This window comes from Loxodonta africana, chromosome 23 (genome assembly GCF_030014295.1).
Source record: "Loxodonta africana isolate mLoxAfr1 chromosome 23, mLoxAfr1.hap2, whole genome shotgun sequence".
NCBI lineage: Eukaryota > Metazoa > Chordata > Mammalia > Proboscidea > Elephantidae > Loxodonta > Loxodonta africana.
This window is the reverse complement of record NC_087364.1, coordinates 68281899-68353987: the sequence shown is the minus strand read 5'-3', so window position 1 is coordinate 68353987 and position 72089 is coordinate 68281899. Positions and strand designations below refer to the sequence as shown.

At 42.1% G+C, this 72089-nt stretch overlaps 1 protein-coding gene across 1 annotated transcript; it reads left to right on the top strand.

Annotated features, from left to right (window-relative positions):
* The first annotated feature begins 27934 nt into the window (after positions 1 to 27934).
* On the top strand, positions 27935 to 68668 carry ERICH6 (glutamate rich 6). Its single transcript, XM_064275385.1, has 15 exons — positions 27935 to 28397; positions 30317 to 30374; positions 35932 to 36026; positions 38350 to 38366; positions 42253 to 42289; positions 42740 to 42795; positions 42884 to 43000; positions 45456 to 45569; positions 46511 to 46668; positions 47976 to 48046; positions 50224 to 50369; positions 53035 to 53123; positions 56373 to 56528; positions 59611 to 59839; positions 68405 to 68668. The coding sequence occupies exons 1-15, from the start codon at positions 27935 to 27937 to the stop codon at positions 68666 to 68668; spliced, it is 2070 nt and encodes a 689-aa protein (XP_064131455.1).
* The last annotated feature ends 3421 nt before the right edge of the window (positions 68669 to 72089 follow it).

Sequence of the window (72089 nt, the reverse complement as noted above, 5' to 3'; positions counted from 1 at the left end):
TTGCTGGGTCACCCAAAGCCATCATTGTCTACCAGAGGATTTCATAACTGCTAGTAAAAAAGAGTGTGGATAGCTAGTAAAACTAAATAGGGGGAAACTTAGAAATTTTCCAAATGGAAAACATCTCTAATACAGAGGTATAGAACTTTAGCTAAACTGGATTTTCCTCTATACTTAGCCATACTCTTCCCCTCCCCACTTCCTGCTTTTTTGTTGTCTCTCTCTGGAAACCCCACACCCTGGAGCGCTTATGACTGTTCTGCTCTCCACTCAACATCTAAGCTCCCACAACTTTTCCACTAAGTCATTCGATGACGCCTGGAAGGAGCTTCTGATGCAGCAAAATATGTTACATGGGACAGACCAAGACAACCCCCCAAAACCAAACGAGTGGGAAAAAAAATTGCCGTTGAGTTGACTCCGCCTCATGGTGACCCTGTGTGTGTCAGAGTAGAACTGTGCTCCACAGGGTTTTCAGCCGCTGATTTTTTGAAAGTAGATTCCCAGGCCTTTCTTCTGAGGCATCTCTGGGTGGACTCGAATATCCAGCCTTTTCAGTTAGCAGCCAAGCATGTTAACCATTTGCCTCACCCAGAACCACACCCCATACACCTGAGGTTATTTCTTCACCTCTGGACACAGCAAAACATGTTTCTTCTTCTTCCTCTCCCATCCTTTTTTTCTCCCACCTTTTTTCTACCTCCCTACACCCACCACTCACCCTACATTCCACCAATGGACATGAAGGGGTCTAAGAGGGCAGAGAGTTTCCAGGCTTCTGTGACATCTACCATATTTAGGTATGAGGGGACACCTCTCACCTCCTGAGGGAAAGGAAAGCCCCACAGGGCTCTGGATGAGGGGATTTAGTATCCCATGTCACAAGTTGGGGCTGTAATGAGAGCTCCTCAGCATGATATGGGTATTTAATTAAAAAAAATAATGACTCACTCTTTGATGGTTATCAAGGTGGGGAAGGAGGAAAAGGGGAAATTACTAACTGGATAGTAGACAAGTGTCAACTATGGTAAAGAGAAAGACAAAACACAATATAGGGGAAGTCAGAACAACCTGACCAAAACAAAGGCATAGAAGTTTCCTAAACACATCCAAACACCTTAAAGGACTGAGTTGCTGGGGCTGGGGGCTGAGAACCATAGTCTCGGAGGATATCTAGGTCTATTGGCATTACATAGTTCATAAAGAAAATGCTCTGCATACCACTGTGGTGAGTAGTGTCTGGGATCTTAAAAGCTTGCAAGCTGCCATCTTAGATATATCTGTTGGTTCCACCCCATATGGGGCAAAGGAGAATGAAGAAAACCAAAGACACAAGGAAAATATTAGCCCAAAGGACTAAAGGACCACATGAACCACAGCCTCCACCAGCTTGAGCCCAGAAGAAATAGATGGTGCCCAGTTACCACCACCAACTACTCTGACAAGGATCACATCAGAGAAGTCCCTGACAGGACGGGAGAAAAACGTAGAACAGAATTCAAAGTCATGTAAAAAGGCCAGGCGTACTGGCCTGACGGAGAGTGGAGGAACCCCCAAGAGTATGGACTCTGGACACTGCTAACTCAGAAGTGAAATCACTCCCAAAGCCCGCTTTTCAGACAAGGATTAGACAGGCCTATAAAGCACACAGTAACACATGTGAGGAACATGCTATTAGTCCAATCAAATATCCAAGACCAAGTGGGCAACTCCTGCCCAAAAGCAAGACGAGAACGCCGGAAGGGACAGGAACTGGACAAATAGACACAGGGAACCCAGAGTGGGAATGCGGAGCATGCTGTCACACTCTGGGGGTTGCAATCAATGTCACAAAACAGCATGTGTATAAATCTTTGAATGAGAAATTAACTTGAGCTGTAAACTTTCCCCTAAAGCACTATTGTTGTTGTTGTTGTTAGGTGCTGTCGAGTTGGTTCCGACTCACAGTGACCCTATACACAACAGAACGAAACACTGCCCTGTCCTGAGCCATCCTTATAATCGCTGTTATGCTTGAGCTCATTGTTGCAGCCACTGTGTCAATCCACCTTGTTGAGGGGCTTCCTCTTTTCTGCTGACCCTGTACTCTGCCAAGCATTATGTCCTTCTCCAGGGACTGATCCCTCCTAACAACATGTCGAAAGTATGTAAGACGCAGTCTCGAGAGGTGGGGCCAAGATGGCGGACTAGGTGGACGCTACCGCGGATCCCTCTTGCAACAAAGACTCGGAAAAACAAGTGAATCGATCACATACATAACAATCTACGAACCCTGTACAACAAACACAGATTTAGAGACAGAGAACGAACAAATACGGGGAGGCAGCGATTGTTTTCAGAGCCTGGAGCCAGTGTACCAGTCAGGTGACCTTCGGCACCCGATTTGGGGCAGAGCCTAGGGGGGCAGACGGCACAGACAACGGGCCCAGCCCTGGCCCCCGAACTCATTCCGGGAGGGGGCCCATCCGGTTCGCGTGGGCGGTGTGGCGGCACAGCCGGTGGGAAAAGTCCCCAGGAGGCAGTGACTGGTCTTGGAGCGGGGAGAGCAGCATCCCAGCCGGGGAGCCGTCCCACCGGGATATTGGTGGGGCGCGGGCGCGGCATAAGCGCGGGGAGCTGCTCCACCCCCCTGAACTAACCCCAGGAGGGGGCCCAGCCGGTTCACGCGGGCGGTGTGGTGACGCAGCCAGTGGGAGAAGTCCCCGGGAGACAGTGACAGGTCTTGGAGCGGGGAGAGCGGAGTCCCAGCCAGGACGCGCGGTCGTGGCACAGGCGCAGGGAGCTGCTCCACTCACCTGAGCTGACCCCAGGGGGGAGCCCAGCTGGTTCTCGGAGGCGGCGCGGCGGCGCGGCGACACGGCAGGCGGGACGGGGAGTCCCCGGAAGGCAGCGACTGATTTTGCAGTCGGGAGTGCACCGCCCCAGGCTGGCAGCGGAGGATCTGACCGTGACTCCAGCGGGCCAGACCCCCTGGGGGCAATCTCCACACAGCCAGCACACATAGGCGACGCGCCCGCGGGAATCTCAGATATAACAGTCATTCCAAGCAAGACAAGCAACTCTGGCTATATTCTGAGGTGCTACTCTCCTATCTCTCTGATCCCTCCCCCACCCTCCCCAGGCGGCTTCATTAACATCCGAATAGCCTGAGCCAGAGGGAGAACTCTGATAGGGATCTGATTGCATTTTTTTTTAGCGGATTTTCTGGAAAAACTAGTTTCCCAGTGATGGCTCGGAGACAGCAGTCCATATCAAACGACATAAAGAAGCAGACCATGACAGCTTCTCCAACCCCCCAAACAAAAGAATCAAAATCTTTCCCAAATAAAGATACAATCCTGGAATTATCAGATACAGAATATAAAAAACTAATTTACAGAATGCTTCAAGACATCACAAACGAAATAAGGCAAACTGCAGAAAAAGCCAAGGAACACACAGATAAAACTGTTGAAGAACTCAAAAAGATTATTCAAGAACATAGTGGAAAAATTAATAAGTTGCAAGAATCCATAGAGAGACAGCACGTAGAAGTCCAAAAGATTAACAATAAAATTACAGAATTAGACAACGCAATAGGAGTAAGAGGAGCAGACTTGAGCAATTAGAATGCAGACTGGGACATCTGGAGGACCAGAGAATCAACACCAACATAGCTGAAAAAAAATCAGATAAAAGAATTTAAAAAAATGAAGAAACCCTAAAAATCATGTGGGACTCTATCAAGAAGGATAACTTGCGGGTGATTGGAGTCCCAGAACAGGGAGGGAGGACAGAAAACACAGAGAAAATAGTTGAAGAACTCCTGACACAAAGCTTCCCTGACATCATGAAAGACGAAAGGATATCTATCCAACATGCTCATCGAACCCCATTTAAGATTGATCCAAAAAGAAAAACACCAAGACATATTATCATCAAACTCGCCAAAACCAAAGATAAACAGAAAATTTTAAAAGCAGCCAGGGAGAAAAGAAAGGCTTCCTTCAATGGAGAATCAATAAGTTCAGACTACTCAGCCGAAACCATGCAGGCAAGAAGGGAATGGGACGACATATACAGAGCACTGAAGGAGAAAAACTGCCAGCCAAGGATCATATATCCAGCAAAACTCCCTCTGAAATATGAAGGCGAAATTAAGATATTTACAGATAAACACAAGTTTAGAGAATTTGCAAAAACCAAACCAAAGCTACAAGAAATACTAAAGGATATTGTTTGGTCAGAAAACCAATAATATCAGATACCAGCACAATACAAGGTCACAAAACAGAATGTCCTGATATCAACTCAAATAGGGAAATCACAAAAACAAACAAATTAAGATTAATTAAAAAAAAATAATAATAATACACATAACAGGGAATCATGGAAGTCAATAGGTAAAAGATTACAATAATCAAAAAGAGGGACTAAATACAGGAGGCATTGAACTGCCAGAGGGAGAGTGATACAAGGCGATATAGAACAATAAAAGCTAGGTTTTTACTTAGAAAAATAGGGGTAAATAATAAGGTAACCACAAAAAGGTATAACAACTCCATAACTCAAGATAAAAGCCAAGAAAAATGTAACGACTCAACTAACATAAAGTCAAACACTATGAAAATGAGGATCTCACAATTTACTAAGAAAAACGTCTCAGCACAAAAAAAGTATGTGGAAAAATGAAATTGCCAACAACACACATGAAAAGGCATCAAAATGACAACACTAAAAACTTATTTATCTATAATCACGCTGAATGTAAATGGACTAAATGCACCAATAAAGAGACAGAGAGTCACGGACTGGATAAAGAAACACGATCCATCTATATGCTGCCTACAAGAGACACACCTTAGACTTAGAGACACAAACAAACTAAAACTCAAAGGATGGAAAAAAATATATCAAGCAAACAATAAGCAAAAAAGGAGTAGCAATATTAATTTCTGACAAAATAGACTTTAGACTTAAAGCCACCACAAAGGATAAAGAAGGACACTATATAACGATAAAAGGGACAATTGATCAGGAAGACATAACCATATTAAATATTTATGCACCCAATGACAGGGCCGCAAGATACATAAATCAAATTTTAACAGAATTGAAAACTGAGATAGACACCTCCACAATTATAGTAGGAGACTTCAACACACCACTTTCGGAGAAGGACAGGACATCCAGTAAGAAGTTCAATAGAGACACGGAAGACCTACTTACAACAATCAACCAACTTGACCTCATTGACTTATACAGAACTCTCCACCCAACTGCCGCAAAGTATACTTTTTTTTCTAGTGCACATGGAACATTCTCTAGAATAGACCACATATTAGGTCATAAAACAAACCTTTGCAGAGTCCAAAACATCGAAATATTACAAAGCATCTTCTCAGACCACAAGGCAATAAAACTAGAAATCAATAACAGAAAAACTAAGGAAAAGAAATCAAATACTTGGAAAATGAACAATACCCTCCTGAAAAAAGACTGGGTTATAGAAGACATCAAGGAGGGAATAAGGAAATTCATAGAATGCAACGAGAATGAAAATACTTCCTATCAAAACCTCTGGGACACAGCAAAAGCAGTGCTCAGAGGCCAAGTTATATCGATAAATGCACACATACAAAAAGAAGAAAGAGCCAAAAGCAGAGAACTGTCCCTACAACTTGAACAAATAGAAAGTGAGCAACAAAAGAACCCATCAGGCACCAGAAGAAAACAAATAATAAAAATTAGAGCTGAACTAAACGAATTAGAGAACAGAAAAACAATTGAAAGAATTAACAAAGCCAAAAGCTGGTTCTTTGAAAAAATTAACAAAATTGATAAACCATTGGCTAGACTGACTAAAGAAATACAGGAAAGGAAACAAATAACCCGAATAAGAAACGAGAAGGACCACATCACAACAGAACCAAATGAAATTAAAAGAATCATTTCAGATTACTACGAAAAATTGTACTCTAACAAATTTGAAAACCTAGAAGAAATGGATGAATTCTTGGAAAAACACTACCTACCTAAACTAACACATTCAGAAGTAGAACAACTAAATAGACCCATAACAAAAAAAGAGATTGAAACGGTAATCAAAAAACTTCCAACAAAAAAAAGCCCAGGCCCGGACGGCTTCACTGCAGAGTTCTACCAAACTTTCAGAGAAGAGTTAACACCACTACTACCGAAGGTATTTCAAAGCATAGAAAATGACGGAATACTACCCAAGTCATTCTACGAAGCCACCATCTCCCTGATACCAAAACCAGGTAAAGACATCACAAAAAAAGAAAATTATAGACCTATATCCCTCATGAACATAGATGCAAAAATCCTCAGCAAAATTCTAGCCAATAGAATCCAACAACACATCAAAAAAATAATTCACCCTGATCAAGTGGGATTTATACCAGGTATGCAAGGCTGGTTTAATATCAGAAAAACCATTAATGTAATCCATCACATAAATAAAACAAAAGATAAAAACCACATGATCTTATCAATTGATGCAGAAAAGGCATTTGACAAAGTCCAACACCCATTTATGATAAAAACTCTTACCAAAATAGGAATTGAAGGAAAATTCCTCAACATAATAAAGGGCATCTATGCAAAGCCAACAGCCAACATCACTCTAAATGGAGAGAACCTGAAAGCATTTCCCTTGAGAACGGGAACCAGACAAGGATGCCCTTTATCACCGCTCTTATTCAACATCATACTTGAAGTCCTAGCCAGGGCAATTAGGTTAGACAAAGAAATAAAGGGTATCCGGATTGGCAAGGAGGAAGTAAAGTTATCACTATTTGCAGATGACATGATCTTATACACAGAAAACCCTAAGGAATCCTCCAGAAAACTACTGAAACTAATAGAAGAGTTTGGCAGAATCTCAGGTTATAAAATAAACATACAAAAATCACTTGGATACCTCTACATCAACAAAAAGAGCACCGAAGAGGAAATAACCAAATCAATACCATTCACAGTAGCCCCCAAGAAGATAAAATACTTAGGAATAAATCTTACCAAGGATGTAAAAGACCTATACAAAGAAAACTACAAAGCTCTACTACAAGAAATTCAAAAGGACATACTTAAGTGGAAAAACATACCTTGCTCATGGATAGGAAGACTTAACATAGAAAAAATGTCTATTCTACCAAAAGCCATCTATACAGATAACACACTTCCGATCCAAATTCCAATGTCATATTTTAAGGGGATAGAGAAACAAATCACCAACTTCATATGGAAGGGAAAGAAGCCCCGGATAAGCAAAGCATTACTGAAAAAGAAGAAGAAAGTGGGAGGCCTCACTCTACCTGATTTCAGAACCTATTATACAGCCACAGTAGTCAAAACAGCCTGGTACTGGTACAGCAACAGGCACATAGACCAATGGAACAGAATTGAGAACCCAGATATAAATCCATCCACGTATAAGCAGCTGATATTTGACAAAGGACCAGTGTCAGTTAATTGGGGAAAAGATAGTCTTTTTAACAAATGGTGCTGGCATAACTGGATATCCATTTGCAAAAGAATGAAACAGGACCCATACCTCACACCATGCACAAAAACTAACTCCAAGTGGATCAAAGACCTAAACATAAAGACTAAAACGATAAAGATCATGGAAGAAAAAATAGGGACAACCCTAGGAGCCCTAATACAAGGCATAAACAGAATACAAAACATTACCAAAAATGATGAAGAGAAACCCGATAACTGGGAGCTCCTAAAAATCAAACACCTATGCTCATCTAAAGACTTCACCAAAAGAGTAAAAAGACCATCTACAGACTGGGAAAGAATTTTCAGCTATGACATCTCCGACCAGCGCCTGATCTCTAAAATCTACATGATTCTGTAAAACTCAACCACAAAAAGACAAACAACCCAATCAAGAAGTGGGCAAAGGATATGAATACACATTTCACTGAAGAAGATATTCAGGCAGCCAACAGATACATGAGGAAATACTCTCGATCATTAGCCATTAGAGAAATGCAAATTAAAACTACGATGAGATTCCATCTCACACCAACAAGGCTGGCATTAATGCAAAAAACACAAAATAATAAATGTTGGAGAGGCTGCGGAGAGATTGGAACTCTTATACACTGCTGGTGGGAATGTAAAATGGTACAACCACTTAGGAAATCTATCTGGCGTTATCTTAAACAGTTAGAAATAGAACTACCATACAACCCAGAAATCCCACTCCTTGGAATATACCCTAGAGATACAAGAGCCTTCACACAAACAGATATATGCACACCCATGTTTATTGCAGCTCTGTTTACAATAGCAAAAAGCTGGAAGCAACCAAGGTGTCCATCAACGGATGAATGGGTAAATAAATTGTGGTATATTCACACAATGGAATACTACGCATCGATAAAGAACAGTGACGAATCTGTGAAACATTTCATAACATGGAGGAACCTGGAAGGCATTATGCTGAGAGAAATTAGTCAGAAGCAAAAGGACAAATATTGTATAAGACCACTATTATAAGATCTTGAGAAATAGTAAAAACTGAGAAGAACACATACTTTTGTGGTTACAAAGGGGGGAGGGAGGGAGGGAGGGAGGGAGAGGGTTTTTTATTGATTAATCAGTAGATAAGAACTGCTTTGGGTGAAGGGAAAGACAACACTTAATACATGGAAGGTCAGCTCAATTGGACTGGACCAAAAGCAAAGAAGTTTCCGGGATAAAATGAATGCTTCAAAGGTCAGCGGAGCAAGTGCGGGGGTCTGGGGAACATGGTTTGCGGGGACCTCTAAGTCAATTGGCAAAATAATTCTATTATGAAAATATTCTGCATCCCACTTTGAAATGTGGCGTCTGGGGTCTTAAATGCTAACAAGCGGCCATCTAAGATGCATCAATTGGTCTCAACCCACCTGGAGCAAAGGAAAATGAAGAACACCAAGGTCTCACGACAACTAGGAGCCCAAGAGACAGAAAGGGCCACATGAACCAGAGACCTACATCATCCTGAGACCAGAAGAACTAGTTGGTGCCCGGCCACAATCGATGACTGCCCTGACAGGGAGCACAACAGACAACTCCTGAGGGAATAGGAGATCAGTGGGATGCAGACCCCAAATTCTCATAAAAAGACCATACTTAATGGTCTGACTGAGACTAGAGGAATCCCGGCGGCCATGCTCCCCAGACCTTCTGTCGGCACAGGACAGGAACCATCCCCGAAGACAACTCATCAGACATGGAAGGGACTGGTCAGCGGGTGGGAGAGAGATGCTGATGAAGAGTGAGCTAATTATATCAGGTGGACACTTGAGAGTGTGTTGGCAGCTCTTGTCTGGAGGGGGGATGGGAGGATAGAGAGAGAGGGAAGCTGGCAAAATTGTCACGAAAGGAGAGACTGAAAGGGCTGACTCAATAGGGGAAGAGCAGGTGGGAGTACGGAGTAAGATGTATGTAAACTTATATGTGACAGACTGATTGGATTTGTAAAAGTTCACTTAAAGCTTAATAAAAGTTAATAAAAAAAAAAAGATGCAGTCTCACCATCCTTGTTTCTAAGGAGCATGCTGATTGTACTTCTTCTAAAACAGATTTGTTCGTTCTTTTGGCAGTCCATGGTATATTCAATATTCTTCGCCAACACCACAATTCAAAAGCATCAATTCCTCTTCGGTCTTCCTTATTCATTATGCAGCTTTCACATGCATATGATGTGATTGAAAATACCATGGCTTGGCTCAGGCGCACCCTAGTCTTCAAGGTGACATCTTTGCTCTTCAACACTTTGAAGAGGTCCTTTGCAACAGATTTGCCCAATGCAATGCGTCTTTTGATTTCTTGACTGCTGCTTCCATGGGTGTTGATTGTGGATCCAAGTAAAATGAGATCCTTGACAACTTCAGTCTTTTCTCTGTTTATCATGATGTTGCTCATTGGTCCAGTTGTGAGAATTTTTGTTTTCTTTATGTTGAGGTGTAATCCACACTGAAGGCTGTGGTCTTTGATCTTCATTAGTAAGTGCTTCAAGACCTCTTCACTTTCAGCAAGCAAGGTTGTGTCATCTGCATAATGCAGGTTGTTAATGAGTCTTCCTCCAATCCTGATGCCCCGTTTTTCTTCATATAGTCCAGCTTCTCGTATTATTTGCTCAGCATACAGATTGAATAGGTATGGTGAAAGAATACAACCCCAATGCACACCTTTCCTGACTTTAAACCAATCAGTATCCCCTTGTTCTGTCTAAACAACCGCCTCTTGATCTATGTAAAGGTTCCTCATGAGCACAATTAAGTGTTCTGGAATTCCCATTCTTCATAATGCTATCCATTATTTGTTACGATCCACACAGTCAAATTCCTTTGCGTAGTCAATAAAACACAGGTAAACATCCTTCTGGTATTCTCTGCTTTCAGCCAGGAGCCATCTGAAATCAGCAATGACATCCCTGGTTCCACATCCTCTTCTGAAACCGGCCTGAATTTCTGGCAGTTCCCTGTCAATATACTGCTGCAGCCATTTTTGAATGATCTTCAGCAGAATTTTGCTTACGTGTGATATTAATGATATTGTTCTGTAATTTCCACATTCTGTTGGATCACTTTTCTTGGGAGTAGGCATAAATAGGATCTCTTCCAGTCAGTTGGCCAGGAAGCTGTCTTCCATATTTCTTGGCATAGACAAGTGAGCACCTTCAGCGCTGCATCTGTTTGTTGAAACATCTCAATTGATATTCCATCAATTCCTGGAACCAATGCCTTCAGAGCAGCTTGGACTTCTTCCTTCAGTGCCATCAGTTCCTGATCATACGCTACCTCTTGAAATGGCTGAACACATACAATATACACCTGTATACAGAACTAAAAGTTAAAGGCCTTTGTCTTAGGCTGGGTTCTCTAGAGAAGCAAAACCAGTAAAGCATATTAAATACATAGAGATTTATATCAAGGAAATGGCTCACATGTTCATAGAGGCTGAAATGTCCCAAGTCCGTGGGTCAGGATAGCGGCTTCTCCTGATTCACTAGCCACAGGGGCTGGTGAACCCAAGATAGGCAGGTCAGAAAGCAGGGCTCTTGGCTTACAGGCTGCAAAGATCAACGAATCCCAAGATCGGCAGGCAAGGCTGCAGGTAACCTGGAGATCAGATGAACAGGAGCCAGCTGCAGGATCCAGGGTGAGCAAAAGCCCATGAGCCTTGCCAGAATGTCCTCCCACATTCAAGGCAGGCCACATGCCCAAGGACACTCCCTTTCATCTGTTTGGCTACTCAGAGCAGATCCCATTATGGAAGTGATTACAACATCATATGACTGCCAAACCACTGAGAATCATGACCCAGCCAAGTTGACACACAACCTTAACAATCACAGGGAGGAATTTGCGATCATTTATTCAATCAATCAGACTCGTTAACAGCATGTATAGAGCACCGGGGAATTCTTAAAGGTGTCTCTCTTAGAAGCTATATCATCTTGTTGGAAGGGCAAGCAGCTCCAGTGTCTAGGGAAAAAGCATACCCCTGTTGAAAGGAAAAATCTGATCAATAAGTCAATTAGAGTTAAAACGTTTTAATGGGCGGAAAAAAAAAAAAAAAAATGTTCGAGAACAGGGAGCACCCCTCCAAAGAGATAAGCTTGTCACTTTACAATTGGATTAGCTTATATATTATACAAATTGTTTGGGGATTTCCCAAAAGGGCAATTTAAAATGATTGGTTGTCATCCATTTAATCAGCAGGAGGCAGCTTGGATTGGTTTATTAAGTTTTCATGTCTGCATTCCATAGGCTAGCTACGGTTTATCTAATTATTTAAACATCTCCCAGAACTGTCTTTATCATGAGTTTTTAGTTTCTGTAAAGAGTTGTAAATTAAGTTTAAACAGAGGGGGGTCATTTTCTTTAACAGCCCCTTTTTAGAACCTTTGTGCAATGACTGTGTCTTAGTTATCTAGTGCTGCTATAACAGAAATACTAGAACTGGATGGCTTCAACAAACAGAAGTTTATTCTCTCACAGTCTAGGAGGCTAGAAGTCCAAATTCAGGGCATCAGGTCCAGGGGAAGGCTTGCTTCTCTGTTGGCTCTGGGGCAAGGTGCTTGTCATCGATCTTCCCCAGCTGAGGAGACTCTCAGCACAGGGACCCTAGGCCCAAAGGACTCGTTATGCTACCAGTGCTTCTTTCTTCATGGTATAAGGTCCCCAGGTCTCTCTGCTTGCTTCTCTTTTTTATATCTCAAAAGAGATTGGCTTAAAACACAACCTAATCTTGTAGATTGAGTTCTGTCTCATTAACATAACTGCCACTAATCCCACCTCATTAACACCATAGAGAGAGGATTTACAACACATAGGAAAATCACATCAAATGGCAAAACAGTGGACAATCACGCAATACTGGAATCATGGCCCAGCCAAGTAGACAAATATTTTGGGGGGACCCAATTCAATCCATAATATAGTGTTCAAAAGGAAAAACTGCCTTCCTCAAATGACAGGCCCAGAGAGAGGAAGACGGTGCTCTGGCTCAGTGAGGTGGTGGGTACTGGACCAGTTCTGACCCAGCACTTCTGAGGCAGCTGTGATAGAGATAGAATGGGCTGAACTCTCAGAGCTGTGTTACTGGGTTGAATTGTGTCCCCCCAAAAAGATATGTTCAAGTTTCTAAGCCTCAGTACCTGTGACTGTGACCTTATTAGGAAATAGGGTCTTTGCAGATTTAGTCAAGAGGTAGATCCTAATCCAATGACGGATGTCCTTATAAGGAAATTTGGTCAGAGACAGACACACCTGGAAGATGGCCATGTAAAATGAAGGCAGAGAACGGAGTGATGTGTCTGTAAACTGGGGAACACCAAGGATTGCTGACAACGGCCAGGAAGGGAAAGGAAGGATTCTTCCCTAGAGACTTCGGAGGGAGCATGATCCTGCCAACACCTTGATTTTTGGACTTCTAGGCTCCAGAACAGGGAGAGAATAAATGTCTATTGTTTTAAGCCACCCAGTTTGTGGTGGTTTGTTACAGCAGTTCTAGGAAACTAATATATGCTGTAACTTTGTAAACTCGAGTGAGGGGAATCCTGGCTGCACTCAGCAACCAGGGAGCAGGACCCTCCCCTCTGGAAGGATGAGAGCAGCCACTGTGCTGGGAGATTGTGCTAACAAGGCAGGAGAGGGCTTAAAAAAAAAAGTGGCCGTCGAGTCAATTCTGACTCATAGCGACCTGACAGGAGCGGCTGGTGAATTTGAACTGCTGACCTTTTGGTTAGCAGCCGTAGCTCTTAACCACACTGCACCACCAGGATTCTAGTAAGGGCTTACATGGAAAAACTAAATGGCTATGACTATACTTTCACACCAGGTTTATGGAGAAGTTTATATTCATTCTATGTATTTCAGTTAGCATCTAGTCATTAAACTTGTGCTGTTGTGTTCACTTGGTGAACCTCACCAAGTTGTACACTTTTCTGTGTACACGTGATATTTTAATAAAAAGTTTACATTTCTAAAAACTGCCCCAAGCTGATCACAATAGTGCTAAAGACACAGGAAGTTTTTTGGAGTTGTGAAGAAACCCTTGTCCTGGGAATCAAGAGACTTGAGCTCTAGCGTTCATGTTGCCACTAACTAGTTCTGTGGGCTGAGATAAACCACCAAGCATCTCTGAGCCAGAGTTGTTCATCTGTGAAGTCAAAGGTTATATTAAGTTATACCCAAAACCCAGTCAATTTTGTTGTGATTCACCTAACTTTACTGTGTGCCTACTAGGCCTTGAGAAGGAGCCCTGGTGGCACAGTAGTTACGTGCTCAGCTGCTAACGGAAAGGTCGGCTGTTTGAACCCACCCAGTGCCTCCTGGGGACAAAGACCTGGTGATCTGCTCCCATAAAGATTACAGCCTTGGAAACCCTATGGGGAAGCTCTACTCTGTCCGATAGGGTCGCTATGAGTTGCAATCAACTCATCGGCAATGGGTTTGGCTTTTGGTTTTAGGCCTTGGGGACACAAGGAGGACAAGATAGATGTATCATTTAGTGTTATATTATTTGGGGACTTGTCTTATTTCCCTACCCACTCTACTTCCTGAGGGCAGGGAGCATTCCTCTGTATTCCCCACAGTATCTCTTTTTCCCTTGGGGCTGCACTTCAAACATATTTGCCCATCATTACAATACAGTATCTTCCTATCAGGTCTCCCTACTAGTTAAGCTTTAGTCTAGTGAGTCTAGTTGAGTAGACTAGTCTGGTGGAATCTAGTAGAGTCTAGTTGAGATGTCACCTTGAAGACTAGGGTGCGCCTGACCCAGGCCATGGTATTTTCAATCGCCTCCTATGCATGTGAAAGCTGAACAATGAATAAAGAAGACCGAAGAACAACTGCCACCTTCGAATTGTAGTGTTGGAGAAGAATATTGAATATACCATGGACTGCCAAAAGAATGAACAAATCTGTCTTGAAAGAAGTACAACCAGAATACTCCTTAGAAACAAGGATGGCAAGACTGCATCTTACATACTTTGGACATGTTGTCTGGAAGGACCAGTCCCTGGAGAAGGACATCGTGCTTGGTGAAGTAAGGGGTCAGAGAAAAAGAGGAAGACTCTCCATGAGATGGATTGACACAGTGGCTGCAACAATTGGCTTAAGCATAACAACGAGTGTAAGGATGGTATAGGACTGGGCAGTGTTTCATTCTGCTATACATAAGGTCTCCATGAGTTGGAACTGGCTTGATGGCACCTAACAACAAGCTGAGAGTCAACTTTAGTCTCAATTCAACAGGCAGAGTGATCTTTTTAAAACGTAAGTCACACCTTTCTCAAAACCCCCCAAACTGGCTCCACATCACACTCAGAAAAAACAAAGCCCCTACACAACTGACCACTAGCTTCCATGCCATCTCGCTATGCCCGGAACACTCTTCCCCACAGTCCCCTCAGCCAACTCCCTCACTTCCTTCCCATGTCTGCTCAAATATTACCCTAATAGAGAGTTTTTCTACGGCCACCTCTGTAAAAAAAAAAAACACAACTCCACATCCCCACACTCAGTCACTTCAGATCCCCTCACTATATTTTTCTGCATAGCACTTACCACCTTCTGATACGTTATTTCTTTATTGTATGGTCCTCCACCAATGTAAGCACCCCCATGAGAGCAGAAAGCTTGTTTACTGCTATTTCTCCAGGGCCTTGAACCTGTTAAACCCATTGCGCTCAAGTTGATTCTGACTAGCAGTGCCCCTATAGGACAGAGCAGAACTGCCCCATAGGGTTTTCAAGGAGCGGCTAGCTGATGGATTCCAACTGCTGACGCTTTGGTTAGCAGCTGAGCTCTTAACCACTGTGCCACCAGGGCTCCAAGGGCCTAGGACAGTGCCTGCTATATAACTCACACTCAGTAAATATTTTTTGAACAAATGAATTACTGAGCTAATGAATGAATGCAAAGCCCTGGAGAAGACAGGAAGGGGGGGCATGCCCCCTGCCATTGCCAGTTTCAACAACGATAAAGGGCATTTCTTTGTGTGTAACTGCATGGGCAATCTGTTGTTGTTGTGTGCTGTGAAGTCGGTTCCAACTCATAACGACCCTATAGGACAGAGTAGAATTGCTCCATAGGGCTTCCTAGGCTGTCATCTTACAGAAGCAGGTCGCCTGGTCTTTTCTCCTAAAGGGTGGCTGGTGGATTCCAACAGCTGATCACTGAGTTAGCAGCAGGACACTTAACCATTGCGCCACCAGAGCTCCCAGGAGCAGTCCGGAGATGTGAAACACATCAGGAGCAATGGAGTCCAAAGGGGTTTGATCTCAAAGCTACTAGTGAGAGGATAGAAAGTCAGGGAACAGAGAGCAGGAGGCTGTAGGGACTTAGGGTGAGGGAAGATAGCTAGATACATCGGGTGCTCTGCACCTATCAACGGTCCCCAAGTCTCTGGTGGTGGTATAGATATCTGGAAGGAGTACCTCCCATAAAAACGTTAAGGGCAAAGATAAAGTGGATGTTACTGCTAATTAAGAGACACAAACGTGCTTTCAGAAATCACCTTCTGAAAGGAGCTCGTGGAACAGGGAAGGCTGATGTTCAGAAAGGCGCCCCTCCAAGCTCACGCAGTCAGGCTCGTCCTTAATGAGCCATCACCAAGGCTAGGGTTCTTCCTGTGCTGTTGTTCCTCCACTAGAAATCACTGCAATGCTTATCAAAAGCATTCCAGACAGACACTGTGGGTTTCTTTATGAACAGGGAGCTAGCTATTAAAAAAAAAAAAAAACCCGTTGCCATCAAGTCAACTCCAACTCACAGCGACGCTATGGAACAGAGATGAACTGCCCTGTTGAGTTTCCAAGGACCGGCTGGTGGATTTGAACTGCTGGCCTTCTGGTTGGTAGCCAAATGCTCAACCACTGTGCCACCAGGGCTCTAGAGTTATCTGTAGCACGTTCAGATTATTCTGCATGCAAGTAAGAAATTTGAACTGCACAAAAAGTCAATCTCTTGCCTTCCTCAAAGTGATCATAATGCATGGCGATATTTAGAGGGAAAACGATAAGTAGAAAGGGAAACAAACAAAATGCCACATGACGACAATGGAGGATAATTACATAATAATATATGCTTTTGACAGAAAAAAATTTTGAAAAGTCCATTTACATTGAAGCACTCAGAACATCACTTTACAGATTATAGAGGTAAGCAGGTCACAGGGTAGTGTGAACAGTTTGTGCTGGGCTACCAACCCAAAAGTTGGTGGTTCCAACCCACCCAGCAACACCACCTAAGAAAGGCCTGGCAACCTGCTTCCATAAAGATTACGGACAAGAAAACTCTATGGAGCAGTGCCACCTTGAAACACACAGGGTCACCACGAGTCAGAATCAACAGCAACAGGTTTGGTTTTTTTTGGTTTTTACAGGTACATATTATTTTCTAAATGGAACTATGTGGCCCTAAAAAATAAAATACAAGATCAATTCTCAATAAGAAAATAAGAGCAATAATTGTTTATCTCCAAATAGCACCATGAAGTGAGCGGGAAGGTATGGATGCTTCCATTTAACAGATCAATGAACTGAGGTTCAGCAAGCTCACAGTCAGGCTGTTGCTGAGGGGTGGGTGGTGCCTGACTCTCAAAACCCAAACCCCAGACTCCATCAAGACATTGGGGAAAACCAAAAAAAAAACAAAAACAAAAACAAACCCATCTCTGTCAAGTAGATTCCAACTCATGGCAACCTTGATGGCCCAGCACCATGTTGTCACAATTGCTTTATGGGGAACGAAGAAACTGTTCTCTGTAGAAGAAGTGGATTAAGGCAAGGAGATTTCGTTAAGGCTTTAAAGAGACAGTAACAAAGGTTCTAAACAAGGAGGACTTGGAAAAATTAATTCGCTGTGGAATTGAGAAAATGCCATACCCATCAAGGAACCCAGGTAGGGACAGGTACTTTACCCTGCTCTCTCCCGGCCCCCTCTTACCCCTGCATCCCTGATTTCCATTCTGCCCTATAAGGCCCTGGAATCAGAAACAGACTCAAACAAACCCCTTGCCCTGTATAGAAGGAGCCATTCAAACTCATATAATGCTATTATCATTGCCCAGGAAAGGACTGAGCTTTTTTTTTTAATTCCGTTTATCTTATTTGTACCTCGCCCGCTGTACCCACCAGCCCCAGTGCTGGCCCTGCTTTCTGCCCTGGGCCTGGGGCTGCTCTTTCCTCCCCAGCTGGAATGCTTTTCACACTCCGCTCCCAGCCATCCACATTTACCCTTTTTTACTTCTAGAGCAGCTCAAATCCCTGTCTTTTCTGTGCCCACTGCTCCGCTAGCCTGCAAGACTTCTTCTTCTTCCTAAAGTATTCAGTGTCTATTTTCTCTCTGATTCCCTGGGGTGCAGTGGCAATTGTGTGCCTCTCAACCCTCTTCTTCTATTCCCAGTGCCTATGAGCTGGTTGGACTCCAGCCAGATGCCCAGGATGGGTGAGGACAAGGACCACACCTCTCCTATTCACTGCCATGGCCCCATGGCCCAGCAGAGGACTGACCCGTGGTCCCAAACCAAAACCAAACCTGTTTCCATGGAGTCGATTCTGACTCATAGCGACCCTATAGGACAGAGTAGAACTGCTGCATAGGGTTTCCAAGGAGCGGCTGGTGGATTTGAACGGCTGACCTTTTGATTAGCAGCTGAGCTCTTAACCACCTTGCCACCAGGGCTCCTGGCTCATGGTAGGGCTCAATAAATATTTGTTGAATGATTTGGCAGTCATAAAATATTTCCAAACTTCTCATGAGAAAGGTCTCAAGACCCCTGATAATAAATGTTCCCTGGGCTAGAAGATATGACTGGCGTGAAAGCCCCTCTGTACAGGTTTACAGTTCTGAGAAAGGGGGGGAAAAAAAAAAAAGCAGTCCCTGTCACCTGGAACTGGCATGATATTCACAGCTAGACCTCAGTATCATTACAAGTTGGTCTGATATTCACAGCTAGGCCATTTTGTTCTCCTGTTGGACATAAACATTCTCAATGTATAACAACTTCAGAAAAGGTTGCTCTGACAGATGATAAAATGAACCAAAACAGGGCCACTTCATTGTTTTGTCTAATCGCAGACAAAAGTAAGGTCAGGTCACCATGTTGTTAGGTATCTTTGAGTTGGTTCCGACTCATAGAGACCCTATGTCTGACAGAATGAAACACTGTCCGGTCCTGCACCACCCACACAATCGTTTCTGTGTTTGAGCCCATTGTTGCAGTCACTGTGTCCATCCATCTCGTTGAAGTCTTGCTCTTTTTCACTGACCCTCTACCTTACCAAGCATGATATCCTTTCCAGGAGTCCTTGGTGGCACAATGGTTAAGTGCTCAGCTTTAACCAAAAGGTCAGTGGTCCGAACTCACCCAGCTGCTCCACGGGAGAAAGACCTGGTAAAGATTACAACCAAGAAAACCCTATGGGGCAGTTTTACTCTCTCACATGGGGTCACTATGAGTTGGAAGCAACTTGACAACACTCAACAACAACAGATTTTTTTTTTAATAATTTTTATTGTGCTTTAAGTGAAAGTTTACAAATCAAGTCAGTCTCTCACACAAAAACCCATATACCCCTTGCTACACACTCCCAACTACTCTCCCCCTAATGAGACAGCCTGGTCTCTCCCTCCACTCTCTCTTTTCGTGTCTTTTTCGCCAGCTTCTCACCCCCTCCACCCTCTCATCTCCCCTCCAGGCAGGAGATGCCAACATAGTCTCAAGTGTCCACCTGATCCAAGAAGCTCACTCCTCACCAGCATCCCTCTCCAACCCATTGTCCAGTCCAATCCATGTCTGAAGAGTTGGCTTCGGGAATGGTTCCTGTCCTGGGGCAAGAGAAGGTCTGGGGGCCATGACCACCAGGGTCCTTCAGTCTCAGTCAGACCATGAAGTCTAGTCTTATGAGAATTTGGGGTCTGCATCCCACTGCTTCCTCAGGGGTTCTCTGTTGTGTTCCCTGTCAGGACAGTCATCGGTTGTAGCCAGGCACCATCTAGTTCTTCTGGTCTCAGGATGATGTAGTCGCTGGTTCATGTGGCCCTTTCTGTCTCTTGGGCTCGTAATCACCTTGTGTCCTTGGTGTTCTTCACTCTCCTTTGATCCAGGTGGGTTGAGACCAACTGATGCATCTTAGATGCCTGCTTGCTAGTGTTTAAGACCCCAGACACCACTTTTCAAAGTGGGATGCAGAATGTTTCCTTAATAGATTTTATTATGCCAATGGACTTAGATGTCCCCTGAAACCATGGTCCCCAGACCCCCGCCCCTGCTACGCTGGCCTTCAAAGCATTCAGTTTATTCAGGAAACTTCTTTGCTTTTGGTTTAGTCCAATTCTGCTGACCTCCCCTGTACTGTGTGCTGTCTTTCCCTTAACCTAAAGTAGTTCTTATCTACTATCTAATTAGTGAATACCCCTCTCCCACCCTCCCTCCCTCCCCGCTCTCGTAACCACAAAGAATGTTTTCTTCTCAGTTTAAACTATTTCTCAAGTTCTTATAATAGTGGTCTTATACAATATTTGTCCTTTTGCAACTGACTAATTTCACTCAGCATAATGCCTTCCAGGTTCCTCCATGTTATCAAATGTTTCACAGGTTCCTCACTGTTCTTTATCGATGTGTAGTATTCCATTGTGTGAACATACCATAATTTATTTATCCATTCATCCGTCGATGGGCACCTTTGTTGCTTCCATGTTTTTGCTATTGTAAACAGTGCTGCAGTAAACATGGGTGTGCATATATCTGTTCGTGTAAAGGCTCTTATTTCTCTAGGATATATTCCAAGGAGTGGGATTGCTGGATCGTATGGTAGTTCTATTTCCAGCTTTTTAAAGAAGCGCCAAATTGATTTCCAAAGTGGTTGTACCATTTGACATTCCCACCAGCAGTGCAGAAGTGTTCCAATCTCTCCACAGCCTCTCCAACATTTATTCTTTTGTGTTTTTTGGATTAATGCCAGCCTTGTTGGAGTGAGATAAAATCTCACTGTAGTTTTGATCTGTATTTCTCTAATGGCTTATGATCGTGAACTTTTCCTCATATATCTGTTAGCTACCTGAATGTCTTCTTTAGTGAAGTGTCTATTCATATCTTTTGCCCATTTTTTAATTGGGTTATTTGTCTTTTTGCAATTGAGTTTTTGCAGTATTGTGTAGATTTTAGAGATCAGGTGCTGATCAGAAATGCCATAGCTTAAAACTTTTTCCCAGTCTGTAGGTAGTCTTTTTACTCTTTCCGTGAAGTCTTTGGATGAGCACAAGTATTTGATTTTTAGGAGCTCCCAGTTATCTAGTTTTCCTTCTATGTTCTTTGTAATATTTTGTATACTGTTTATGCCATGTATTAGTGCTCCTAATGTTGTCCCTATTTTTTCTTCCACGATATTTATCATTTCAGATTTTATATTTAGGTCTTTGATCCATTTTGAGTTAGTTCTTGTGCATGGAGTGCAGTATGGGTCTTGTTTCATTTTTTTGCAGATGGATATCCAGTTATGCCAGCACCATTTGTTAAAAAGACTGTCTTTTCCCCATTTAACTGTTTTGGGGCCTTTGTCAAATATCAGCTGCTCATATGTGGATGGATTTATGTCTGGAGTCTCAATTCTGTTCCATTGGTCCATGTGTCTGTTGTTGTACCAGTACCAGGCTGTTTTGACTACTGTGGCGGTATAATAGGTTCTAACATCAGGTAAAGTAAGGCCTCCTACTTTGTTCTTCTTTTTCAGTAATGCCTTATTTATCCGGGGCCTCTTTCCCTTCCATATGAAATTGGTGATTTGTTTCTCCATCTCATTGAAGAATGTCATTGGGATTTGGATTGGAATTGCATTAAATGTATAGATCACTTTTAGTAAAATAGACATTTTTATAATGTTAAGTCTTCCTATCCATGAGCAAGGTATGTTCTTCCACTTATGTAAGTCTCTTTTGCTTTCTTGCAGAAGTGTACTGTAGTTTTCTTTGTATAAGTCTTTTATATCTCTGGTAAGATTTATTTCTAAGTATTTTATCTTCTTGGGGGCTACTGTAAATGGCACTGATTTGGTGATTTCCTCTTCGATGTTCTTTTTGTTGGTGTAGAGGAACCCAACTGACTTTTGTATGTTTATCTTGTATCCCGATACTCTGGTGAACTCTTCTATTAGTTTCAGTAGTTTTCTGGAGGATTCCTTAGGGTTTTCTGTGTATAAGATCATGTCATATGCAAATAGAGATAATTTTACTTCCTTGCCGATCTGGATGCCCTTTATTTCTTTGTCTAGCCTAATTGCTCTGGCTAGGACTTCCAGCACAATGTTGAATAAGAGTGGTGATAAAGGGCATCCTTGTCTGGTTCCTGATCTCAGTGGGAATGTTTTCAGGCTCTCTCCATTTAGGGTGATGTTGGCTATTGGCTTTATGTAAATGCCCTTTATTATGTTGAGGAATTTTCCTTCTATTCCTATTTTGCTGAGAGTTTTTAATCATGAATGAGTGTTGAACTTTGTCAAATGCCTTTTCTGCATCAATTGATAAAATCATGTGATTCTTGTCTTTTGTTTTATCTATGTGATGGATTACATTAATTGTTTTTCTAATGTTGAACCATCCCTGCATACCTGGTATGAATCCCACTTGATCATGGTGAATTATTTTTTTGATGTGTTGTTGAATTCTATTGGCTAGAATTTTGTTGAGGATTTTTGCATCTATGTTCATGAGGGATATAGGTCTATAATTTTCTTTTCTTGTGGTGTCTTTACCTGGTTTTGGTATCAGGGATATGGTGGCTTCATAGAATGAGTTGGGTAGTATTCCATCCTTTTCTATGCTCTGAAATACCTTTAGTAGTAGTGGTGTTAACTCTTCTCTGAAAGTTTGGTAGAACTCTGCAGTGAAGCCATCCGGACCAGGGCTTTTATTTGTTGGGAGTTTTTTGATTACCTTTTCAATCTCTTCTTTTGTTATGGGTCTATTTAGTTGTTCTACCTCTGTTTGTGTTAGTTTAGGTAGGTAGTGTGTTTCTAGGAATTCATCCATTTCTTCTAGGTTTTCAAATTTGTTTGAGTATAGTTTTTCATAGTAATCTGATATGATTCTTTGAATTTCAGTTGGGTCTGCTGTAATATCGCCCATCTCATTTCTTATTCAGGTTATTTGCTTCCTCTCCTGTTTTTCTTCTGTCAGTTTGGCCAATGGTTTATCAATTTTGTTGAGTTTTTCAAAAAAACAGCTTTTGGTTTTGTTAATTCTTTCAATTGTTTTTCTGTTTTCTATTTCATTTAGTTCAGCTCTAATTTTTATTATTTATTTTCTTCTGGTGCCTGAGGGTTTCTTTTGTTGCTCTCTTTCTATTTGTTCAAGTTGTAGGGATAGTTCTTTGATTTTTGGCCCTTTCTTCTTTTTGGATGTGTGCATTTATTGATACAAATTGGCCTCTGAGCACCGCTTTTGCTGTGTCCCAAAGGTTCTGACAGGAAGTGTTTTCATTCTCATTGGATTCTATGAATTTCTTTATTCCATCCTTAATGTCTTCTATAATCTAGTCTTTTTTGAGCAGGGTATTGTTCAGTTTCCAAGTGTTTGATTTCTTTTCCCTACTTTTCCTGTTATTGATGTTCACTTTTATGGTCTTATGGTCAGAGAAGATGCTTTGTAATATTTCAGTGTTTTGGATTCTGCTAAGGCTTGCTTTATGACCTAGTATGTGGTCTATTCTGGAGAATGTTCCATGTGCACTAGAAAAGAAATTATACTTGGTTGCTGTTGGGTGGCGTGTTCTGTATATGTCTACGAGGTCAAGTTGGTTGACTGTGGCATTTAGATCTTCCGTGTCTTTACTGAGCTTCTTTCTGGATGCCCTGTCCTTCACCGAAAGTGGTGTGTTGAAGTCTCCTACTATTATTGTGGAGCTGTCTATCTCACTTTTCAATGCTGAGTTTGTTTTATGTATCTTGCAGCTCTGTCATTGGGTGCATAAATATTTAATATGGTTATATCTTCTCGGTGTATTGTCCCTTTAATCACTGCATAGTGTCCTTCCTTATCCTTTCTGATGGATTTAACTTTAAAGTCTATTTTGCCAGAAATTAATATTGCCACTCCTGCTTTTTTGATTGTTGTTTGCTTGATATATTTTCTTCCATCCTTTGAGTTTTAGTTTGTCTGTGTCTCTAAGTCTAAGGTGTGTCTCTTGTAGGCAGCATATAGACGGATCTTGCTTTTGAATCCATTCTGCCACTCTCTGTCTCTTTATTGGTGCATTTAATCCATTTACATTCAGGGTAATTATGAATAGGTATGAATTTAGTGCTATCATTTTGATGTCTTTTTTTGTGTGTTGACAGCTTCTTTTTCCCACTTGATTTTATGTGCTGAGTAGATTTTCTTTATATATTGTCCTTTCCTCATATTTGTTGTTGATTTTGTTTCTGCTGAGTCTGTATTTTTCCCTTGTATTTTATTTTGATGAGTAGGATAGTTTGTCTCCTTTGTGGTTATCTTATTATTTACCCTTATTTTTCTAAATTTATAACTTTTATTTCTTTGTATCGCTCTATCTTCCTCTCCATACAGAAGGTGTAGGATTACATTTCTTAGTCCCTCTTTATTATTTTAATATTGTCCTGTAGGGTCATTATGAGTCGGAATTGATTCAACAGCACTAGGTTTGGTTTTTTGTTTTCTTTTATATAATAACATCGCCATTACCCTGTGTTGGGCTTTTTTTTTTTAATCTTGCTTTTTTGTTTTGTTTTTTTGGATTTCTCTGTCTGGGTTGACTTCTGGTTGCTCTGCCCAGTGTTCTAGTCTTGGGTTGATACCTGATATTATTGATTTTCTAACCAAAGAACTCCCTTTAGTATTTCTTGTAGTTTTGGTTCAGTTTTTACAAATTCCCTCAACTTGTGTTTATCTGGAAATGTCTTAATTTCACCTTCATATTTCAGAGACAGTTTTGATGGATAAATGATTCTTGGCAGGCAATTTTTTTCCTTCAATTTTTTAAATATGTCATCCCATTGCCTTCTTGCCTGCATGGTTTCTGCCTAGTAGTCTGAGCTTATTCTTATTGGCTCTCCTTTGTAGGTGACTTTTCTTTTATCCCTTGCTGCTCTTATAATTGTCTCCTTATCTTTGGTTTTGGCAAGCTTGATTATGTCTTGGTGACTTTCTTTTAAGATCTACCTTTTGTGGAGTTCAATAAGCATCTTGGATAGATATCTTCTCATCTTTCACAATATCAGGGAAGTTATCTGCCAACAAATCCTCAACAATTTTCTCTGTATTTTCTGTTATCCCTCCCTGTTCTGGTATTCCAATCACTCGTAGGTTATTTCTCTTGATACAGTCCCACATGATTCTTAGGATTTCTTCATTTTTTAAAAATTTTTTAATCTGATTTTTCTTCAAATATATTAGTTTCAAGTGATTTATCTTCAAGTTCAGAAATCCTAGCTTCTACTTGCTCAATTCTGCTCCTCTGACATTCTACTGAGTTATCCAATTTTGTAATTTTATTGTTAATTTTCTGAATTTCTGATTGCTGTCTGTCTATGCTTATTAAACTTTTCATTATGTTCCTGAATAATCTTTCTGAGTTTTTCAGTTGCTTTATCTGTGTGTTCCTTGGCTTGTTCTGCATATTGCCTCATTTCCTTCCTGATGTCTTGAAGGGTTCTATATATTAAACTTTTGTATTCTGCATCTGGTAATTCCAGGAATGCACTTTCATCTAAAAGATCCCTGGATTCTTTGTTTTGAGATCCTGTTGAGGTGATCATGGCCTGTTTCTTTATGTGACTTGATATTAACTGTTGTCTCTGAGCCATCTGTAAGTTATTGTATTGTTTATGCTTGCTTACTGTGTTGTAGCTGCTTGCTTTGTTTTGTTTTGGTATACCCCTATGGGTTGCTTGAGTGAGCTAGCTTGATTACTTTCGCCTTTGGAGCTCTGGTGTCCTGTCCCCAGCTGGCTAGAGCTGTTATCAGGTATATCAGTCTAGGAGTCCATTCAGTTTTCTTGTATGAATTCAGCTCAGGTTTCCAGGTAGCTGATATCAAGTGTGTGGTACAGGCTCAGTCCTCCAGTCTTAGAGGGGCAGGGGTGATTGGCGTATATACCCGTATCTGATTGCAGCAGGGGTCACACTCTGAACAAGGCAGGGGGCTGCGAACCGACCCCCAAGTGTCTCTGAGGAAAACGCGTCTCTGTTCCCTAGAGCGTGCTGGTGGGTGGGCTCTGCAGAAGGACCATGAGCACGCAAAGATTTTGTTGTAAGGACTAGTAGGTACCAGTTATCATCGCGGGTGGCTGGGTGACCCAAGTGGAGCCACCAGTCCTTAGGTCCCTGTTGTGGGTAGGTGAAGACCTTGTTTAATAGGCAGAGCAATGTCAAACGTCAAACACCCACCTCTCCATCACACCACTGAAATGGTTGGAGTTTGCCAACAAGGGCCTATTCTCCCAAAATAGGCCCACACAGGTCCGTGCAGAAGGGAAAGGTGCTCAAGGTCCACGGACGGTTTATGCCTGGACAGGAGCCACTTCTGTCCTGAGCTCCCCCAGTTAATGGAGCTAGCAAATTATCTTTTCCCCCCAGTTGGAAATCGTTTCCTTCCTGAAGGCCAGGAGGACGGCTCCAAGTGCTCACCAGGGTCTATCTCAGGCCTAGGGATTCAGCCGCTGAAGCTGGGTTGGAGTGGGGGTGGGGGGGGACATGGTAAAATATACGTGAGCACTTAGCTTTTGCCGAGAGGCCCTTCTCCTCAGGTCCCAGAGGTGTGAGTGGGCTGTGTGGCTGGCTGCTTCTCCCTGAGGAAACTGCGTACTCCTCAGGTTCTGGAGGTGTTAGTGGGCTGTGTGGTGGCTGCTTCTCCCTGAGGAAACTGCGTTCTCCTCAGGTCCCAGTGGTGTGAGTGGGCTGTGTGGCTGGCTGCTTCTCCCTGAGGAAACTGCGACCTAACGCTAGGACCAGCCCGCTGCTGCCGCTGCTCCAGGAATGGTCCCTGAGGGCTCCCCGCGATTCAGGTCCGGCAACTCCTCTCCACTTCTGAACGGTCTCTTCCTCCCCCTGCCCCTAAGTTCATTGTCTAAGCTTACCTTTGATGCTCAGGGTTCCCAGCTTGTCACAAATATACTCGTTTCACTTGTTTTTTCTGGTCTTTGTTGTAAAGAGGGCTCCAGCGAAGTGTTTGTCTATTCCGCCATCTTGGCTCCACCTCAACAACAGATTTTTTTACCGTCATTGTGCCACTCACAAAATATCTCCAATCTAGACTGAGCCCCCACTTCCTTATACCCTACCCCAAAACAACCTCTTACTGAAAACCCCACTGCAAGAGGTAATAGGCCCAGTTACTTTAACTACAGATGTGTTGCTGGTGGTCTTCGGCTGAAATTCATTGACATTGTAGGCAGCCATTTCACATTCACTGACATCCACAAACTTCTTAGGGATAAGGATTATTATTCCCAGTTTACAACCAGGGAAACTGAGGCTGAAAAAGTTCAAGTGATTTAGCCAAGATCACACGTCTAGGCCTAACCCAGGAGTCAGCACAACACCCAAATGTCTGGACGGTAGAATCTTGGTTCACTTCCTTTACCTTAGAGGGGAAGGCAAGCAAGCAGGGACGTCATTGCTCCCAGTCCTGAGAGGCTGTGAAAGGGGAGCAGAACTCTACAGGGAAGGTGTACGTTTCAACTTGCCTAGTGGGCAAACGATGTTCATTATATTAATCTGCATAGATTTTTGGGTGTATAAAAATATTTTACAAAAATGTAAGTACAAGGAGCTGGAAACAAAGCCTCCAGAAAGATTCAAAGGGTACCTAGGTGGCCACATGCCTCAGCCCTTTTTCACCTCCAGGATGGATGGATGGAAGAAAGACTGGGACTAGGGTGAGGCAATCCTCTTAGGAGGGAAATTTAAGGAACACCAAAAAAAAAAAAAAGAACTATTTAAAATAAATAACCTTTAATGCAGTATTTTTAAAAAGCCAATCAGCAAGCTATGGCCGGGCCAGCAGCCTGTTTTGGTAAATAAAGTTTTATTGGAAGCTTTATCAAGCAACTATCTACTGAATACAAACCGCACTCCTGCACCCACAATACCAAGAGGCATTATGTAAGGTGTCCACTGCAAGAAGCTAGCGCCCCTCCCTCAAAAAAAAAATTAGACGGGATCCCAATAAGCTGAGAAGCAAGGGAAATAATTCGCCGCTGAGACCCCTAGAGCAGGGACAGAAGGAAGCCTGCAGTGGCCCCACTCCTCTTAGCAGCTCCCTCCACCGCCAGGTTCGAATCCCACGTTTGGCGCCGCCCGCAGGCCGTTGCCCGGGAGACGGACGCACAACAGCCGCGCGAGGCCCCAGGGCGAGACCGACCGCCGCCGCGCTACCTGTGACCCCGCTTCTCCCTCGCCATGGCCAACATGAGCCCGCGTCGCAGCTCCACAGAGCCCGTGGGGAAGGACGAGGACCAGGAGGAGGCGAAGGACGAGGACCAGGAGGAGGCGAAGGAGGAGGAGATGGAGGCCGAGAAGGCCGAGGTGGAGGAGGAGGAAGAGATCGTGGAGGAGGAGGAGGAGCTCGTGGAGGAGGAGGAGGAGATCGTGGAGGAAGAGGAGGGAAAGGAGGAAGCAAAGGAGGAGGCGGGGAAAAAGGAGGAGCCCGACGCGTTCGACTTGGATTACGTCTTGAAGCTCATGGCCTTGGAGGACGACAGTGAAGAAGAGTCCCCTGTCTTCTTGCCCCGCCTGACCAGCGTCGTCAGCCCCAGCCTGAGCCCGACGCCACCTTTCAGCAGGTCGAGCCAGAGCGAGACGTGGGACCCCACGCCAAGCTCGCCAAGCTCCAGGCCGTCCTCCACCGTCTCCTCCCAGAGAAGTACGGGCCGCCCACCGGCCGCCCTGAGATCCCAGAGCCTTCTCTGGTTTCCAAGTATATGTACCACCACACACCACACACACAACCAAACACACACACGGGCCGCTCTCAGACCCCAGCACCTTCTCTGGTTTCCAAATATGTGTACCACCACACAGCACACACTCACACCCACACACACACCCACACACACGGGCTGCTCTCCGACCCCAGAGCCTTCTCTGGCTTTTAAATATATGTACCACCACACACCATACACGCACACACACACACACACACGTGCCACTTTCAGACCCCAGCACCTTCTCTGGTTTCCAAATATGTGTACCACCACACAGCACACAGAGGCCACTTTCAGACCCCAGAGCCTTCTCTGGCTTTTAAATATATGTACCACCACACACCATGAACACACACACACACACACACACGTGCCACTTTCAGACCCCAGCACCTTCTCTGGTTTCCAAATATGTGTACCACCACACAGCACACAGAGGCCACTTTCAGACCCCAGAGCTTTCTCTGGCTTTTAAATATATGTACCACCACACACCATACACACACACACACACACACACACACACACGTGCCACTTTCAGACCCCAGCACCTTCTCTGGTTTCCAAATATGTGTACCACCACACGCACACAGAGGGCACTTTCAGACCCCAGAGCCTTCTCTGGCTTTTAAATATATGTACCACCACACACCATACAAACACACACACACACACACACACACACACCACTTTCAGACCCCAGCACCTTCTCTGGTTTCCAAATATGTGTACCACCACACAGCACACACTCAAACCCACACACACACCCACACACACGGGCTGCTCTCTGACCCCAGAGCCTTCTCTCGTTTCTAAATATGTGTACCACTACACACCACACACTCACTCTCACACACATACACACACAGGCTGCCCACAGATCCCAGAGCCTTCTCTGGTTTCTAAATATGTGTACCATGACACACATACACACAACCAGACACAAACACACATACACACACGTACTGCCCATAGATCCCAGAGCCTTCTCTGGTTTCTAAATATATGTACCAGCATACACACACACCCCTTACGGGAGCTCAGGACTTTCATCACCCTCAGCCTCATATGTCAGAGGCACTGAAATCTTCACGAGCTTGTGATGATTCACAACTCAGGGTACAGGTGAAACGCTCTGTAAAACTGGAAATTTCGTGCTGTACGGCGTGCTCCTTTTTATTATGAGCCTTCTGTGTGTTCACACAGCTAAGTTTCTTTCACATAAACACACACAGTAGCACATGTCACTCCTGAGAAGGTGCTGTGCTGCTAAAAACATTGTCCTGCAAAAAACGCAACTCACTTTTGTATTTAACTTCCTGTACTGAAACTAAGGAGCCCTGGTGGCACAATGCTTAAGTGGGCTGTTAACCAAAAGGTCAGCAGTTGGAATCCACCAGCCCCCCTCCACGGGAGAAAGATATGGCACTCCACTTCCTAAAGATTTAGTCTTGTAAATCCTGTGGGGCAGTTCTTCTCTGTCTTGTAGGGTCGCTATGAGTCAGAATGGACAGGACAGCTGTGGGTATTGAAATCACTCCCCCCACTTCCTTAGAAAGAGAGGCAGAGCCAATATTTAGAGTAGGTTTCCCACCCTCACACTACTGACATTTTGGGTTGGATAATTCTTTGTTGTGGGAGGCTGTCCTGTGTATTATAAAATTTTAGGAACGTCTGTGGTCTCTATCCCTAGCTACACCAGTAGCAACACCATCACCTAGTACGCACATACTTTGTGGTAATCAAAAAATATGTCTGTCTAGACATTGACAAATGTCCCCTGGAGAAAAAAAATTCACCGTTTGAGGACCAGTGATTTAAAGGGAGTGACTATATTTTTTAATATTTCATTCAACAGGTTTTCCTAAAATATTTCAGTCATTTAAGAAAGACATGCCCGAGATGAATTTTGAAAGGTAAGAAAATGCATTTTTAGTTTTCATATTAATTTTGGAGGTTGGTAATGTTTACCTTTTGAATAAACATGTCAGGGAGTAGAGTGAAATAGCCAGGCCATTTACAACTGATTTGTTCAAAAAGATTTTTTTAAACCCACACTGTGTGTTAGACAGAAACCCTTGTGGTGAGGTGGTTAAGTGCTACGGCTGCTAACCAAAAGGTCGGCAGTTCAAATCTACCAGGTGCACTTGAAAACCCTATGGGGCAGTTCTGCTGTGTCCTACAGGGTCTCTGTGAGTTGGAATCGATAAAGACAAGGCCCTTGCCTACCTCCAGCTTATTACCTAGCTGTAGAGATGACAAGAAAGGAGTACCTGGATGGTACAAACGGTTAATGTGCATGGCTGCTAACCGAAAGGAACGATGATGAGTCAAGTCCACCTGGAGGTGCCTTGGAAGAAAGGCCTGGCTATCTACTTTGGAAAAATCAGCCAGTGGAAACCCTGTGGAACACAATACTACTCTGATATACATGGGGTCACCAGCAAATGGTTTGTTTTGAGAGATGATATGTCCATGTGTCAATATAATATGAAATAATACATATATGTTCACAACAGTAAATGCTACGAAAGTTTAGGACATAGGTCTCTGTTGGCTAAATTTGAGAGTAATCACGGACACCTTTTGTGACAGATACTGGAAATCGTGGTCTTTTTTTTTTTTTTTTCTTGTTATTGCACAGTTATTAGTCTTCAGGTCCTTTATAATAGGAAGATACCAGAGAAATAGCTTTTGGAACTTCTTTACGAATCTTTGAAATTTCACACCAAACCTGAGTCCACAGTCTTGAATTACTGTTCACATCAGCTTTGCCTTTATGAGCAACTTTTAAGTTCTTAAACATAAGGAGAATTGTTCTATCCCACTTAGGTGTTATTTATCCTTTCAATTCAACTTTTTGATGAAAAATAATACATGCACATGATTAAAAAATTAAAGTGTACAAAGATATAGCATTGAAAATCTCTAACCTCCTTCCGCATCTCCACCCCCACTTGCCAGAGTTAACATATTATTAACACTTCCAGTTTTGTTTGGTTATCATTTTAAAGGAACTTATTTTCATTTCTTGATTTATCAGTTTTTGATTTAACTATTTACTCCCACCATCAAAAATGAGGAATATTACTCATATTGCCTCCCTCCTCCCCATTTTTAGTAGTTATGTTATTTTCCGTTTTTCTAACCTTTAGGGCTTTGCAATATTTAAATCTCTACTTCTCGACTTACCAGTTTTAGTGAGTGCCAACTATTGCGCAAAGTTAACACATTAACGCACTTCTGCTTCCATCTCTCCTCTCACCCTCTGCTCTCCCAGTTAACAACAAATTCTATAAATGATATAATCATGAATTATATTAAAATAGGCATACATTCAGAGCCCTGGTGCACAGTGGTTAAGAACTTGGCTGCTAAACAAAAGGTCAGCAGTTCGAATCCACTAGCGGCTCCTTGAAAACCCTATGGGACAGTTCTACTTTGACCTATAGGGTCACTATGAATTGGAATCAACTCGACAACAACAGGTTTGGTTTTTTATCTTTTAAGACATACATACATAGCTAAAGTTAAATTCCTTTGCCAAGTTTTATTATATTTTATTATGTTTTGTAACTATAAATAAGTCTTGGTACTTTGGGTACTGGTTCATGCTAAAACTGGAAAACCAATAAACAGTACATAAATCATGCTAATTACTATTTACCAGAAAACCCAACAATGTGATTGTACCCATGGACAGGAAAATATAATCCTCTGTCTGTAAAACTTGGCTCCTGGAAGGTGAACTTTTCAACTCTCAGTTGTTTTTAGTTATCTTCAGTTTTTCTGGGTTGGGCTCAACAACTATACTTTCTTGATTCCCGTATCTTTTATTCCTTTTCCTTTTTCATATAGGGCTTACGGGTAGTCAAATTTCTGAGTTCTTGTAGGTCTGAAAATTTCTTCCTCTTGCCCTTATACTTGATGAATAACAGAACTCGGTATAAAAGAATAGGTTGAAAATTATTGTCCCTCACAGCTCGGAAGACATTGCTTCATTACCTCCTCATACCCAGTATGGCTGTTCGGGTTCATTTTCAAACTATTTCTGATGTTTGATTATTTCCTATCCCTTCATTCTCTGTTCTCTCCTGCTGAAGCTCCTGCTGGATGGATGTTGGATCTCTTGAGTACATTCTCCAACTTTCATAACTTTTCAATACCTTCCACATCTTTGGTGTTTGTATGCTACCATACAGCCTTTGTACAGAATTTTTTATTTTGTGGTTCATATTTGTAATTTCCAAGAACCCAGTTCTTGTTCTGTGATTGTTGTTATACAAAATAGTTTTTAAAATTATTTTTTAAATATATATATAACACACATTTACTAGTTCAGCACAATTCAGTGCTATCAGTTGTATTAGTCATGTTGTACAACAGCCACCCATAATGGTTGCCAAACTTCCCATGGCCATAAACAGTCACTAAAAATTGTTTTTAAGCCTCTGAGGACACTAGTTATAATATGTTTAAGTTCTCCATTAAGTTCTCTGTGTTTTTTTTTCTTTCATGTCAGCTGTTCTTTCTGTTCATCTTGGTCCTTCTCCTTCATGCAGTTGATTGGCCTCAAGTGACTGGTAATCTTTGGTTATCCATTTGTATTTGTAAATAAATGACTGGTAGGTTGCTAGAATGAAATCTTTCTGCAGCTGATAGTTCTATTTCGTAACAGAGCTTACATGGGAGGGCTGACTCTGAGCCCCATGTAGGTCGGTGGCCTCCCTATGGAGTGTCCGGGCAGGGAGCAAACAAGGGAGCCCACTGTTACTAGAGTTAGGATAAGGACGTTTACTGTGTGGATGGAGTTCTTTATACATTTCATTCCTGGTCACAGTGCTCCTTCCTCTTTTCTCACCCAAGCCTGTTGGGCATGTCCTGAGTAAACCTCAGACTCTGCTGTCTTCTGCATCAGGCCTCAATAGTGCAGGTTACGCTCTGTTTCCACAAGAGAATTCTTTGGGCTTCATCCAGAAACAGGAACAACTGCTGCCAACTGCCCTGTATAAGGGGAAGGGGAAGGGGAGGGGAAAGGGTCGGACTGGGCAGCTGTTCCAAGTTCAGTCCTTGAACTCCACCGATGATTGCCCCAGCTCCTCCTTCTCTGTGTTTGGTTGAGTCTGACCTAAGTTCTCAGAAGTTGCCTTTGGAAGAGCCTTACTCACATCTCTTGTCTTGAGCTGTGGTGTTCTCGGCTCTAGTTTTCCTGAAACCTAAAACCATCACCTATTTTCTTTCTTTTAAGGATGTCTCCGGAAACCCTGGTGGCATAGTGGTTATCAATTTTGCTTGTCTACTGATGGCACTCTACTTATTTTCCAGGGCTTTTTTTTTAAGTGTCTGTTATTTCAGTAAGATCTTGGAAAGGCAGGGAAGGAGAAGTGTGTGCTCAGCCACCATCTTGATCTAGAATTCTAGTTATATGTCTCAAATGCGTGGGAACGTCACTTTCCTAGCTCAAGTTCTTAATTTTCCTCATAAATCTTCCTAAGAAGGTGCTTCTTTTATATCTTAAAACATTCTCTCGTGAATTTCATGAGCTCGTGTTTTTAAAGAAATCTGTCCTAAAATTCACAAAAATGCAACCAATATTGGCTCAACTTCTACTTTTAATTGCCTTATTCGTATTTTGATTAAAAATGGGGCAAACTTTAGGACCCAAAAGAATGTGAAAAAACAAAGGTTTTGAAGCCAGACACGTCTGGGCTCAAGTCTGCCTTTGCGGCATTTGATTCTTGAGAGATCCCCTAAACCCCATGAACCTCAGTTTCCTCATCTGTAAAAGGGCAATACTGGTACCTACCGTGAATGATTTTTGTAAAGATAAAATGAAATAAAGCGAATAAAGCAGCTATTACGTATATACTACCAGGTAGAAAGTTCTTCGTAAATGTTAATGTTGTTACCCTCTGATGTCTGCCACCTTTACACAGAATTTCTGAAGCAATCTTTGGTGTTGGCTTAAGAAAGGCAAAGAGACATTGGGCGAATAATGTATTGATTTTTGTTAACCATTGAATTCGACAAAACACTCAATGTGATCTAAAGATTTGTCCTTAATGTTCCTTTATTCTTGGTCCTTACAACTTGTTCCTCCGGCAGGTTAGAGAAACAGACTTGCTCAGAGACTAGCACAGGTGGCCTCAGCAGAGTTCTTTGCCTATTAGGGCACACAGTAATTTCAGAATTAAAAAAAAAATTCCACTGAAGCCATGTGCCGAGGAGCCAAGCATCAAAAAGGAAGGCAGAGGCATAAGAGAATTGAGAAGGGTGAAAAAGTGACAATTTGAAAACTGACTAAATTGTTTAGAAAAATATTGCTTGATAATTTTGGAAGATCCAGCAAATTATTACAAAAAAAAAAAAAAGAAATTGAAAGAAGCAAAGAAATTTGAGAAGCAAGAGCTATTGTTTACTTGTTACCAGTAACAGTTATTTTAACTAGCAAAATCAATAAATTCCTGCCTTCCTACCTTGTCAATAATAAATAACTGATTAAACTACTTGTAGAAAGAATATAGATGATTTGATTACAATATACTTAATGAACTTGGGAGCCCTGGTGGCACAGTGGATAAGAGCTCAGCTGCGAACCAAAAGGTCAGCAGTTTGAATCCATCAGCGGTTCCCTGGAAACGCTCTGGGACAGCTCTACTCTGTCCTGTAGGGTCGCCATGAGTAGGAATCAACTGTATGGCAACGTGTTTTGTTTTTAATTAACTTCAGCCTTTTAAAAAGAGTTTGATTTCTTTAAGCTATTGAAAATGAATAATATGACCTAATTTAAATTTAAGTCAATGTTTAAACACATACACCTACTACTACCAGCCCCACCACCAACACACATGCACAGATAACCAAAACCAAACCAAACCCAGTGCCGTCGAGTTGATTCCGACTCATAGCGACCCTACAGGACAGAGTAGAACTGCCCCATAGAGTTTCCAAGGAGCGCCTGGCAGATTCAAACTGCTGACCCTTTGATTAGCAGCCATAGCATTTAACCACTGCACCACCAGGGTTTCCATTTATGCACAGATAGAGGGGTAGTAATTTACTCCCTGAGGAAAATAACCTGGTATTGGGAGCCTCAGAGATATAGGAAAGAATACCTTCCAAAGAGCAGATTTGATACAAAGGCATTGTGCCTGACCTAACTCTACTGAAGAGATAAGAATGGGAGAAAGATTTCAAAGAAAATAGAGTCAAGATCTTCTATGCACAAATGCTATTTGTTAAATGTACTATATTTAGAAAATCTACTAACAGCTGTATAAAAACCATAAAACTAAACCTGTTGCCATCGAGTCAATTTCAACTGGTAGTGACCCTATAGGACAGAGTAGAACTGCCCCATAGGGTTTCCAAGGAGCAGCTGCTGGATTCAAACTGCTGACCTTTTGGTTTGTAGCTGAGCTCTTAACCACTAAGCCACCAGAGCTCAAAACCAACGTCTTTTCTAAATTTCAGGATGCTCTATCAAAGCTTGTTTCCAGGAATTCCAACATCAGTACAAACAGAAGAAAGTTGGCTTCAAGATTTGTCTGATCAAAAGTATCACCCAAGTGAGTCCTTTGAGTTCTTAGCTTTTGCTGGGAGGTGGGATTGCATATTGAAAAGAAGGCCAGTGGAGCTGGGTTTGAACACTGTAAGGAAGGATGAGTTACTTAACCTTATCAAGTCATAGCTCCTTCATCTGTTGGTAATAATACTTCCATCCCAAGACTGATACGAGAATCAAAATGAGATGAAATATTTAAACTCCCCTGGCACTTAGTGTTCAATAAATGGTAGCACTTTGTTCACATCAAGAAATAATCTAAAAAAAAAATAAATTTTAGCAAATAAAAAAAGCAATCTGCCATTTTATTTTTGACACGTATCTTTGTCTTTTTTAGTATAGAATTAACATATGGGCAGTGTTTTTTAAAAAGTCAAGCCATTAAGGAATATATAATGTAAAAATAGAAATTTAAGCATCCCAGTGTAATTCTCAGAGGTGATCATTATGCATAGCTTTTCCTTTCAGATGTTTGTATTTAAATTTTATGTTATGTCACTTATTCATGAAATACTTATTGAGCCCTACCATATGCCAAGCACCTGTCATAGGCCAAGCCCTGTTCTAGGGAAATAGCAGTGAACAAAACAGACAAAATCTCTGTCTTAATGATCTTACGTTAACGTATCAGGAGGAGGGAGAGAAATAATATACAAAATAAATTCATGAATACATAATATGTTAGATGGCATAAGTGCTAAGGAAAAAATAAAGCAGGGAGGGTGTATTAGTTTCCTAGGTTTGCTATGACAAAATACCACAAACTGAGTGGCCTACAAGAACAGAAATTTATTGTCTTACAGTTTTGGAGGCTGGTAGTCCAAATTCAGGATGTCCACGGGGCCTTCTTCTCTCCAGAGACTCTAGGGGAAGACCCTTTCTTGCCTCCCTAAGCCTCTGATAGCCCAGGCATTCCCCAGCATGCAGGTGCAGCCTCCTGCAGCTGTCTTTCCTCTGTCTCTGTCTCGTCTCTTTTATAAAGAGTCATTCGTATTGGGCTAGAACCCACCATACTCCAGCGTGACCTCATGTTAACTTCACTGATATCTTCAAAGACCCTTGTTATGGATTGAATTGTGTCCCCCAAAAACGTATGTCAACTTGACTAGGCCATGACTCCCAGTATTTTGTGGCTATCCATTATTTTGTCATCCGATGTGATTTTCCTGTGTGTTGTAAATGTCATCCGAAGTGATTTTCCTGTGTGTTGTAAATCGTAACCTCTGTGATATTAATTGGAAACCCTGCTGGCATAGTGGTTAAGTGCTGTGCTGCCAACCAAGAGGTGGGCAGTGTGAATCTACCAGGCACTCCTATGAAACTCTTTGGGGCAGTTCTGCTCTGTTCTGTAGGGCCGCTTTGAGTTGGAATCGACTGCATGGCAATGGGTTTGGTTTGGTTTATAATGTTAATGAGGCAGGATTCAATCCACAAGATTAGGTTGTATCTTGAGTCAGCCTCTTCCGAGATATAAGAGAGAGACTTGAGCAGAGAGACCAGGGGCACCTCCTACCACCAAAGCAGAGCTGGGAGCAGAGCGTGTCCTCTGGACCTGGGGTCCCTGCACTGAGAAGCTCCTCGACCACGGAAGATTGATGACAAGGACCTTCCCCCAGAGCCAACAGAGACAGAAAGCCTTCCCCTGGAGCCGCCGCCCTGAATTCGGACTTCTAGCCTCCTAGACTATGAGAGAATAAATTTCTGTTTGTTAAAGCCATCCACTTGTGGTATTTCTGTTACAGCAGCAGATAACTAGACAACCTTATTTCCAAACAAAGTTAAATTCACTGGTACAGAGGTTGGGATTTCAACATATCTTTTTAGAGGACACAATTCAATTCATGACAGAAGAGGGTGGGGAGTGTCAGGGTGGGTGGGCTGCCAGTTTACATAAGGTGCTCAGGGAAATCTTCATTGAGAAGCTGAGATATTTGATCAAAGAGCTGAAGGAGGTGAGAGAGTGAGCCATGAGACTCTCTGTGGGTGGGAACAGTGTTGCAGTTGGAGGAAACAGCAATGCCTCCTTCCAGAACTTGAAGGAGACCCGTGTGGCACTAGTGTAAGCTGGGAGGAGAATCCTAGGGGGTGAGGTTGGAGACATAATGAGGACTAGATTTTTTTCACTGTGAGTAGCAAGTCACTGGAAGCTGTCCAGCAGAGCAATGACACAATCTAATTCATGTTTTAATGGCTGCTGGTCTGCTAAGATTGTAAGTGGGCATGGCCACCGGGGGGCGGCGGGGGGGGGGGGGCGGCAAGTATTGAGCCCTGGGGCACTCATTGTTAAGAAGTTGGGGAGATGAAGAGGTGAAACAACGGAGACTAAGAAAAAGTGGCCAATGAGGTGGAAGAAAAACAAGTGTCCTAGATGCCAAGGAAAAAATGTCTTAAGGAAGAAGGAACAATCGACGAGATCAAATGCTACTTAGAGGTCAAGGAAGATGAGGACGGAAAATCAACTACTAGACCTGGCGTGGTGACAATGGTAGGACCGGTTTCAGTGTAATTGTGAAGATGAAAACCTGATTGGAGTGGATTCGAGGGAGTGTGGGAGAAGGGAAATTGAAGTTAACTAAGTGTGGAATAAAAATGGGCCCAAACCTCACACTCCCATTTTATTGCTAAGTTTTTAACAGTATAACTACTACATGAAGAGTCATATTCTTAAAAAAATCAAACAATACAAATGAAATATCAGTTTCTTTTGGCCATTACCCCCAATTTCAGAGAACGCCACTATTGTCACATTGGTTGGTATCTTCCCAGACCTTTTTCTAAGATTTACATCCATATAAGTGGAAATATAGACAGTATTGTTGTTGCTAGGTGCCGTTAAGGCATGACCCCATGTACAACAGAACAAAACACTGTGTGGTCCTGCGCCATCCTCACAATTGTTGTTAAGCTTGAGCCCATTGTTGCAGCCACTGTGTCAATCCACCTCATTGAGGGTCTTCCTCTTTTTCATTGACCCTCTATTTACCAAGTGTGATGTCCTTCTTCAGGGACTGCTCTTTTCTGACTATGTGTCCAAAGTATGTAAGATGAAGTCTGGCCATCCTTGCTTCGAAGGAGCATTCTGGTTGTACTTCTTCCAAGATGGATTTGTTTGTTCTTTCGGCTGTCCATGGTATATTCAGTATTTTTCAATAACACCACAATTTTTTGTTTGTTGTCATTTTCTAATGGTTGTCACACTAAAATGTTGTCATACCTGCTTTTTCACTTAATATGCCTTGGAAGTGTTTGCAGGTCAGGAAATACAGATCTTCCTCATTCTTTTTAATCATTTTCAGAAATAGTATGGATGTGCAATTGTTTAAGACTCCCCAATTGATGTGTGATAAAGTTGTTCCCAGATTTTCACTTCCACGGTGATACGGGGAACATCCTTCTCTTCACGTACACATCCATGTATTTCCCTAAATTAGATGCCAGGAAGTGGTATTGTCGGGTGGAAGGGCAGACATATTAATCATGGCCTTCCTAAAGAGCTGACCCAGTGTATGCTTCCATCAGAAGAATTGTGAGACCACTTGTTTTCCTACCCTTCCAAGTGTTTGATATTGCCCCTTTTTAAAATTTTTGACAGTGTAGTATGTGGAAATTGTACTGTATCTTATTATTATTTTATTTTGTACTCTTTACTAGTGAGGTTAAGTCTCTTATTACCAGGATATGGTATTTTTTTTAGCCACTCGAATATTCTCTTCTTTGAAATAAGCAAAGAAACAAGTGTTCATATCTTTTGCTCATTTTTCAATTGGTCGTCTTTTTTTTTTTTTCCTTAGCACTTTACGCATATAGTAATACTTTGAGTGTTATATGTTTTGCAATTTTTTTCCTCCCAGTTTGTCTTTTGTCTTTGTTTGTGGTACTTTTTTGTCATATGTAATTTAAAATTTTTATGTAAATAAATCATCTTTGTGATTTTTTTTTAATTTTGTGATTTATATAACTCAAGTTGCAAGAGCAAAGTATGGAAATCAACAGCCAACTCAAGCTTCATAAACATATTTTCCTTTATTTTCTTCTAATACTTCTATGGTTTTTTTTTTTTTTACATTTACCTCCCTAATTAATATGGAATTCATCTTTGTGAATGACTTGAAAACATATTTAATTTTTTTCTAAATTTTGTCCCAATACTACTTATTAAATAGTCTAATCCTTCCCCTCTGCTTTGAAATGATATCTTTATTCTGTACTAAATTCTAATATATATATTTGTATATTTATGAATATTCTTTTCCCATGAACTATATTTTCTTACATCGATACCACATTGTTTTATTTTCTATAGCTTTGTCATATATTTACTATCTGATAAAGCAAGTACTGCCCTCCTTATTCTCTTTCCATGGGTGGTGCAAACAGTTAATGTGCTTGGCTACTAACTGAAGGGTTAGAGGTTTGAATCCACCCCGGGGCGCCTTAGAAGAACGAACTGATAATCTACTTCCAAAAAATCAGCCATTGAAAACCCTGTGATGCACAGTTCTACTCTGACACATATGGAGTCGCCATCAGTTAGAACTGACTCAATGACCACTGGCTCTTTTGGTTCTCTTTCAAAATATTCCTTGTTATTCTCGGGCATTTGCTCTTCCAGGAGCATTTTAGCATCAACTTGCTAAAACCCATTGAAAAATCCCACTGGAATTATATTGGGTATGTAAATTAATTTAGGAATAATTGACGTATTTTTAATATTTAGTCTTATTATGCAGTAATGTAGAGTACCTCTCCATTTTTTCCCAGATTCTCTTTCGTAGTTGTTTTTTCCCCCCAGGTAGGACTTATGTAGCTCTTATTAAATTCTTTGTAGGTAGTTTATAGTCTCTTGGTTTGGCAATTGAAATCATTTTTTCCTAGTATGTTTTCTAACCGGTTATTGTTGGTGTACAGGAAAACTGTTGATTTCTATACTCACTCTTGCGTCTGATCCCCTTGCAGAACTTTCTTATTAGTCTTAACAGCTTGTCACTTGAGAGTTTACTAGACAATTACATTTCCTGCAAATAATGGCAGCTTTCTCTCTCCCTTAATTTTTCACTTAACAGTGTCTATCATGGACATCTTTCCATCTCAGGGAAGACTGATCTAATTCTTTTAAATGGCTGTGTAGTAAAGGAAACCCTGGTGATGTAGTGGTTAAGTGCAACAGCTGCTAACCAAAAGGTCAGCAGTTCAAATCCGCCAGGTGCTCCTTAGAAACTCAATGGGGCAGTTCTACTCTGCCCTATAGGGTCACTATGAGTTGGAATCGACTCGATGGCAGAGGGTTTGGTTTTTTTGGTATTCCCTCATGTTATGGTGACTTATGTAATAAATCAGATCGCTAGACATTGCAGGGTGGTTTTTGCCTTTGTTTTCTTTTTGAGCTTTTCCCTATAACAAATGACGCTTTAATGAAAGTCCTTGTGCGTTCTTGTTTTTATGCCTGTTCTGGAATTTCCATTGAACAAAACACCTAGAAATATATTTAAAAGTTTTGCAGCTACTACGCATTGCCACCCTCCACCCCAAAGATCTGCTTCTGAAGCTCATTTCTTTCCTGACAGCGGCCTTTGCCATCTCCGAATCTACTAAGGAAATGGAGCACTTCCACCTCAGCAGCCCCCTTCTTTTGCCTCTGTCTCGCTGTAGATTGCTCTGACTAGCTTTTCATCATATCAATCCTCTGTTCTTTTTACCTTCTAGACATTTATTCAAAGTTGCCGGGCTGTTGATGGCCTTCTTCCCCATCTCCAGTACTGTTGTGGAATCTGTGGAGGGTGGAGCAGTAATCCTGTGGTTTAATTTACTCCTTGTGCTGGAACCCTCCTCTGCCCAATATCCTCCTCCCTGAGAAACCCCATACAGAGTAACAGACATGACATAGACATAAGGATACTTGAAAGAAGCAGAAAACTCGTAAGGGTATGCACGCCATGATTATAATCAAGTAATACATGTGTCCGCGTACTATTCTATGGCTACACAGGAACAGGGTAACATTTATACATGTGCTACTTTAGAGTGGTGAGTTTCCTCTGTTTGTTCGTTATTGTTGATAAAATGTCATTTGGAAAGACAAAAAGTTGAAAGATAAAACAAACACGCCTAAAAGTGGTATTATTTTTCCAAGAGACGTACTTTTACACTAAACATCTTTTCTGTTTTGTCCCAATTGGCGACAAATGTGCACTCTTTTTACAGAGGAGAAAAAACAACCCCCATCGACGAAGAAAGCTGAACCTAAAAATCTGGCTTCTGAGTTAAGAGGTAAATAGATGTTTGGAGTCATCCCCTTTTGCTGGCAGAGGCAAACTGCCATTAGGGAACCATCCTTATCTTTGACGATGCCCACACCCTTTAGAAAAGCACTCCCCTAAGCATATATGGGAGCCCTGGTGGCGCAGGAGTTAAGAGCTATGGCTGCTAACCAAAAGGTTGGTAGTTCGAATCCACCAGCTGTTCCATGGAAGCTCTATGGGGCAGTTCTTCTACTATGTCCTATAGGGCCGCTATGAGTTGGAATTGACTCAGTGGCAGTGGGTTTGTTTATTTTTAAGCATGTACGCAAGAAGGTGGTAAAAACGAAGGGTTTCAGGGCATCTCAACTGCGTGTGTGTAAGCGGGGAAGAGGGGAGATGAGAACCTCCAAGCTAGAGGAAATGGAACGTACTACAGAAAAGTTTTAAACTTTCCTTTTAAACCTATCTCTTTCTTCAGAAAAATGGGTAATTAACCCAGAAGATCCAAAATTAAAGATTTTATATGAGCTGGAGGTAAGAAATATTTCTCATATCAATTAGTGCACTATTTTCGTGTTAAAAATGCTTATTTGATCTTCAATTTTTCTTTTTTCTTTTTTAGTTTAAGGACGACTTCATCAAACTGTTTGCGCCTTCTCTGAGAACATTACCCAGCATTGGGCCACCATCCATTCTGACATACAAACCAGAGATTTCCAATATAAACATTAAATTCAAGGTGATTTTAATTCATATTCTTTTTTTTATTAGTAGTATAATAAAGGACAAAAAGTCACATGATGATTTGCACAATAAATAGTGAACATACCTGCCTTAGTCATCTAGTGCTGCTATAACAGAAATACCACAAGTAAGTGGCTTTAACAAACAGATATTTAGGAGGCTAGAAGCCTGAATTCAGGGTGCCAGCTCTAGGGGAAGGCTTTTTCTCCCTGTTAGCTCTGGAAGTAGATCCTTGTTTCTTTTGAGCTTCTGCTCCTGGGTGATCTTCATATGGGTTGGCACCTCTCTTACCCCATCTCTGTTTCCTCACTTTGTTTAATCTCTTTTATATCTCAAAAGAGATTGATTTAAGACATACCCTACACTCACTGTCTCATTACCTTAGCAAAGGAAACCCATTATGAAATGGGATTATAACCATAGGTATCCAAAAACCCTTAGGCCCCGTAGGACAGAGTAGAACTTCCCCAAAGGGTGTCAAGGCTGTAATCTTTCATGGAAGCAGACTGCTACATTCTTCTCCCACAGAGCAGCTGGTAGGTTCCAAACATGTACTCACCCACTGCACCACCAGGGCTCCGTACCACAGGACAGCACACTGGATAATCACGTAATGTAATATCAATATGCATGTACTGTTTTTATTTGCCTGGGCTTCTAGACTTCATCATGGTCACCCCGTAGTCTCATCAGGCTGACATTTCATTCACCTTCCCTTTCTGAACCACAAAGGTCTATATGAAGGGAAGTTTCTTGAGCTGGAGTTATGGCCTCTTTCCGAGAGATGAGCCAAAATCTGCAGACAGCTTGTGGCCTGTCTTCCAGGGAGCTGTACTAGCACTGTCTCCTGTAAAAGGGTTTGTTTCTCCTGCTCCTAGGCAGACCTTTTGGGCCCTCTAGACCAGGTGTGGACAGTAGTGTAGTCCAGGGGCAGCTTGCCCAGCCCTTGTCTACAGCCATGTTCTTTGCAGATGCAGATTCCAAGCCTATGCCTGGGTTTTGAAGCACCTCCACCCTGCTTCACCCCAACCCTTAATGGTGTACAGGGATCACAGGCTGAGGAGTTCACCACAAAATCTCCTGTATGAAACAGATTGTGGGTGACCTGGCATTGCCAAGCTCTCTTTCTGCCTGCTCTATCTTTTGGTAGCTATCTTAGGTTTTTCACCACCATTTCCTATTGTAAGGCTTACTCCCCAAGCATCCTGCTTTCAGCGACATGCAGCACTTTGTATTGGGTAGTTGTGATGGTCTGAAGCTATTGGGTGTCACGCTGAGGTGGAGAATCCCCAGCTGTACTGTCAGTCCCTTTCTGGCCCCAGTAGGTGGCCATTTTTCCAGCCCCAGACCAAAAAAACAAACAAACACACCCATTGCCACTGAGTCAATTCCAACTCACAGTAACAGAGTAGAACTCCCAACAGAGTAGATCTGCCCTGTAGGGTTTCCAAGGAGTGCCTGGTGGACTAAGAACTGCTGACCTTTGGATTAGCAGCCGAGCACTTAACCACTGTGCCATCAGGGCTCCTTGCCAGTCCCAGAGGGTGGTTTTCATAGCAAATGTATGACATTCCCAATGGTGTCTGTGATCTGCAAGGACCTGAGTCCCTCCCTGGAAGCCTGTGCTGAGGCTCGGCTGTTGGCCCCCAGCCGCCTCCCTCGGCAGTCACAGACATGACCTCAGGTCAGCAACGTGGCCCCAGCGCATTAGCCCCTCACAGAGTCACCTGAGCCCCTCACGCTGTCTCTCCCCTTTGCTACCCTAGCTTTGCTCTCCTGACAGGAGAATTCAGAGCCCCAGTCTGGGTCTTCCCTCAAGATAGGACTCTAATTTATTTTAGAAAGTTGATAGCTCTATGCTGGCCTAGGCAGTAATGTCACAGTTTTTTTTTTCTTTCCTGACACTTCTTAAAGGAAAGACCTTATGTTATTCAGACACCTCAGACCGTCTGCATAAAATCAGGTGTGTGCTACCTCGTCTCTCTCATCTAGTTTACACACTGTACCCCTGTCCACCACCCCCCCATACACACACACACCAGGGACTCTGATGTCAACAGTGAAGTGATTTCTGTAACTGTCTACATGCCTGGGGGAGGCATCCCAAGGTCCGCCCAGCTCCTGATGGGCTCAGCTCTGCTCCAGTGAGCTGCACCAGACAGAGGCCCTCAAAATGCCACCTCAGCCTCCCCGACCCTCGCCAGCCTGTGAGTAGGAGGGATGTCACATTAATCTTGCTGGTGCCTTCTGGTATAGGATCTCAGCCCCTGAAAGTTTCCCACTGCATATTTCTGGGGGTTCCCGGGGTGTCTGACAGGAATTCTCAAGCAGGTTTGCAATCCCCACCGCAAGATATTCGCTGACCCTGCCCAGAGCTCTCTCTCCTGCTGCTGCAGCTGGAGCATCTGGGCCTGCTTGTCAGCACTTCCTCATTTCCCCCCTCTTTAAAGGAAGAAGAGGAGGAGCTGTTGCCTAAGTGTGAATACTGTGGGAGCGATCTAAGAACGTTTCTTTCCAGTATGGATTTTTACTCCGACTACGGTAGCGTTCAACCAGCAAAACGAGTAAGTTCTAAAGCAGGTTTACTGAGGAAATGTTATTTTTAAATGTGTACACATACAGACAACACGTAGTACTTTCTCCTGGACCTTAGAGTTACATGTTAGCCATGACGGAAATGTAAAACCAGACCACAGTGCAATACCACTTCACACCCACTAGGATAGCTGTAACCAAAAGACAGACAGACAGTAACAAGGGTTGGCTAAGATGTGGGAAAATTAGACCCTCAGACACTGCTGGCGGTGAACAGAAAATGGTGCGGACACTTTGGAAACCAGTCTGGGAGTTCCTCAAAAGGTTAAACATAGAGTTAACATGGAATTCCACTCCTAGGTATATACCCAAGAGAACTGAAAACCTATGTCCGTGCACACACTTGCACATGAATGTTCACAATAGCCCCAAAGTGGAAACAACCCACGTGTCCATCAGCTGATAAATGAATAAACAAAATATAGTCTGTCCATACGTTGGAATGTTATTTGGCTATAAAAACACATGGAAGAAGCTTCAGAACATTGTTAAAGAAGGCAGTCACTAAGACTAGATGTTGTTTGATTCCATTTATATGAAATGTCCCAAATAGGCAAATCCATAGAAATCCCATAGATTAGGGATTGCCAGGGATTGGAAGTAGGGGGCAGCGGGAAATGCCTGCTAAAGTGTAGAGAGTTTCATTTTAGGTTAATAGAAGCCTTCTAGACCTGATCACGGTGGCACAACTCTCTAACTATACTAAAAACCATTGAATTGTACACTGTAAATGAGTGAATTGTATGGTATGTGAATTATATCTCAATAAAGTTGTTACCAAAAAAAACTATGATAGCCTTTTATCCAAACTCCATTAACCAGTTTTCATTTTTGTTTTGTTTTTCTTTCTTCTCTAATCATCTTGACCTAGGATTTAAAAAAAAAAAAAAGACCTTTTTTTGTTTTTCAGGACTCCTGCTGTGTTCATTTCCAAAATCTCGTTGAATATATCTCCGTGGAAGAACAAAAAATCCAAACCTCTGGTGATGAGTTAATCTGTATTAACCCTCATGCAGCCCACGGCAGTGAAGCCGATAGACTCAAAGCAAAGGAAAAAGCCCTGCGGAGGTAACACTGAGCCTTTGCTATTGAGACTCAGATTGGTCCACTTAATTGGAAAACATTTTGTAAAGTGAACCTTTTTTTTTTTTCTACAAAATATATAATTTCGGAGATGCATTTCCAGTGAGGCAAACTTATCACAATTCCTGGTGGATATCATGAGATCCAGAAACTGGAGACAAGCTGATTTAAAGTAGTGTGAATGTTAGCCAGCTGTACAATTAAAGGGGACACAGTTCACCACACGAGACCACTTTCATTTCCAACACCCATAGAAAGTTTGGGGGCTTCCACAAACCACCCTCAGATATAATAACTTGTGAGAAGGACTCACAGAACTCACTGAGAGCTGTCATACTCATGGCTACAGTTTATTACAGGCAAAGGATACAGATAAAGTCAGCCAAAGGAAGAAGCTCAGAGGGCAAAGACCAGGAACGGTACCAACCACAGAGGTTCTGCTGTCCTCCCCTGCTCCACCAGGAATGGACAGCGTCACTTTTAGGATACCAGTGTGTACAGCACCTCACCTGAGCCTTGGTGTCCAGAGTTTTAATGGGGCTTCATTACGTGAGCATGATTGACAGCCCCTGTGGATGATGTTAATCTCCAGCCCCTTCAGAGCTTGACTGAGGCCGTGGGACCCAAAGCCCCCGCCCTAAATCAGATTGCTGGTATGGCTCAAAATCCCCAGTCTACATCCCACAGTTAGATTTTCTGGCGTGGTCAGTCCCCACCCTAAATACTACCTGCCACCCTCAATCACTGTGAGACTATCCAGGTAAACAAAGACACTCCTATTAGGCATGACATTCCAAAGGTTTAGAAATCACCTCCAGAAGCTAAGGGCACAGTTAAATTCTTTACCACTCAAGTAGAAATTTGTTGTTGTTGTTGCTGTGTGCCATTGAATAGATTGCAACTCATAGTGACCCAGTAGAACTGCCCCATAGGGTTTCCAAGGCTGTAATCTTTATGGAAGCAGACGGTCACATCTTTCTCCGGTGGAGCGGCTGGTGGTTTGAACCGCTGACCTTTTGGTTGGTAGCCAAGTGTTTAACCACTACGCCACCAGAGCTCCTTAGTGGAAATTTACCAACCCCGAATTCTCAGGATAATTTGGAAATCCTATATAGAAGAAATGTGTCCACTAAAGAGATTAGAAACCCACATACTCAGATTAAATAGGCTAGATTCACAAATAATAACAGATAATAATAAGAGATGGCATTTAAGCAGTTAAAGTTTGTAGGATATTGTTTTAAGTTTCAAACACATTTCAGATTTATGCAACATTTATTTTGATTTTGTAGAAAACAGGAGCGACAAATGGCCAGACAACTTGCAATAATATCCAACGAGGAGGCTAATTTCTCCGAAGATGGTGAGTTCACCAGCACTGATATTGTACATCAGCTGTATGATATCAGAAAGCTCAGATATTTGAGCAAGAGCTAAAATGAGTATATTTTTAAAGTAATATATAAATTTTCATTTCTAAGTACGGTAAACCCTGCACTAACCAAAATGGCTCAGGAAATCTGGTGTTTCAGCCATCTGGTTTTGTAGGTCCTAGTTCCAGAAAGATGTTTCCTGTGTTTCATTGACTATACAGAGGCATTCAACCATGTGGATCATAGCGAGTTACGGACAACATTGCTAAGAGTGGGAGTTCCAGAGCACTTAATTGTTCATGAGAAACTTGTACATAGATCACGAGGCAGTTGTTCAAACAGAACAAGGGGCTACTGCATGGTCTAAAGTCAGGAAAGGTATGTGTCAGGGTTATATCCTTTCACCATGTTTATTCATCCTGGACTATATGAAGAAGAACGGGGTATCAGGATTAGAGGAAGACTCATTAACAACCTGTGTTATGCAGATGACACAACCTTGCTTGCTGAAAGTGAAGAGGACTTGAAGCACTTACTAATGAAGATCAAAGACCACAGCCTTCAGTATGGATTACACCTCAACATAAAGAAAACAAAAAATCCTCACAAATGGACCAATAAACAACATCATGATAAACAGAGGAAAGATTCAAGTTGTCAAGGATTTCATTTTACTGGGATCCACAATCAACACCCATGGAAGCAACAAGCAAGAAATCAAATGACACATTGCAGTGGACAAATCTGCTACAAAAGACCTCTTTAAAGCATTAAAAAGCAAAGATGTCATCTTGAAGATTAAGGTGTCCTGACCCAAGCTATGATGTTTTCAATTGCCCCATATGAATGTGAAAGCTGGGCAATGAATAAGGAAGACCAAAAAAGAATTGATGCCTTTGAATTATGGTGTTAACAAAGAATATTCCATATACCATGGACTGCCAAAAGAATGAACAAATCTGACTTGGAATAAGTACAGCCAGAATGCTCCTTAGAAGCAAGAATGGCGAGACTTCGTCTCACGAACATGTTGTCAGGAGAGATCAGTCCCTGGAGAAGGACATCATGCTGGGTAAAGTAGATGGTTGGTGTAAAAGCAGAAGACCCTCAACAAGATGGATTAACACGGTGGCTGCAACAATGGGCTCAAGCATAGCAACATTTGTGAGGACGGCGCAGGACCAGGCAGTGTTTCATTCTGTTGTACATGGGGTCCCTATGAGCCAGAACCAAATCAATGGCACCTAACAACAAATAACGCAGAGCACTTTGGAGCCCTGGTGGTGCAATGGTTAAGAGCTTAGCTGCTAATCAAAAGGTCAGCAGTTGGAATCCACCATCGGCTCCTTGGAAACCCTATGGGGCAGTTCCACTGTGTCCTATAGGGTTGCTATGAGACAAAATCAAGAAGGCAACAGTTTTTTTGTTTTTTAAATAGAGCACTTTGCAGATAGCCTCAAAGAGCTTTCATTGCCCTTTGTTTTATTAAGCACACATTCCATTTTGTTTGCAAGCTTGGGTATGGAAAATCTTCAAAAATAAATCGGATTCCTTTCTCATATGTTTGTACGGTCAGTTGGCTGGCCATAAAATTAAAATTATAGTCTAGGAACACTGATTTTAGAATCAGGAGTCTAGACTCATGTCCTTGGTCCTCTCCTTAAACACTGTCGAACTTCGGGTAATTTACTTAACCGTTCTGAGTACCAGTCTCCTCCTCTACCACCCAAAGCTATTGAAAAGATATTTGGGGCGAAGATATTTTTGTTTATTTTGTGTTTGTGACTAAATCTAGATATTCCTTGATATTCAAGTATTTCATGCCACAGTAAAAGGCCAGAAAATGCCACTTAATGAAAATCTTCATTTTTGTTTTTATCGAATGATGTCTTTATTTTTTAACAAAGAAGATTCTCATTTTAATTGAATGAAGTTCCTCATTTTTCTTCCTTTAAAATAAGTGCCTAATAAGTCAGTATATTTGCAATAGGTGCAGGACCGGGCAGTGTTTCGTTCTGTTGGGCATAGATAGGGTCGCTATGAGTCGGAACCGACTCGACGGCACCTAACAACAACAATGACATTTGCAATAGAGTTTGAAATTTAATTTTAGAAGTGAGGTTTTGGAAAATATAAATTTGCTTTCATGTGCTTCTCTTCCCTTTAGATTCGAGGCACTTAAAAACAATTTCTTATCAACTCTCTGTGGATATTCCAGAAAAGAAGTCACCCGAGAAGAGCATGTTTGATTTTCAAGCAGATGCCAGTAACTTACCCATTATCTGTTGTGATTCTAGGATAGCGTGTGGAAAGGTAACTAGCTTGTAATTTATCAAATCTGGGCTTTCAATTTCTACTAGACTTTATAACAGTGTTTTTTACAGGGAACCATTTTGCTGGTGACTCAATGGTTAAGTTCTTGACTGCTAACTGAAAAGTCAGCGGTTCAAACCCACCAGCCATTCCACAGGACAAAGATGTGGCAGTCTGCTTCCAGAAAGATTACAGCCTAGGAAGCCCTTCCAGGCAGTTCTACTCTGTCCTGTAGGGTCGCTATGAGTTGGAATCCACTCGCCGGCAACAGGTTTTTGGGACTTTGCTTAAAAATTTTTTTACAGTAAAATGTGATAATTGCACATTAAAGAACACTTGGATCATGTATAAAACTAGAAAGAAGGGGAGAAAATCACCAAAAGTCCCAACCACTTCCCCAAAAAACATTATTAATATTTTAACATGTTTAGTCCTGTACTGCTCAATATGGTAGCAACTACCACGTAATATGGCTCTTTAAATTAAAATTAATATTAAATCAAATTTCAAATTCAGTTCCTTAGTAACACTAGTCCTATTTCAAATGCTCAATAGCTCCATGTGCCTAGAGGCTACCATATTGGACAGTGCACATAGAGAACATTTTTATTGTCATAGAAAGTTCTATGAGACAGCACCATTGTAGACTTTATTCTATGCATAGTCTTTGTCAACATACTTGTAATTGTATCATATATAATTTTCTCTCTTTTTTATTTAGTTGCATAGTTTATTTACATTGACGGGCATTTCAATAGCTGTGTGCCACCGCCTGTCTGCCCATTTGTCATACTGTGGTGGCTTGTGTGTTGCTATGATACTGGAAGCTATGCCACCACTATTTCAAATACTGGCAGGATCACCTGTGGTGGACAGGTTTCAGCAGACCTTCCAGGCTAAGACAGACTAGGAAGAAAGGGCTGGTGATCTCCTTCCAAAAATTAGCCAATCCTTAAAAACCCAAAAGATGAGAGTTTAAAAAGCACATTGGATCCAACTAAGGAGCAAACTAATGACCTGGAAGATAGATCTAAAAGGTATTAAAATGCATTGTAGGCACTTCACACCCACTAGGATGGCTGTTATCTGAAAAACAGCAATTAACAAGTGTTGGTGAAGATGTGGAGAAATTGGAACAGTCGTGCATTGCAGGTGGGAATGTAAAACGATGCAATCACTGTGGAAACATTTTGGGCATTCCTCAAAGAGTTGAACATCGAATTGTCATATGACTTGGATATATACCACTCCTGATTATAGATCAGGATCCCTGGTGGTGCAGTGGTTAAGAGATCAGCTGCTAACCAAAAGGTTGCCTGTTTGAATCCACCATCCACTCCTTGGAAACCCTGTGGGGCAGTTCTGCTCTGTCCTGTGGAGTCGCTATGAGTCAGAACCGATTCAACAGCACATAACAATAGCAGTTATACATCCAAAAGAATTGAAATTGAACGCAGATACTTGTATACCAGTGTACACTGCAACATTGTTCACAGTAGTCTAAGGGTGGAGACAAGCTATGTACTCCTCAACAGAGGAATGGATAAGCAAAGTGCGATGGACACCTACAAGGAATTACTATTAATTCCTGAAGAGAAATGAAGTTCTCATACATGCACTGACATGGGTGGAACTTGAAAGCAATGATAAACTAGGGGTAATAAGTCCATAGGATAATTTTTGACTTGCTAAATTGAAGTCTCATGCTGGAAATTTCAATAGAAACAATAGAAGCAGAGTTTCTAACTTCCAAAGTAGTAAGACGGGTCGCTGTCGAGTCGATTCCAACTCGTAGCAGCCCTATAGGACAAAGCAGAACCACCCCATAGAATTTCCAAGGAGCGCCTGGTGGATTTGAACTGCTGACCTTTTGGTTAGTAGCCATAGCATTTCACCACCATACCACCAGGGTTTCCTCTGAAAAAGAAGTGAAAGATAAAATGATTTCTTTAAATTTCTTTGAAATACGCCCCCAAAAGACAAGAAGTTATCTTTTTAAAACATGAATTAATATATATGTGATGAAGTAAACATAAATATACATTCATTTCCCTATTGACTGTAACATATGAAATAGTTAAACTCGAAGAAAAATAAGGAATATATCCCTGTGTCTGTCTTCACCTTCCTACACTAACCAGGGTTTTGATCAAATGAATTTCAAGAGCAACCCTGAAGAGAGACCAGCTTCTGCAGCTTATACTGAAGTTTTGTTTTAAGGCAGATTTTAAAATTCACATGCAGTAAAATTCACCCTTTTTAAGTGTACAGTTCTATGAATTTTGCCAAATGTTTACAGTTGCGTAACCACTGTTAAAATCAGCATATAGGATGTTTACATTTTGCCGGGGTTGATTTTTATCATCTTTTGTTTTATTTTTACAGTAATATGTGTATAAGTTAAAAAAAAAAAAAACCTCAAACACAATGCAATGTCGTATTTCTACCAAAAAGTTGTATCGAGTTATACTGCAGGGGTTGGGGGTCAGCCTTCAACGATTCCTAAGGATTGTTCCCTGACTCTGAAGCTTAGCCAAAATTTTAAATTAAGAAATGGTTTGTATCGCTGTCTAGCAACCAGATAATGTCCATTGTTGTCATACTTAACATTTTGTGTCTGAAGCCGTTACCAAGTAAGTATCCTTCTGCTTTCTGTGGCGTGCAGACCCTGGCGGAGGACCAGCTGTTAGAGAGGAGCTACAAACACGGGAACAAGTTTCTGACTTCATTTCCAGATGGGACAACACAAATATTGTATCCTTTCTTTCAACAGAGTATTTTTATTAGCTTCATTTCTTCACAAAAACAAAGGTAAAAGAAAGAATACAGAAACTTATAAAGAAAAGCCTACCCCCGAATCCCATCACCCAGAGAAAAGCTGATAACATCTTTTTATGTCTATCTTCCCTGACTTTTTTCTATGTCTATGAGCCTAGAGATTTAAAAAAAGAAAAAAAACAAAAAAACAAACCGGTTGCCATCACGTCGATCCCAACTCATAGCAACCCTATAGGACAGAGTAGAACTGCCCCGTAGTTTCCAAGGAGCGCCTGGTGGATTCAAACTGCTGACCTTTTGGTTAGCAGCCATAGCATTTAACCACTCTGCCACCAGGGTTTCCTATATAAAAAAAAAAAACCAAACCCACTGCCATTGAGTCGATTCCGACTCATAGCGACCCCGTAGCGCTTTTAAAATCAATTCTTCATCTATTTATGCATAATATTTTGCCCTCTTCACATAATATTATGCAGTAAATAATGTTATAAGTATATAATGTGCAGTAAATACAGAAATACACCACCGTTTTTATAACCGCATAGTATTTCATTATTTAACCTGTCTCCTATTGCTGAACAAAGGTGGTTTCAAAACTTTTTTGCCTTTAGACACGACAGCTGAATGAACAGCTTTGTGTATACTTGTCATTTTTTTCCTGAATTACATACCTAGGGGTAGACATTCTGGGTAAGACATTATGGATATCTTAAAGCTTTGATAAGATTTTTGCCCCCCAGAAAATTTGTGCCAGTTTACGCATCCATGAGCAACATGCTGGAGTCCTGGTAGCCCAGTGGTTAAGAGATCAACTACTAACCAAAAGGTCGGCAGCTTGAATCTACCCACTAGTCCTCGGAAACGCCGTGGGGCAGTTCTACGCTATCCTATAGGGTCACTATGAGTCGGAAACTACTCAACGGCAACAGGTTTACAGGAGCAACATGGTATTTCAGCTGATGGTTAATACAAACGTTGGATACACATTTTATGGAACCCTAAGCGGCTGACGCCTTGAACTTCTGTCTGATACACAGGCCATTAGGCACCTCGAGATAGAGGCCGTTCCACGCATTGACGAGAGCAGAAGTGTTTACATGCAATGAGGAGGGCATTTTGGTGAACGGAGGGCCTCTCTTTGTAGAAGGAAATAACTTTTTTCTTCCATGATCTTTATCGTTTTAGATTTTATATTTAGGTCTTTGATCCATTTTGAGTTAGTTTTTGTGCATGGAGTGAGGTATGGGTCTTGTTTCATTTTTTTGCAGATGGATATCCAATTATGCCAGCACCATTTGTTAAAAAGACTGTCTTTTCCCCATTTAATTGTTTTGGGGCTTTTGTCAAATATCAGCTGCTCACATGTGGATGGATTTATGTCTGGATTCTCAATTCTGTTCCATTGGTCCATGTGTCTGTTGTTGTACCAGTACCAGGCTGTTTTGACTACTGTGGCAGTATAATAGGTTCTAAAATCAGGTAAAGTAAGGCCTCCCACTTTGTTCTTCTTTTTCAGTAATGCCTTATTTATCCAGGGCCTCTTTCCCTTCCATATGAAATTGGTGATTTGCTTCTCCATCTCGTTAAAGAATGTTGTTGGGATTTGGATTGGAATTGCATTAAATGTATAGATCGCTTTTGGTAGAATAGACATTTTTGTAATGTTAAGTCTTCCTATCCACGAGCAAGGTATGTTCTTCCACTTATGTAAGTCTCTTTTGGTTTCTTGCAGAAGTGTACTGTAGTTTTCTTTGTATAAATCTTTTACATCTCTGGTAAGATTTATTCCTAAGTATTTTATCTTCTTGGGGGCTACTGTAAATGGCACTGATTTGGTGATTTCCTCTTCGATGTTCTTTTTGTTGGTGTAGAGGAACCCAACTGATTTTTGTATGTTTATCTTATATCCCGATACTCTGCTGAACTCTTCTATTAGTTTCAGTAGTTTTCTGGAGGATTCCTTAGGATTTTCTGTGTATAAGATCATGTCATCAGTAGAAGGAAATAACTTTTATTCATAGTGTCCTAAATGTTTAGTCAAGCTCCAATAATAAACCAAAAAAAAAATGACTTACGTGGCACAGGAAATAGGATGATGTTTTAGTTCCCTAGACCCAGTGAAGTTATGTTTAATTATATCAGTAAAATTTAAATAACTTACCCAACTTTTATTACTAGTTATTTTTTCATAGGCTGGCTTTAGTTTTTCTTCACTTTCTTGAAGGCTGTACCTGATTTTCAAAATGATTCAGAGTCCGTCTGCGTATTGCGTATACATCATCTCTGAACTGCTGACCAGCTTAGCTTTTAACCACTTCACCACTCATCTTTGCTGAATTATATCATTAGCTCTAACATATTGTTTTGTAGATTCCTTAGGATTTTCTGTACACACAAGAGCATGTCATCTGCAAATAGATTTTTCTTCTTCCAATATGGAAGCCTTTTGTTTATTTTCCTAGCCTATCATTGCCCAGGAAACCCTGGTGGCTTAGTGGTTAAGAGCTACAGCTGCTAACCAAAAGGTTGGCAGTTCAGATCCACCAGGTGCTCCTTGGAAACCCTATGTGTCAGTTCGCCTCTGTCCTATAGGGTTACTATGAGTCGGAATTGACTCAACAGCAACAGGCCTGGGGTTGGCTTGGATCATTGCCCTGGTTAGGACTTCCAGTGTGACGCTGACTAGAAGTGATGAAGGTGGACATTTTTATCTAGTTCCTGACTTTAGGGGAAAAGCGTCCAATCTCTCACTGTTAAATACAGTGTCAGCTGTGGGTTTCTCATAGATGCCCTTCATCAGGGGGAGGAAGTTCCCTTCTATTTCTAGTTTGTTAGGTGTATTTGTCATGAAAGGGCATTGGATTTCGTGAAATGCCTTTCTGCATGTCGAGAAGCTCTTGCCATTCTCGCCCTTTATCCTGTGGATGTGGTATATCACATTGATTTATTTTCAAGCGTAAACTGGGCTCGCAGGTTGAACTTGGTCATGGCGTATAATCTTTTCTGTGTATTCCTAGATTCTGTTTGCTAGTATTTTGTTGAGGAATTTTACGTCTCATAAGTGTATTTCAATCCACATAAAGGCACTTAAAATCTTTTTGTAGTAACAGTATCTCCCATTTTCAGAAGGCCGTGTAGTTTCAGTGGGGCTTTCTCATGAATTGAATTCATTCCTGAATAGTCAAGGGCCTTTAGAACAACTCAGATGACCTTATCTGATCTCAGCTACCCGTCAGGAAACCTGGCCATCATCCGAGTGCCCAACAAGATAAATGGCTTCACCTGTATAATCCAGGAAGACATGCCCACCAAGCCCGCCATCTTGGCACTGCTGGATTCCTCCGGCAGAAGTTCCTGCTATCACCCCAACGGAAATGTCTGGTAGGTTTCTGGGTTCCTTCTGCTGCCGTTTTCATTTGTTTTGTGGAATTTTATTTTTCCTTTTAAATAGTAAACAGGGCCTTAAGAAGCTTTCAGTTAATGGTCTTTAGATAGTAATGCTCAACACAAGGAAATTTTTTATTTCTGCCATCCCAGGCAACTATACAAAAGGAAGCTCGCCATATTCTTTCTATAAATATATGAACTATACAACTGTGATATAGGAAAAAAAATCTAAATTATATTGTGAGCCCATGGATTTGGGATATAAACCCATATCAAACCAAAACCAAACCTATTGCCATCGAGGGGATCCTGACTCATAGTGACTATATAGGACAGAGTAGAACTGCTCCATAGGGCTTCCAAAGAGCAGCTGGTGGATTCCAACTGCTGACCTTTTGGTTAGCAGCCAAGCACTTAACCACTGCACCACCAGGGCATGGCACTAGCCCATAGTTGCTCATTATTACAGCCTATACCTAATAATGTTATAATGCCTCACCTGTAGCAATAATTTGCCAATGGACAGCTGCTACGGAGTATTGTTTTTTTATTATTTGAGCTATATTCCTAACTAGTAAGTTTCCTGTAGCCAGAACCAACAATAACATATAAACAAACAAAATCTATTTTAAAAAATTAAGATACTGATCTAATTTGATCTGCTAATATACATACTCCGTGACTTCATATCATTTTATTTAGCATGACAAAATGAAATTTGGGTTCTAACTTCACACACGATTTAAACTTTTCAAGCTCTTCAGAAAGAGATACTCTTCTTCCTTTAAGGTATTTATGGGTATAATAATCTCATCTGGAGAAACTCTGTCAATAGTTGGCAAACTTTGGACACTGCGAATATTTGACAGAGTTGGGACTCAGTGAGCCATTTGTGTTTTTAGTCCAAAGCAGTAGGCTTCTTAGTCAATCCGTCACCACCAGGTATATTGGAAAATTTCTACTTGATCTTCAGGTCTCAGTAGCAATTCTGTATTATATTTGGTCACATGGGGTCACATGGGGTCATCAGGAGTCAGAATCGACCCTACAGTAACAACGTCAGCATTATGTTTGGTGAAGCAGTATGTTAATTGTCACCAGATACTGACTGGTTTCCAGGAGGTTTCCCTCTCTTATGAAGCCCTCTACCCACCCACTAGCTGAACTCCTGGGCACGCTGACATGGCCTTGACAGTCTTATGGCACCTTCAATGCCTTTCATATGGCAAGTCCGTCTCCACTGCTGGACTACAGCTCCTCGTGGCTCGTCCTGAATCTTCACCACTACACTGCAGCACATCTGTACATAGCATAGACTCAAGGGGTGGTTATTAAATACAGAGGACTTACGGCACACTCGAGTTACGACAAACCACACACCATCCTTTCTTTCTTTTTTGGTACACCTCATCTTTAGTAATACATACTACATAGAGTGTTGCAGCGTGTAATTTGCTGATGTTATCATTCTCATGCCAATCCCCAGAGACAACTAAAGATCAGATTTATAAAGATATTGATAATAAAAGGAAAGTATAATGAAAACTAAAAAAAAAAAAGGTATTCAACTTACATCAGAACCAACTTAAGAAGGAGTTGTTGGGACGTAAACCCGTCATAACTTGGGGGATTGATTTATCTAATTTTCGTTTAATATTATTTGCGCCTACATTTCAAGATAAAATTAAATCGCCCCTTCCCCAGATATAATAAGTTAATCACCTCAGTTTCTCATTTGTGCTTTTGCTATTAGATTACTGCCATTAATCAATGTAGGAAAATGAGATATTAGTTTTCTTACCCCTGGAGGGCCTCATGGCCAATTCATCTAGTTTACTTAATTTGTTGGTTGGTTGGTTTTAGTTTTATTGTGGATGTGTGTGTGTATATATATATATATATAAACCAAAAAAAATTGCCATTTTACCCATTTTTAAGTGTACAATTCAGTGACATTAACTATATCCATCATGTGGTACAGCCATTCATCTAATTTTTAAAAAATATTCCATTGTCGAATGAAGCCAACATTCTAAGTACCCAGACCTGTGCCTCTTCTCCCTCTTCAAGAAGGGGTGGTGGTACTAGCTGGAAGAAGGTGAGAGAGAATGGGAAGGACGTAACTGAGTAGAAGGCGGTCATTCACTCCATCAGATCACAGGTGTGCAGGGCTGACCTGGTATGCGATGTAGTGACATGTGGCATTAGCCACAGGGAGAGGTTGGAGAGGCCCCAATGGTCTAAGTTCCACATTCTGCTCGGCTTCAGAGCTCTTCCCCCAAGCAGTAATCTCAGAGGGGACCCCTGAGCCTTACCCCGCACGCACCCTGCCCTGCCGAGAGGCTTCCAAGAAGGATGCCTGGCTCCCGATATGAGGGCGCTGCCTTCCTCAGAATTTACACCCACCAGCTGCTCCTTGGAAACATTATGGGGCAGCTCTACTCTGTCCCATAGGGTCACTATGACTTGACAGCAACGACTTTGGTTTGATTTTTGGTTGGTCTTCACCTTAAGGTGCCTGGGTGGCTCAAATGGTTTGCCCTCAGCTCCTAACTGGAAGGTTGATGGTTTGAACCCACCAGCAACGCCACAGAAGAAAGGTCTGGCGATCTGCTTTTGTAAACATTACAACCGAAAAAACCTTACGGAGCAGTTCTACTCTGTAACACATGGGGTCGCTGTGAGTCGGAATCGACTCAACAGCAGTGAGTACGGATATAGTTTTCTCTCCTCGTTCAGTATTTTAAGATGGCGGGCATAGCCCACTTCCCTGTGTCTCTATTTTTCAAGACTAAATCTTCCCCTGCCCTCCCTTCATCCTTCCCACACATAATTTTCCAAATCCTTTCACTACCCTGGTTCCACCCTTTGAGCCCATTTTATCAATGCAGTCTCTAATTGGACCCCATATTTCAAATTAATATGGAATTGAGTCATGGTTACCTGAGGTTCTCCACCATTCATGTGTCATTGGCTAGCATAAATTGTTGCTCCACCCGGTTAGCAAGTGACAGGTTAATTCCAGGGCTGAAATGTAGTGTTACTATTTAAGATTTTCAATTTCCTTCCTGCCCAGGGTATGCATCAATATCTTGGGAGGTCAATATTCAGATGAAGCAGGCAACAGAGTAAGGGCTTGGAATTGGTCAAGTTCTGTCGCTTCCACACCCTTCGTTTCATTTAAACCAGTCTTTTTGGCTTTGAACCATTACGTTGGAGTTCGCATCTTAGAACAAGACAAAATTTCAATCACTTTCCTAGCAATGGGGCAACAGGCAAGAATCAGCGTTGGAACCAAAGTGAAGGTAGGTACATTTTTTTAAATAGTTTAAAGCATTTAGAATAATCTGAGCACAGTAACTTTTAGCTGGTGTTACTGCTGATAAATTATACCTGTGCACACTCTACGATCCACAGAAGATTCTGGAATTCAGTGAAAAAAATGCATAGTCAAAGTTTCACGTGGGATCGAAGTAGACTTATTTACTCATTTGTTTCTTCTTCCTCAGAAATTCCTTTTAATTCAAATTTGAATCCAAGTAATATCTATTGCGTTTACTCTGTGATTAAGTAGTACTGCTGTGGAGGTTTGGTTCTGGAATTTTGTACTGTGTTTGTTTTACTCCGCGTTGTAGTAGAAAGTACTGGGCTGAGTCAGAGACCAGGGTTTGAATCACGTTCAAGACCAAGGATAAGCCCCATGTCCTTGAAGAGGCTCCCCAGATCTCTCAGTCCTTTGCCCCGTCAGGGTCCATCATGCCCTTCTCTGGGCTTTCCATACTCTCGCCTCTGTCCTTGTCCTTGCTGAACGGTGTCACTTTACTTAACCCCATGGCTGCCCTTCCTACTGGAGGGCAGACAATCTGTCTTACTGATTCCTCTATTGCAGAGCCCAGCCCAGGGCCTGGTTCAGAGTACACGTTCAGAGACTGACAGTATTGCACAACGGTTAGGAACACGGACTTCAGAGACAGTTTGAAACATGAGCTCTGTCACTTAGCTAACTGGGTGAACTTGAGCTTCAGGTCTCTCATCTATAAAATGGTGATTCCTACCTTACAGATTGTTGTGAAGACTGGGTGAGAATGCAGAGCACCAAGCACAGTGCTTGGCTTTGAGTGAGTACTCAGTAAAGATGTGGAGACAGACAGGCACAGAGATCTGTGTGTGTGTGTGTGTGTGTGCATGTGTGTATGCGCAGTGACTTTGAACAATTCCCTTAAACTCCAAGGGCCTTCATTTCATCGGTTACTAAAGGAAAAGGTTGCTCCAAACTACAAAGGTGTCTTCCACCTCTGAAAAGTCTATACTTTCAAGTATGTAGAATTATGCTCTCGATATTCTTCTCCAATGGGAATGTCTTGGGAACACAAAGAAAAGGGAGGCCTCAGATTCGGATTCAACCAACAGACCCTTAGGGTCTACAATGTACTTAAATACTACTGTAGCTACCTCTGCCAGATGTTTAGGGTCCACACAAACCTATTTCTTGGTTAGGCATTTACAGTGTAGCTTCCTTTTGCTATATTACCTTCATAATGTTTTCTTACCTAAAGTGTAAAAATGTAAACGTTTCTCTCCCTCTCTCTGTCTCTGTCTCAATCCCTCCCTTCTTCCCCGCTTCTCTCTGTCTCTCCCTCTCTCTCTTTCTCTCATCTTAGAAGTGAATTTTAATCACAGCAATAATCATTTGATGCAAAAGGAAGAATTACATGTTCAAAGTTTTTACTTTTTTCATTGTTCTCATGGTCATCCTTTGTTTTGTTTTTTTAATTACAAAAGAGACATGTCAATATAGCCGGTATTTAATATTCAAACAAATATTTAGAGAGTAAAAAATGAGGTCTCCCATCTCTTCTTTTATTCTAATCCCCTTCCCCAAAGATAATCACCACCTAAAATTTTATGTGTATCTTTTTCCCTTTCTGTGTACTTATAAATTATTCATATACACCTTTTTTTTTAATAACTTTTATTAAGCTTCAAGTGAACGTTTACAAATCCAATCAGTCTGTCACATATAAGTTTACATACATCTCACTCCCTACTCCCACTTGCTCTCCCCCTCTTGAGTCAGCCCTTTCAGTCTCTCCTTTCTTGACAATTTTGCCAGCTTCCCTCTCTCTCTATCCTCCCATCCCCGCTCCAGACAAGAGTTGCCAACACAATCTCAAGTGTCCACCTGATATAATTAGCTCACTCTTCATCAGCATCTCTCTCCGACCCGCTGACCAGTCCCTTTCATGTCTGATGAGTTGTCTTCGGGGATGGTTCCTGTCCTGTGCCAACAGAAGGTTTGGGGACCATGGCCGCCGGGATTCCTCTAGTCTCAGTCAGACCATTAAGTTTGGTCTTTTTATGAGAATTTGGGGTCTGTATCCCACTGATCTCCTGCTCTCTCAGGGGTTCTCCATTGTGCTCCCTGTCAGGGCAGTCATCAATTGTGGCCGGGCACCAACTAGTTCTTCTGGTCTCAGGATGATGTAGGTCTCTGGTTCATGTGGCCCTTTCTGTCTCTTGGGCTCTTAGTTGTTGTGTGACCTTGGTGTTCTTCATTTTCCTTTGCTCCAGGTGGGTTGAGACCAATTGATGCATCTTAGATGGCCGCTTGTTAGCATTTAAGACCCCAGACGCCACATTTCAAAGTGGGATGCAGAATGATTTCATAATAGAATTATTTTGCCAATTGACTTAGAAGTCACCTCAAACCATGTTCCCCAGACCTCTGCCCTTGCTCCGCTGACCTTTGAAGCATTCATTTTATCCCAGAAACTTCTTTGCTTTTGGTCCCGTCCAATTGAGCTGACCTTCCATGTATTGAGTGTTGTCTTTCCCTTCACCTAAAGCGTTTCTTATCTACTGATTAATCAATAAAAAACCCTCTCCCACCTTCCCTCCCTCCCCGCCTCGTAACCACAAAAGTATGTGTTCTTCTCAGGTTTACTATTTCTCAAGATCTTATATAATAGTGGTCTTATACAATATTTGTCCTTTTGCCTCTGACTAATTTCGCTCAGCATAATGCCTTCCAGGTTCCTCCATGTTATGAAATGTTTCAGAGATTCGTCACTGTTCTTTATCGATGCGTAGTATTCCATTGTGTGAATATACCACAATTTTTTTTAAAAAATAAAAATTGGGTCATACTATACTGAGTGTGTCGTTGAGGGGGTTTCTGTTGCTTTTGTTTCTCACTTAACAAGTCTCGAAGGCTTTTCTGTGTCTACATTACCAAGTATATTTGTCTTTTTAGTTTTTAATTGCTGAATAATATTTCATATGTGCTATAGTTAATTTTGGAGCCTTGATGGCATAGTGGCTAAGAGCTATGGCTGCTAACCAAAAAGTCGGCAGTTCGAATCCACCAGGTGCTCCTTGGAAACCCAGTGGGGCAGTTCTACTCTGTCCTATAGGGTCACTATGGGTCAGAATCGACTTGACAGCAACAGGTTTGGTTTTCTTGGTTTGGTAGTTAATTTTGGAGCACGGATCATTAAGTGCTCAACTACTAACTGAAAGATTTCGGTTCAAAGCCACCCAGAGGTACCTTGGAAGAAAGGCCTGGTGATCTGCTTTAAAAAGTTCACAGCATTGAAAACCGTATGGAATATAGTTCTACTCTGTAATACATGGGGTCGCCATACATCAGAATTGACTTGGTTTGGGTTTTGGTATAGTTAATTTATGCCAAATCTAATGACTTCTTCTCAGCACTGGACACAGTTGATCACTCCCTCTTCCTGGAAGCATTTCCTCCCTTGCTACCAGACACCACTCTCCCTTGGTTTTCCTTCCACCTCACAGACTGTTCCTTCTCATTTCTCTTTCTTCTTCACCTACCTTTTCTCTAACTATCAAAGGACCCCAGGGCTTGTCCTCGGGCTCATCTTTTCTCTATACTCACTGTCCCAGCTGATCTCACTGAGTTTCATGTCCTTCAAAACCATCTACATGATAAAAAAAAAAAAACTTCCAGGTAGATCTCTAGCCTTGGAAATCTCTGATTCCATCTTAACATCTCCACTTGGATGTCCAAGCGACATTGGAAACTTAACACAGCAAGATGATTTCAAAGCTTGCTCCGCGGTCACTTCCTCTCCATCTCAGAAAATGGCAGCTGCATTCTTTCAGTTGCTCAGGCGAAACCCTTGGGAGTAGTTATCCTCCTCTCTGTTTCACCACCCCGAATCAACCCATCTGCCAGTCCTATAAACTCTACCTCCTAAGCATATCCAGAATCTAGTACTTCTCACATCCTCCAGTACCATCACTCTTTTTATCCATTTTTTGGACTAATCCATCTTTTGTTTGAATTATTACAAAAAAAAAAAAAAGAAACCCGTTGTCGTCGAGTCAATTCCAACTCACAGTGACCCTACGCGACAGAGGAGACCTGCCTCATAGAGTTTCCAAGGAGCACCTGGTGGATTCAAACTGCTGACCTTTTGGTTAGAATTATTACATTGAACGATTATAGTGGCCTGCAAGTGACTCTCCCTATCTCTGCTCTTCCCAAGCCCTGAAGCAGTCCATTCTAACACAATAGCTGGATTGATACTTCTAAAACCCAAACCTAATCAAAACTGTCCAGCTACTTCTCATCTTATTCTGAGTAAAAGCCTCTGAAAGGCCTGCAATGCCACATGTGGTCTGGACCTCCTTAATAAACCCAACCCATTGCCATCCAGTCAATTCCAACTCATAAAAATAATAATAGTCTTTCTTTATTACTCTTCTCTTACTCACCATGCTTCAGCCACACTGGCCTCTTAGGTGTTCCTGAAAAATGCCAGGCCCTTTACTCGTGCTATTCCTTCAACGTAAAATGCTCCCCCTCTTTCTAGCACATGGCTGCTCCCTCACTTCCTTCAGGCTTCTGCTCAGAGGGTCCTTTCCTCACCATCCTATCTAAACTAGTAACTACCCACTCCTACCTCCACCCTGGTACTCTGCATGCCTCTGGCCGTATATAACAAGTTTTGAAATACAGTACTCTCATTTTCTTTCCATTCTAAATGGTTTATGATTTCCATTTTGAATTCTTCAACTCAGGAGTTACTTCTAATATTCTCAGATATTTAAAAAAAAAAAAAAAAAGTTTGTACGATCCTTTTCTTGTTAATACCTAAATGATCAGACACTATGGCCCACAATTTTTTTTTTTTTTTTCTGCTGTTTGGAATGTATAGATCTCTTTGTGGTTGATTACCAGTTTTTGAGTGTTCCAGGGATATTTGACCCAAAAAAAGTCATCACAAAATCAAATATGTCTAATTGTTCTATTCCAGCTTCTTTCTATAGCCTTTTGTTTTTATATCATTGGTTCATTTCTGAGAAATGTATGAAAGTCTCCCAATATGATCATGGATTCATCCATTTTGCCTAGTATTTCTATCAGGTTTTGCTTTATGTATTTTGAAGCTCTATGGTTAGGAAATGAAAGATGTTAGCTATCTTTTTGGTGTACCTTTCCCTTGGGCCAGCTCCGTCTTCCACCTCACTTTTTGGCTCTTCATCTGTGCCCATTCTGTGATTCAGTGTATCACGGAGGGTTTTTGCTTTTATTTTGATAATAAAAAATTTAATATTATCAGTATGTGTTATTCCAAATTACACTTTTCATGACCTTGCCTTAAATGCTGTCCTGTCTGATTTTAAATTGCTATACTTGCTTTCTTTTTGTTAGCATTTGCTTGGTACATATTTTTCCCATACTTTGATTTTCAAGTTTTCTCTGTAGTTCTGAGTTAGATGTGTGTCTTAATTATATAGAGCTGCTATAACAGAAATACCACAAGTGGATGGCTTCAACAAACAGAAATTTATTATCTCATAGCTCAGGAGGCTGAAAGTCTGAATTCAGCATGCCAGCTCTAGGGGAAGCTTTCTTTGTCTGTGGGCTCTAGGGGAAGGTCCTTGTCTCCTTTCAGCTTCTGTTTCTTGGTTCCTTGGAGAGCTCCCGTGGCGTGGCATCTGTCTTTCCTTGTCTGTGCTTGTTTTCTTGCTTGCTCAACTGCTCTTTTTATATCTCAAAAGAGATTGACTTAGGACACATCCTACACTAATATTGCCTCATAAACATAACAAAGAAAACTCATCCCCAGGTAGGATTCAACCACAGGTATGTCATTGTTGTTGTTGTTGTTGTTAGGTGCCTGTTGAGTTGGTTCCAAATCATAGCTACCCTATAGGACAGAGGAGAACTTTCCCATAGAGTTTCCAAGGAGCAACTGGTGGATTTGAACTGCTTGAACTGCCAACCTTTTTGGTTAGCAGCCGAGCTCTTAGCCAACATGCCACCACGGCTCCAAACCACAGGTGTAGGCGTTAGGATTTGCAACACATATTTGGGGGAATACAGTTCAATCCATAACCTTCCACCCTTTGGCCCCCAAAATTCATATCCTTCCCACATAGAAAACACATTCACCCCATCACATCATCCCAAAAGTCTTAAATCAACTCCAAGTCCAAAAAGTCACCTTCTAAATTTAGTATGGGTGAGACTTTAGGCATATTGCATCCCCGGGCAAAATTCCTCTTCATCTGTGAACCTGTGAAATCTAGAATACGAGTTATCTGCTTCCACAGTACAATGGTGGAACAGGCACAAGGTAGCCATTTCCATTACAAATGGGAGAAATTGGAGGGAAAGAAGGGATAATGGGCACCAAGCAAGTCCAAAACCCAGTAGAACAAGTTATACTAACTCTCAAGGCTTGAAAATAATTCTCTGATCTCTGAGACCACCTAAGCAATGACTTTGCCCCCAGACTCCGGGTGTTGGCCATGGTCTCCAGATTCTGGGTATTGGTCCCTCAGCTGGCCGGAGGCACCACTTTCCAGACCCACTGGTATGGAAACATGAACTCCTTGGCTTTGGTTGGTCCCATTCTCCGGGTTCATCTGAGTGGCGACCCCAACCTCTCAGGCCCAGTAGGCTCAGTTCTCCACCCCATGGGCGTGGCAGCCCTGCCCTCTCAGTTTTCGGTGGTGACTCCATCCTCTTGGCCCACCTAAACAGCAGCCCCACACTCCAGAACTGAGTTGGTGGAGATCTAACTCTTAGAAACTTAGGAGGCCACAGCTTCACCCTTTGAAACCAAGAAGGCTGTGGCTCTACCCTTTGAGACCTAGGAGACCTGGCTCCATCCTTTGAAACCTGGGAGATCGTGGCTCCACCCTTCGAAACCAAGTCAGCCTTAGTTTTCCTTCCAACAGTTCTGCTATCTCTGAGCTGCTCCAGGGATGGTCCTCTTCTTTTCTGGGAGGACAACAGACATGGGTCCTTTGGCCTGTTTCCTGCCTATAGAATTCAAAGAGGCAGATAGCTTTCCTTCCTTTCATCCTGTCTCTGGCCCCTTCAGTCTAAGCTGATGGGTTGTCTGTTGTGGTGGTTATTTAGACCCATCAGTTTAACCAAACATTGAGTCACCAAGTCCTTGGTGAGAATTTTAGGGCACGTGTCCTTAGTCTGTACAACAGAATTTTCCAAATCTTTAAGTTCTGGTTTCACTTCACATAGTTCATTTTTAAGTCCATCTCTTTCCTCCCGCACGCTAGTGTAAGTGGCAAGGAGAAACCAGGCGGCCCCTTTAAGATCTTGCTTAGAAATCTCAGCCAGACGCTCATGTCCATCTGCTTTCTGATTTTCAGGAATTCCTAAAAATTATTTCTGTTGATGAAAACCTTTCTTATTTTCTACAACCATTGTTGATGTAATCTCTTAAAAAGTTTTCTGTCATCTTACAAGATTTAGAGTTGAAAGGGATGTTAAGGACCCTGATCCATTCTTTGTTATTCATCCATCTCATCTTCCTTCCTTCCGTCCATCCGTCTGTCCATCTGTTGTCCTCGTCCTCGTCCATCCATCCCTGCTTCCTTCCTTTTGATGTGGAGAAGGGGGGTGGGAACACACACAGAGGTGCTATAAGTTCTTGTGTCTTTTGCAGGTAAGCGATCAGTAGTTCAGCTTGCATTTTACCTGCCCCGCTGAGGCCAAATGGCCCCGCCTGGGCAGGCTGTAGGGAGCCCTGGTGTGCAGTGGTTAAAGCACTCAGCTGCTAACCATAAGGTCAGCAGTTCGAACTCACCAGCTGCTCTGTGGCAGAAAGATGTGGCAGTCTGCTTCCGTAAAGATTTACAGCCTCGGAAGCCCTATGGGGCAGTTCTACTGAAATCACCTCCATGGCAGTGGGGTTTAGGCTGGCTCTGAAGATGCAGGGTATGGAAACACCTCAGGCAAGACCATCCTGACAGACCCACTCACCTTCCAGCAGCTGCAAGGAGGCTACACCAGCCTTGAATCACCAAAGACTGTGAGAAAGTGGGGAGGGGGCAGAGGCCAAGGAAGGTTACTCTGGAACGGTGTCCTGGAGGTAGAGGTGCACTTTAGGAGAAAGAAAGGGAGTTTTGTTCATTCCCATTATTCTTGAAAACCCAGTTCAAGTGCTCCCTTCTCTGGAGGATGACGACTCCTCAGTGGCTTCCCAGATGCCAGTCCAGCTCTCACCACAAACCATCTTTTCATCTTTCTCCAAGGGAAGGGACTGTGCTCCCAGTTTCTCCCTGTCAGAATATGCCAATTAAATTATATAAATTGCAGGCTTTCGAAGGTATCCAAATTCCATTTACCTTACTCCGTCTGGCCTGCTTTTAGTGTCTCAAGTCTCCCCGGCACTTCAGTTCATTCCTTATACAGGTTACACTAATCCCAGTGCCCTTGTCTACAGCTAACTAGACGGGACCCTTCGTGGGGAGTTCCTCCCCGAAGCATTACCCCGCCTCGGCTCCTCCACCTCCCCAGTCCCGCAGTCACAGTCTCCATGACTTGATCCTAAGCTTTCGTTTTCTCTCTCTTTGCTGAAAAGCTACCAAACCCTGAGGAGATTCCGGTCCTCCGATACTTGAGTGGGGATGACCTTCTCCTGCTGGCCAGCTTAATAAAGATTCGTCGCCTGTTTCATAAACTAGAAGGATGTGTGAATTTTCCCTCAAGCCAAGTCTGGGGTAAACTAAAGCAACCTTCTTACCTTTCTTCACTGTCTCTAAAGCTAATTGCCCTGTGTCACAACTCCGGTATAAGGCGAGATACAATGGCAACCATAACAGGTATAATAAACGAGAAAATTTAACTGAGAGTGACGGTGCTTTCATTTTTTTTGTGGCGGAGGGAGTGGAAAGTTTTTTAAAAAGTGTACAAAATGCCTAGAAAATGTCAAGAAACATGGCTGGTTAAAAATTTAGAACATGTCCTCAGTTCAGTTGTCTTGGTGGGAAAACTAAACAACTTACTTACTGGACACCAGAGAGAGAGAAAATCAGCAGACGTGTCGGTATCAGTCTGAGTTCTAACGGGAAATAAAGAAAGCAGGAGCGGATCACCTATTCACCAAACCATTGGAAGAGCTGGGGAAGGGGAAGTCAGGGAAAATCCCTGCCGGCTTTCAGGAACTCGGGAAGTGAAAGAATTTCAGGAAGGCGAGAAGTCACCTCCAGTAATCCTAGTGGCTCACAGGAGGAACGTGGAGGTTGGCAGGGGCTCTTCTGGAAATCACCACCCCCTCACACCCTAGGGCAGGAATCCCCGCAGCCTCACACCCTAGTGTGGAAATCACCACCCCCTCACACCTCAGTGCAGGAATCCCCGCAGCCTCACACCCTAGGGCAGGAATCCCCGCAGCCTCACACCCTAGTGCAGGAATCACAAGAAACTGCCATCTGCCCAGATGTGTACCCCGCCTGCCAAAGATGAATGAGAGCTTCTCGCCTCTCCCACCCTTGAAACCTCAGGCCCATGCCTCTTTTTGACAAAGGATAATGAAAATTATATACTTTCCATGCATCCAGTTCCTGCATAGAGGGTGAGGGCTTGGGGGAGAGGGCTTCTGAATCTCCAGTGACAACCCAGCACTGTGTCCTAAGATTGCTTTAGGACCATGGTGGGGTACAAGCGTTCACTTTAACAGAAAAGGACTTAAGAGTTGGGTGAAAACAATCTTGGAGCCCGAACCTCCCCCAGACTTCTCAGTTCCCTGTTGTTTTTTTTTTTTTCTTTTTTGTATAATTTTTATTGTGCTTTAAGTGAAAGTTTACAAATCAAGTCAGTCTCTCACACAAAAACCCATATACACCTTGCTAAACCCAACACCAACCCAGTGCCACACACTCCCAATTACTCTCCCCCTAATGAGACAGCCTTGTCTCTCCCTCCACACTCCCTTTCCGTATCCATTTCGCCAGCTTCTAACCCCCTCCACTCTCTCATCTCCCCTCCAGGCAGGAGATGCCAACATAGTCTTAAGTGTCCACCTGATCCAAGAAGCTCACTCCTCACCAGCATCCCTCTCCAACCCATTGTCCAGTCCAATCCATGTCTGAAGAGTTGGCTTCGTCAGTTCCCTGTTTTTTGAGAGAGGAAAAAACTTGGTTTCAGGGGTCATTCCTTATACTGAATTCCCAGTTTGATGCAAAAGTGCCACAAGTGGGATGAAGTCATTCACAGTTTAGTGTGAATCACTCGCACCATTTTGTTCTCCTCCCCGCCCCCGCCAGGAGCTAAATGAGGAAGTGCGAAGAGGCAATGAAAGGGAAAGAAGAGGAAGATTTTGGCTGGCCCAGGGGAGACTGAGTGCTGGGCAGTATGAAGTAACTGAGCTGGTGGGAGAAAGGGGGCCTGGTTCTTGGTAGCAATCTATAACCACCATGCTTTTGATGCATGTAGTCACCTTACTTTTTTACAAACTTTGTTAACACTGAGGATTCAAATCTTATTTTTTCATTTCCACTCTCGCTAATCCCCATTGCTATTTTTGTGAGAAAGAAATAGGTACCTACACATACATCTTTAAAAAAAAAACACGAAACCCGTTGCCATTGAGTCAATTCCGACTCATAGTGACCCGAGAGGACAGAGCAGAACTGCTCCATAGGGTTTCCAAGGAGCACCAGGTGGAGCTGAACAGCCAGCCTCTTGGTTAGCAGCCGTAGCACTTAACCACTAAGCCACCCCGGTTTCATCAGTGTTAAATGTCTCTCTCTCTCTTTTGCCTTTAGCCATTCTTCTTCATTTTTGTTGTTGAGCGAACTTTTAGTTTCTATCAAATGGGATAAGAATATGAAACTAATTGAGCTAATATGTATAAGTGGAGCCCTGATAAAAGAGCACAAGACAGCACATCACAACAAAGCCTGAGGCGATTCTGGTGTGGAATCTGCTTTCATACATCATTAAAAACTATTTTTGGAGTGCTGAACCTATAGTACAGGTGGAACGAGGCCATGGTTATTTGGAGGTTGGCAAGATGATGGGACAAGATCCTTTACCATGTCGCTTCATGATTAATGCCAGAGTTTTAATTAGAATTATCTTTATTCTAATCAGTAAGAAACTACAACGTGTGAAAAAGGGATTTATGTTGCTTCTATAAAAACGAAAATGTTTCCAAGTGCAAAATACCAATGTATGTATTTTAGTGTCATATTTCATATTTAGTGTCATATTTAAGGGACTGAGTTATTAATTTCAATAATTATCTTATTTTGAGGAATGAAGTATGCCATAGATCTTATTTTATTTTTATTGTGTTTTCGGGGAAGGTTTACAGAGCAAGTTTGTTTCCCATTCAATAACTTACACACAAATCATTCCGTGACACTGGCTGCAATCCCCACAATATGTCAGCACTCTCCCCATTACCACCCTGAGTTCCCCATTTCCATTCGTGGTGCTTCTCAGTGTCTTCCCTTGCCTTGGTCATGTTGTGCTGGCTTCCTCCGTATCATGTATTGCCTTTTCTTTCACCAGAATTAACACGCGTTTTTTTTACTATCTTACTATCTAGGTAGTGATTTTCCCTCCCTCCCTCTCCCCGGTAGCCATCAGAGAATGTTTCTGTGTGTAAACCTTTTCTTCACTTTTTATAATAGTGGGTCTCATACAGTATTTGTTCTTTTATGATTGACTTGTTTCACTCAGCGTGACATCCTCCAGATGCATCCATGTTGTGAGACGTTTCACGGATTCATCGTTGTTGTTTATAATTACGTAGTATTCCCTCGTGTGTATGTACCACGGTTTTTTATCCATTCATCCGTTGATGGACATTTTAGGTCATTTCCATCTTTTTGCTGTTGTGAACAATGGGTGTGCATGTCCATTCATGTTACAGCTCTTATTTCTCCAGGATATATTCCTAGGAGTGGGATTGCTGGATCATATGGTATTTCTCTTTTTGAGGAAGTACTATACCATTTTCGATCATGGTTATACCATTTTACACTCCACTAGCTTTTTTTTGGCATTTGTTGTTTTCTGTTTTTTTGATCGGTGCCATTATTGCTGTGGTAAGATGGTATCTCATTGTAGTTTTGATTTGCATCTGTCTAAACAGGGTCTTTTTTTTTTTTTTTTTTTTAACAGGGTCGCTATGAATCAGCATCAACTGGACAGCAATGGTTTTGTTTTGTTTTTTAATGGCTAATGATCACAAGCCATATTTGTTAGCTACCTGAATGTCTTCTTTGGTGAAGTGTCTGTTCATAGCCTTTGCCCAT

Excerpts from the sequence above, each read along its gene's own strand:
- ERICH6 (XM_064275385.1), top strand. The coding sequence starts at position 27,935 with ATGGCCAACATGAGCCCGCGTCGCAGCTCCACAGAGCCCGTGGGGAAG. Across the intron at positions 53,124-56,372 it reads GATGGGACAACACAAATATT|CTACCCGTCAGGAAACCTGG; the intron begins GTATCCTTTCTT and ends ATCTGATCTCAG. Across the intron at positions 59,840-68,404 it reads GCGTTGGAACCAAAGTGAAG|CTACCAAACCCTGAGGAGAT; the intron begins GTAGGTACATTT and ends TTTGCTGAAAAG.